This window comes from Gigantopelta aegis, chromosome 11 (genome assembly GCF_016097555.1).
Source record: "Gigantopelta aegis isolate Gae_Host chromosome 11, Gae_host_genome, whole genome shotgun sequence".
Lineage (NCBI taxonomy): Eukaryota > Metazoa > Mollusca > Gastropoda > Neomphalida > Peltospiridae > Gigantopelta > Gigantopelta aegis.
In genome coordinates this window covers 28627259-28699347 of record NC_054709.1, presented here as the reverse complement: position 1 = coordinate 28699347, position 72089 = coordinate 28627259, and the positions used below count along the sequence as shown (strand labels likewise).

Sequence of the window (72089 nt, the reverse complement as noted above, 5' to 3'; positions counted from 1 at the left end):
AGTCTGGAGATGGTGCTTGGGGACACATGGAATGCCCTGGCAACGGCCGTTCTGGATTCGACTGCGTCTAGTCGGCCGATGGCATTGTTTCTCTACGGTTCACTGAGACGTGGCATGTCCTGGATTGTCAACTGTCGGCCAGATACAGAGGCCAGGCAAGCGAACACCCTGCACTTTTATACTGTCGGTGTTCATGTTGCACGTGCAGACAACGCACGTGCAGTGGTGACATGGTTTGCACGTGGCTGCGTTTTTGCGAATATTCACATTTTGGAACTTTATTGTACAGTAGCTGCGTTTTATCGAATGTAACCGTGGGAATGTGTTTGGGACATGCAATGACCTTATATTCACAAAGCATAAACCGGTAGGAAACATAAAATCGGAGTTAAAAACCCATTTGTACCCTTTTGCGTTTCTTTTTTTGAAGAGTATATTTAAGTCTACATTAAGTTTTGCATTGAAATTTGTTGTCTTTAGTGCTCAGTCTACAAAACTTCAAACACATTCACCAAAGTTATACAAGAACTCTAGTCATTTGTCAATCATCTGTGTCTAATTTTCACGAAATATAGGTGCTGTTTTTCCAGTGGTGGTGACATCAACTTTACGTTCAAGTCTTATGTTAAGTTTTTGTATTGAACTGCGATTCATACAGACTATGAGTGCTATAGTCCTTCACCTTTTTTCATACTATGGAATTTACCACAAGTTATTTATTTCTGAGTCCATTGTTTTGTAACTTGCACACAAAAATTGTAGTTTTTTTGTAAACATTCTTGCTAAAAAAAAAAAAAAAAGGAGACGCTACACTGAATCGACTTACTGCGTGTTTCAAAGTTTAAATGAATTTTCTTTATTTTGTTTGAAGCTTTTCTTAAAATAGTGTTCAAGCTGTTGTATAATACATTATGATAAATATACAATATTTACAGTTGTTTAGTTGTATTTGATTTTGTTTGTTTGTTCGTTTGTGGTTTGTTTTGTTTTGGTGTTTTTTTTAGGGGGAGGTGTTTTTGCTTGTGGGGGGGGGGGGGTTTTCTAGGGGTTTTGGGGTAGGGTTTTTTTAATTGCATTTGATCAGATCTAAAGAGAAGAAAACATTGTTTTGTTAGGTGTTTCAAAAATGATTTTATTAACCTAGATCAATGCCATTGTGAACATTGATTACACTTTGCTTGTGTGTCAGCTTTGTTGCTTAAGTGTGAGGAATCGTATATATATCTGTACACATATTCCCGGTGGGAAAAACAACTACAATGCAAAAAATAAAAATAATAATAAAACTGCTTTACCGTTTACCTCTATTTATAGCTTAGACGTTTTGTTTCTTTTTTTCTTTTTCTTTATTCCTTTAATTATTTACAAACGGTAACATATTACCTGTACGACATATATATATATACATACATATATATATATATATATACATACATATATATATATATATATACATATATATATATATATATATATACACATACATATATATATATATATATACACATACATATATATATATATATACATACATATATATATATATACATATACACAGATATATATATATATATACACATATATATATATATATATACATATACACATATATATATATATAGATATATATATACATATACATATATAGATATATATATACATATATATATATATATATATATATACATATATATATATATATATATACACATATATATATATATAGATATAGATATACATATACATACACATATAGATATTATATATATATTATATATATATATATTCTGGTATTGGCTTGTGGCTTTTTCCAAGCTCCTACCAATTATTATAATGGGATTTTTTATATACTGAAGTTTTGATTATTTAGCGTGTATTTTTGCAAAACGTTATATGCGGTTAGTCCCCCTTTTTGGTTAGACATGTACAATATCTTTAACATTTATTTGTTTTACTATAAATTTTAATTGGTGATAGACTTGATTTCCCCCCCCCCCTCTGGAGGGGGGGGGGGCAAATGATTTTTGCTATGGCTGTTCCAGAATAGAATTCTGGTGGAGGGGGAGGGGAGGGGAGGGGAGAGGAGAGGAGGGGAGAATTTATTCTCTCATCCTCAGGTATATGGAACAGAGCTATCCCATGAAAGAAAGCCATGTAAGAAATTTCTATCTTACATGGGATATCACGTGCTTGTGTTTAACATGAGGTAGTTGGTAACAGATGACATCATATTAATGTGAGGCAGTGACGTGAGGTCATTAGACAGAGTTTTAAATTAATATTTTGTTATTAAAACCTTCATTTTAAAAGCTATCTTGTTAATTTGTAGTGTTAAATTTTATTTAACACACGAAAAAACCCACGGCAAATACGATAGTGGTTTATTTATGATAAAATTGTCAAATAAAGAAGTTTGTTGTGAAATAAAAATAAACAGCCCTCCAACTAAGAAGGGGTACAATGGAAAATGTTTGTTTTAATTTGTTTATTGTGTATGCATGGGTGGGTGGGTCTGTCCGTATATGTGCACGCGCGTATGTTTGTGTGTGTCTGTGTGTGTGTTTTCAATATAGAGTTTGTGTTTTCAATATAGAGTTTGTAACGACACCACTAGAGCACATTGATTTATTAATCATCGACTAATGGATGTTGAACATTTGGTAATTTTGACATAGTCTTAGACAAGAAACCCACTAAATTTTTCCCTTAGTAACAAGTGCTCTTTTATACGCACCATCCCACAGACAGGATAGCACATATCATAGCTTTTGATATACCAGTCGTGCACTGGCTGGAATGAAAAATAGCCCAATTGGCTGATAAGAGAAGTAAAATAAAAGCACAGCACACATGCCAACACAAACAAAAAACAAAAGAATACAAGTGAATGTTAAATATGTTTACTTGAATTTGCACATGCATACAAAATCAACGCATTCAGTGTCTGCAAGAGAATGAAAAGGGGAGGATAACAAGAACCCAAAAAATATTTACTTTTTGTGTCGCCTACCTTCAAGAAAAAGATTTATTCAAAATAAATTTTTTTTACATGAAACATCAGTTCATCACGGTATCTCGGTTTATTCACTAGCATCAATCTAACGTGTAATTCCAGCTCGCTTGTGTTCTGTACAGGACTGAAAAAATGGTGGGATATACAAATAAATCATGCTGATGCAAGACTACAATATAGCCAGAGACCACAATTAATTACAGCGTAGGGCCATAGCTAGGATTTTTTGTTTGGGGGGGGGGGGGGGGGGGGAAAGAGAGAGAGATTGAGTAGTTAATAGTCTAAAACTCCTTTTCTTCAAGTTTCTATAATGCTTTCAGAATGTTCATGCTATCTATGGCCCTGTTACACTATATGTTTATTAGTATCAGCAGGCCCATGGACTTTTGTATGTACCTTTGCCTGTCTGGGGGAAACACTCTGAAAAGGACAACCCCTGTTGTCCAGCTCTTTCTCCCAAGATACTGGTTTAAACAAACACACCCACTAAACTTGGCTGGAGTATACCCATTTTACACAAAAAGCACTACTTTTGCATGGACCGGAATTGCCACAAACAAGTCTTCAATGTCAACAAGTTACACATGTTTACAAACTACATGCTCTCCCCTGTCAACTTCAGTCAAATAGTTGCCACTTCAAAGTGGTCTGCCATGGAATAATCACAGTCAAACAGTAGACTACATGCACAGGACAAATTTCCGGACAACCAAATGGGAAGATAACTGATCTGTGGCCAATATTTCTGGTGACTTCTTTTTTTTTAACCTTCAGTTCTAAAAGTACACACTTTGACTGAATGGTTAAAATATATATATCTTACTTCAATGCTGACTCAGAAAAAGCTTTAAAAAAAAAAAATTAAAGACTAAATTTGGTCATGGCATTATACAAACAAAAGAACCCTATGATGAAAACATGTATTTGTTTTGTTCAGTATATAAATAGTAAAGCTACAATACTATTCAGCTAACACCAGCAGCCATAAGCTGTTTTGTAAACAGCTAACATTATAGCTAGAAATGAATAAATCCCCCCCCCCCCCCCAATTTATGGCTGTGAAGCTATAATTCAATTACCAGTACCAGGGCCATAGCTAGGATTTTTTGTTTGGGGGGTGGGGGTGGGGTAACTGAGTAGTTAATAGACTCTTTAAACTGCTAAGAAGAGAATTTTCTTTTTAAGTTTCTATAATGCTTTCCGGATTTAAAATTTTATGCTCACTAACATTTTCTGATTTAAAGTATATACATGACAAAAATGTTTATCTTACGATCTCCCAAGTGGTGCACAATAAATCAGGACCACCCCCCCCCCCACACAATGTGCTCTAGTGGTGTCGTTAAAGAAAACAAATTTTAACTGGTCAAAAATCCTGTATTAAAATCCTCTTCACATAAACAAATAGTAAAAAAAAAAATTACTTCATCGTTTGGGTCACTTAATTTTCATATTTACAAATTAGGGAGACCATTGTGGATTAAATTATTATCTTACACACCCGTTGGTGAGAACACCATGTGTTATTTTTGATAACACATGGTTGTTTACACATGTATGTGTTAACAATTTCAAGACATATGACTGGCTGCTCCTAGGTGAGGACCAGGCTCCATATTCATAAACGTACTTAAGTCAATGTATGATACCTAAATACATACGTAAAGTACATAGGTAAGTATCATACACTGACTTAAGTATGTTTATGAATATGGAGCCAGGTCACCAATGCCATACATCCAATGAAAAACTACACAATGGGAATAGATTACATTATGACGTACAGTTAACCTGATAATCTTTTCTCTGCAATGCGTAAGTTAGCTACAAGTGCAATGGCTGTAAATAACTTTCTGTAAAAAAAGATGTTAAAATTTGCTTAAAACCTGGTTTTTGAGGATATGTAAGAAATAGAATAATACATTCGTGTCTGTTAAGATACCATTTATCTCACGACTCATTTAAAAAGATATCAAACTTGCTTTCGCTCGTTAACATACATTTTAAAACAATTCATTGTGAGATAAATGGTATCCAACGGCAACTTGTGTATTATTCTCCGTTTCAACTGCTTTAGTTTCAATCATGTCTTGACTGCAGATTACATATATACAGCATACTCTTATTGCTGTAGGAAGAAAATGCATCTAAATTCTATTTAATATTTACATTACAAATATATGAAACACAATATTAGCATACATATGAAGAGTTTATTTCCAAAACATGATATATGCCAATGTCCAAATTTTGAAGTTAGCAAGTTAAAGGGATATACCCTAGTGTTTAAACAGTAAGGCATATTTTCACTCTTAGAGCCATTTATGATCACCGATATCAAATATTACTTATATTTTATTCTTTAGATTATCCATTTCCGTACAACCAAAGTGTTTCTGGTCAACCTGGTGTTTTTAACACCACTTAATGCATTTTTCATATTTTTAAAAATGCACGTGTCTGAAAAGTAACTTTATGGAGTCACGTTTTAGTCTATTTTTAAAGGGTATTTCAACGTCACAGACTCTTGTTTCACTCTGTTGTATCCAAATATGAACATTACAGGTTTGTAAATTAACCAAACTTAGTGTCAATTTTCACGGGTTGAAACTAGGGTCTAGGTGAAAAATATGCCTTAGTGTTTAAAAAGTAGGGTCTGTCACTTTAAGGTACACGGACATTAGTATAACTCAATAATACTCAACAATACTCAACAATAAGATTCGGACCAAAACACTATCCATGCCCATTGAACAGAATCTTAAAACTATGCTATGTTATGTTACAGCAAACATGTTTTTTCTCAAAATTCGGTAAATGAATATATACTCTTTTAAAAATGAACTCTTCATATAACAAATAAATATCATCATCTTTATATAAGGAAACGTGATATGACATCAATTCTTAATGTTGTTGCATTGAAAAATACTAATGCAGGCACCACATGAAAATATATCAGATGTCGTTTTTTGGGGGGTTTTGGGGGGGGGGGTTTAGAACGGAGGGTCTTTTGACTGAAAGGGATTTTGACCACAGGGGGTTTTAACATACAAGGGCTAGGCAATTATTTAGCATTTATACTTTATGATCATGTTTGGTCTGGTAAGTTTCAATTCGATCTGGTAGAATTTGTAGTATACCGGACCGATTGTCCGGCAAGAACTTCGGCCAATTTCGACCCCTGCTGGATAGTTGTAAGTATCCGTTAGATTTACATCCTACTGTATAGCCCCAGTCTCACATACACAAATTATACCCCGAATGTTCAGGAATATAAACGATCCTATGCAGCCCCGATTGCTCCCAAATTTTGCACGAGTCAGGAGTCGATCCAGAACATTCAAGAATACTGACGAAAGGCCAGGAACCCTCTATGGTCTCAGTACGTATATCCAAGAATCACCAAGAATTCTTAAATCGGGCCCATTCGGAATATAATTTGTGTATGTGAGACTAGGGTTTATGGAACTTCAAACTTCAATGGATCATGAATATAAATTTTATACTAATTTCCAGATAAAATTTGAAAACCGTGTGTGGAGTGTGAATTTGTAGACATGGATGTTATACCCATTTCAGATCAAATCCAATCTACTTTGTGAAAATTATTTTACATTAGCAAAAAAAACAAAAAAAACAACGAAAAAACTACGAAAAAACAAGAAGCCAAATTCAGATAAAAAGCTAATAAAAAAATCATATCCCTGATAGTTGATAATACACATAAATTTCACGTGAAAGTATTCCACTTTCATTCAAAAAACCACTGTGGAGACAGAAATGTCAAAGTGACAAGAAGACCATGTCCCTTAATCAATTTTATCGGAAAGCCAGACACACAGATCAGTCACACATTATCTGTACAATGAGAACCAAACACTTTACAAGTTATTATTTGCTCGGAGTGTGTACGACAGAGCTGGAAAACAAAGACGTAATAATATTTTGATATCTTACAGGGTGAAGATACTTGAAACAAGAATCACATATTCAGGGATTAAGCTGTTCTTCAATAAACTGGCAAATTGAAAGTGAAGTGGAATAGACATATTTCTCATTTCAAATTGAGAATGAGAATTTTAAATCTTTTTTTTTTTTCCTTTTATTTTCGTATACTTAAAAATTTAACACATAGTTCGGTGAAACCTACCAAAACTGGATCCTTTGTAATCCAGAATTCCTTTGATACGGAACTTTTTTTTACGGTCCCTTTTTAAATATTAGTAACAAATAGAACCTCTCTAAACAGAAAACCTATTAAAAGTCACTTTAATGATGTGCTAAACCAAAAAAGTTGATACTTTTTTACTTTATAAAAGGTGAGACAAAGAAACAAGTTTGTACTTTCGTCTCATAATGAACACCTTGTACCCACCAAATGATAAGTATCTTTCTTTTTTTTAAACTTCGTGTTCTCAAACAAACAAAACCCCCAAAACATACTGTGCCCACATTTGTGCAATCAAAAGCCGTGTTTTTTAAGAAATGAGTTTGGCTACACATTTCAAAACATAAAACTTTCCACGGCTAGCTCTGCATCAGCAGATAATTTTGCCAAATTATTTATTAAACTTCCTATACCCAGTTATTGTGTAACAAAATTTCAATTAATACTTGAAATTCTTTCGCCATATTAAAATAAAATTTGCCAATTGTTTTCATAATTTGCAATTAGCGAACTTGGCGAGTGTAAGAGCTAGCCCGGCTTTCTCAATCATTAGCAGTATTTATTGTCCAGCTTAAGCCCTGAAAATGAAAAAACCCACACCCAGAACCATGTTCTGTACAAACTGCAAGTATTGACCAAAACCCCCCACCCAGAACCATGTTCTGTACAAACTGCAAGTATTGACCAAAAACCCCCCAAATACTTTAATGCTATGAAACAATTAGTCTTTGTTTTCTGTAACATTTCCATTTCTTTGGCTCGAAGCATTTCCAGACATCCAATCTGCCGATACCTTGTGATACACATTTTAACAAGAAATGTGATAGGTCCTCCTCTTCTTTTTTAAACATGTACATCCAATTTACATCTGCATTCAAAAACATTTAATGAAAATAATGTTTTTCTTAAATCCAGTTACCTCTATAAAGCAAGGCTCTAAACTATATTTCTAGCAATCTTTGTGATAATTTACTCGGATTCTGTAAAACTTGAATTTTTTTTTTTTTTTTTTTACAAAAATTCCACTTTATTTCTTCTTTAAAATTAAAAAAAAAATCAGTCATGTCTGCAAAGCAAAAGTTAGCTCTAACGAATGTTACCAGCGATCTCTAAATACCAACTAGATTCTGTAAAGCTTGCTATTTTAAAAATTTGTTTTTTTACAAATCCTCCATGAAGCTTATCATTCCGATTCTTTGCTAAATCTTGTGTGAAATCAAGATTTTCAAAGGCATGAAACCCACACATAAGCCTCGCCAATAGTTGATCATAAAAAGAAGACAATTTGTGATACTCAGAATTTAGCACAACTTGATCAGAAGTCTAGAAAACATTTTTTTAGATCTTGACTGCATAAGCTAATACTCAAATTTATTAAAGGTTTTCAAAAACAGACTAGCAGCTATGGTGAAAAGAAATGATAAATCCGGAACTTTGCAGGGTTTTTTTTTTTATATCCTGAGTGCATAAGCTTATACTCAAATTCATTAAATGTTTTTTGGAAGCAGACTAGTATTGGTAAAAATAAATTACAAATCAGCAGGGTCCTTGTAGAGTCGGAAAGGTAGAATATTGTTGCGAGCTTTTCATCAACGATATGACCAGTAACAGCTTTCTGATGACTCCAAAAAATCCTGAACTGGAAAACATTTGAGACATTTCATCTCAGTCAATTCTTCTCTTGCATCCTGGGAATTCACTACAGCTTAAATCTGATACTCAAGCTTCTCCAGAAGTATGAACAGTTTTTTTTAGACATCTTTTAAAAGTTTTTGTCTTCATCAAAGCATGATGGAAAGGAAGGAAATGTTTCATTTAACGACACACTCAGCACATTTTATTTACGGTTATATGGCGTCAGCAAAACATGTAGTAATTAAAGTCATAACTCTTATGATACATTCGAACTTTCTTCGTCACTAATGGTCACAATTCACAAAAGCTGAATAAAAGCTTTGTTTTCCTGACAGTCTCTGCAGATCTTGTACACAAAGTTCACTTAAGAGACGAAAATGAGAAAAAGATAATTTGGGGGGGGGGGGGGGGGGGGGGAACATTCAGGGATAGCTCTGAGTGACTAAAACATTTTGCCAAACTATTTAGGAAACTTTTGAGAATTGTAAAAACCAACAGTCATTTTCCAACAAATGATCAATCATCACAGGAAATTATTTTGCCAAATTAAAATAAAATTCACAAATTGTTTTGAAAATTCAGTTGGTGAATTTGTCGATTGATAGAGCTAGCCCCAACTGTGCATGGTCTCGACTTCGTCTAAACTATAGATGTTACTGTGAGCTTTTTTTTTAATCAAGACATTTACAGGAAATGTTTTTAAAATAGCATTAAAACCAAAAGCAGGAAAGCTGCAAATTGATCACCTAGCAACAAAAATTGGTAGTACTGAGAAACCTCTCAAAATCGGACCCTCTGTAAATCGGAATTCCTCTTAAACCAGGCATTTTACTTGGTCCTGACGGTGTCCTGTTTAGAGGGGTTTCACGATACATTTTAACTGAATTTTTTTTTTTTTTCTCAGCTGGAATCATTTAAGGAGAGTGATCTTCAGCTCCCCTTGGTTTTGCTCATGACGAAGGCCAAAAAATAAAAATGTTATTGAGGTCCAAAGATATCCGGATTAAAAAACAGGATGATTAGAAGAAATATGGTCCACCAAATGTACTGATCCATATTCTCCAAAAGTCCAATCGAAGAAATGGTCGAAGACTTCCATATATTCTCCTTCAGATGCACTGTCCGTAAACTTCCAAAACATCCTCCCCCGAAAAACGAACAACTGCAGCACTTATGAATCACAGCATCACCATACAGTAAACACTTCCGTGTCACAACAATCACAAGGGAGGTAACTCCAAGTAAAACCGATCAAGTATAGTGTACAACTATAATAAACATTTCCAGTTTACCATGACAATCACTATCACAAGGGAACTAACTCCAAGTGAAAACAGATCAAATATAATGTATAATTCAATTCATAGTCAACACTTACAAGTGAAAAAATTACATTTTTTCTTTTTGGGCTTTAAAGCAAGATGGTAACATTTTAAAATGAATCTAGCTATTTTTCTACATCTTATCCTTTCATTTTGAAATTTTAAAATTTAGAAATATTTTTGACAAGAAGATATCTTTATATACAGTAGAATCTCATTGGGTCGAACTCAGAAGGGTCGAATACACTACAATGGTCGAACCAAAAACAAAGTCCCAAGTTAGGCTGAACTACCCGATGGGTCTAACACTTTCTCAAGCATCGACGGGGTTCAAGCCAACGGGATTCAACTGTATTTTGGATCTAAAAAAAATAAAATTGTACAGATATTTGATTTCTATTTCAAAATAACTACATGTACTTTTAAATAAATATTCCATTTCAAATCTACACACTCAATATTTCTTCTTCAGGTCAATGTCTATATACTGAATTATTTTCGACACAAATTGTCACACATGAGATTTCTAAATACAATTTTCAGTCCCAATGTTTTCAGCCGATACAGTGAGAATGTTTGAGCCATGCAAGGGAGGTAACTATCACAAGATGAATATCATGGTTTGACTCTCTTTCTGGGGGGGCCAAGGGGAGGTCCTTGTTGACTGGCGAGGGCCCGGAAGGCCTCTGCAATGAGATGTGGATGTGTGGAGATCATGGCTTTCCACCCCTGTGTGTCCATTACATCGGTTGCGTGACTGAAACAAAAACATTTACAATTAAAATAAAACTCACATGTCTTGTGAGAAAAAAGAAAAGAAAGAAAGAAGGAAGGAAATGTTTTATTTAACAATGCACTCAACACATTTTAATTACGGTTATATGGTGTCGGACATATAGTTAAGGATCACACAGATATATAGAGAGAAAACCCGCTGTAGCCACTTCATGGGCTACTCTTTTCGATTAGCAGCAAAGTATCTTTTTTATATACACCATCCCATTCAGAAATCATAATTTTCGCTGGAACTAAAGTTTGTTTTGTTTAATGACACCACTAGAACACATTGATTTATTCATTATCGGCTATTGGATGTCAAACACATGGTCATTTTGACAGAGAGGAAATCCTCTACATTTTTTCATTAGGAGCAAGGGATCTTTTATATGCACCATCCCACAAACAGGATAGCACATACCACGGGCTTTGATATACCAGTCATGGTGCACGGACTGAAACGAGATACAGCCCAATGGTCCCACTGACGGGGATCGATCCTATATAGACTGTGCATTAAGTGAGCACTTTACCACTAGGTTACATCCTGTCCCGACTTGGTGATAAATACCTTTAATAAACAGGAAGGAAGGAAATGGTTTAATTAACGATGCACTCAACACATTTTATTTATATGGCATCGGACATATGGTTAAGGACCACACAGATATTGACAGAGGAAACCCGCTGTCGCCACTTCATGGGCTACTCTTTTCGATTAGCAGCACGGGATCTTTTATATGCAACGTCCCACAGACAGGGTAGTACATACCATGGCCTTTGATATACCAGTCGTGGTGCACTGGCTGGAACGAGAAATAGCCTAATGGGCCCACCGACGGGGATCGATCCCACCATGTCCGTGCATCTAGACTCTGTGGTACATACCTTTAATAAACAGTCTCTAGTTTCTAAGTTACTACGCGAGGACTCACCTATTTATAAAATCTATTGCATGTGTTTTCAGCTGATCTGCACTGTGGAGGTCGGCCAATACAAGAATTTCACAGACACTTTCTATCGTCAGATTCGAACACAGAGCCTCTTCACACATCACTTTTAACCTCTCCAGTGCATACTGAAACAAATGCAAAATAAACATATAGTAATTGCACGGATGTAATACCTATTTAATTGCATGGATGCCATACGGTCATACCCACTCAAAAATAAAAGCTGATTTTAAATTTTATTTTAGACTAAGTGCATACTGAAACAAATGCAAGCAAACATACCAAGGCTCAAAATTCATTTTCTGGAAACAAATGCTAGAAACAGAGCAGTAATTCTAGAAATTAAGTCTCGAAACATCATTTATTAGACCTAGAATAACTTTTTCAACAGCTATATGGAAGATTTGAAACCAACACAGATTTAAATTTTTTCAATATTCGACCATGCACCCATGTAAACTTTGCTCGATACAGTCTATATGTCTTCTGCTAAAATTCCTGCACACCTGCCTGTCTGTGATTAATAAAATCACTGACAAGCAATCTGAGAGTACCGGTAAAGCAGTACATGTCTCCTACCGGGCCCAACAAATTTTCATATCTCCTAAATTCAAGGACTATAACTCTGTAAAAAAAAAAAAAAAAAGCCTAAATTTCAGGCATTGCAATTTTTTTTTAATAAAGTCTGGAAAACAGATTTTATTATTTCCTAAGTTCAAGGGCCATAACTCTATAAAAAGGGTTAAATCACCACAAAAGTCAAACTTAATCTGTGACAGTACATGATAAAGCTGTATACAAAATTTCACCTCAAGACAATGTGAAAAAAAAAACCACCCAAAAAACTATATATGGGACAGACGGATGAAGAGACAGGCAGGCAGGCAGACAGAGAGATGAAATATATAGTCCAGTTGATTAAATGGAAATTTATTATATGAGCTTGTTTGTCATACCGAGTCAGGATTCTTGTATTGAATCGAGCGAGATGGATCCTGACACAAGTTTCTTTAAATCAGTACAATTCACAAGCAAGTGTAATAATTTCTTTATTATCCACAGTATTTTTATGACCAACAAAGGCCATGGTTTGTGCTATCCTGCCTGTGGGAAGTGCAAATAAAAGATCCATGTCAAAATATTTCATATGTAACTAGAACGAGACAACGAAATGACGTCATTTAGTAATTGTTTACAAAGAGCTAAGAATGGAGAAGCCGCATTAACTTATGATATTGCTTGCCAAAATTACGTCATTTGTTTGTGCACGTGAAATCATTATGACACACGTGTATCATACTGGTTATATTTCCCTGAATATCTTGAACTGTGTGGATAATAATAAGCATTACTCACCTTGTCTGCAGCTGCTAACAAATCATCAGCCATTTTTTCTAAGTTGGGAGCTTTCCCTGTATAAATAAATCTCAACATTTCTCTCATCACCTCATGGTCCACATCTGTGATGTCAACACGATTCTATAAACAGACAGAGAGAGAGAAAATTAGAAAACTTGGCATGGATAAAAGGAAATTTAGTTTTTTTTAACAACACTATTAGAACACATCGATTTATTAATCATCGGCTATTGGATGTAAAAACATTTGGTAATTTTTACATATAGTCTTAGAGAGGACTTTTATATGCACCATCCCACAGGCAGGATAGCACATATCACGGCCTTTGATATACCAGTTATGGTGCACTGGCTGAAATGAGAAACAGCCCACATATGATTCATGAAAATCCCTGAAATAAAAATTTAATTAGCATGGTTATGACCTATTACTGCATACAAACAACAAACATTACACACATCAAGAAATTGCCTCTTATAGATATGAGCATGTGAATTTATATTATATCAGTATGGTAATATGTTAAATGTTTCTCCATAAAAAAAAATTCACCCGAAAGGAAGGAAGGAAGGAAGGAAATGTTTTATTTAACGACACACTCAACACATTTTATTTACGGTTATATGGCATCAGACATATGATTAAGAACCACACCCACTGTCGCCACTTCATGGGCTACTCTTTTTTTTCAACAGAAGCAAGGGATCTTTTATATGCACCATCCCACAGACAGGGTAGTATGTATATACCACGGCGCATATATCATGGTGCACTGGAATTCCAGGCAAGATCTGGGTCTAAAAACTTGATTGCAAAGCAGGCACATCATCTCGAGCGCTATTTTAGGTTTCTGCACATTCTTGATATTAAAATCGGATCTTAGATTACAAATATTACCTGTTTTCTTTCTTCCATCTCATGTTCAAACATTGCATTAAATACAGGTGATCGTGCTGAAAAAAAAAAAAAAAAAAAAAGAAGGAAATGTTTTATTTAACGACGCACTCAACACATTTTATTTATGGTTATATGGCATCAGATATGGTTAAGGACCACACAGATATAGAGGAAACCCGCTGTCGCCACTTCATGGGCTACTCTTTTCGATTAGCAGCAAGGGATCTCTTATATGCACCATCCCACAGACAGGGTAGTACATACTACGGCCTTCATATACCAGTTGTGGTGTACTGGCTGGAATGAGAAATAGCCCAATGGGCCCACCGATGGGGATTGATCCCAGACTGACGGCGCATCGACTAACAAGAAATGTTTATAAAATTATTAAAATTTCAGGGCTAGCTCTGGGTGAGCAAAACACTTTGCAAAATTGTCAAATAAACTTTAAAAATTACAGAAATTGTCAGTTATTAAAAAAAGGGTCAATTATTACATGAAATTATTTCGCCAAACTGAAATAAAATTCACCAACTGCTTTAAACATTCGCAATTGACAAATCTGGTGAGTGCCAGCGCTAGCTAGCCATGAATGTTCACGTTTTGCACAAGTAACTAGAAAGTAACAGAACCTCTACGATAAAATTTTAAGCATTTACTGTTTTGATAATGGAACATTCTGTTGCTCTCGTTTAAAAGATTCTTACCCATTGGCTATTGAATGTCAAATATTTTATATTTTATAACATGTAGTTCTAATACCCGATAATTTTTTTCATTAGTAGCAAGATATCTTTTATTTGCACTTTTTCACAGACAGAACATGACATGCCAACGTCTTTGATATGTTAGTTGGGGAGCACTGGGAGAGGTGAGAAAAAGAACAGAAAAAAAGAATTGGTCCACTGAGGTGGGGTTGATCCTATGATACCTACACACAGCAAGTAAAGTTTGTCCAAATGGGTTATGGGTAATATGTTGTGCATATTGGTTCTATTAGAAAATGTTAACTTATTGAAAATGGAAACGTTAAAGTTTGTTTTGTTTAAGGACACCACTAGAGCACACTGATTTATTAATCATCGGCTACAGAATGTGAAACATTTGGTAATTTTGACATTTTGTCTTAGAGAGGAAACCTGCTACATTTGTCCATTAGTAGCACTGGGATCTTTTATATGCACCATCCCATAAACAGGATAGTACATACCACAGACTTTAATATACCAGTTGTGGTGCACTGGCTGGAACAAGAAATAACCCAACCGACCGGAATCGATCCTGGATCGACAGAGCGATTTACCTCTTGGAAATGAAAACTAGTCTGATGTAAGACTATTTGAAACACAAATGCACTCCCTGACAAACAATGAATCATCATTCGACTAGACTGGGAATACTAGTCATTTCCTGTTAGTGTGATGCTTTCCGATCATTTAAGATATTCTTCAAGTGCATTACAGTGAGAATGTTATTCTCTCATACCAGCAAGAAATGTATGTTTTAAATCAATAATTCTAGTTTGGATTTAAATAAAAATAAAAGGAAAACTATTTTTCAAAAATGCCCTAAATGTTGTATTTTTATGTGCATAATTGTAAAAAGATTGCTCAAGATATAACTAAAACGGTAATATTCACTCATAATGAGGAATGTTGTCTGCTAACAGTTTGAAATCATTTTAAATTTTTTGCTGGTACGAGCTATAGATAGACCCATGATCTAGTTCAATTATAAAAGGAAAGGAATGCTTCTTTAATGACGTCTCACCACATCTGTTTAACCCTTTCAACTCTGGGAAGCACTGTAAACAAGATAACTTCAAAAGAATGGACAAGCTTGAAGGAAACAATTCAGAGCTGTACCTAGTTTAACCTGAGCGAATGGGTGAAGGAAGATATAAAAAAGAATCAAGGCAAAATACAGCAGAAACGGCTCTTTCCGGGCTCAAATTGGAACAAAGTTTAGTTTAGCCAATTTTTTGATATGTTCCTTTAAAATTTATTAAAATGTGGTTAATTTAAGGAGAATTTCATCAGCCAAAGACTACATATTGTAGCCATTTTTTATAAAAATTATCAATTGGCTAATTTGGCAATAGACAGGGTGAGCCCTGATTTTATTTATATTAGGATTTACCTCCCCCTTGTATCCTCACCCACCCACATTAGGTACAACCCTCAAATTTAACTAAATGAATATTCATGAGCATGGCATTACCAGACAAAATTGCTTTGTGAGCTAGAAACTCTCTGCCGGCCACACAGAGCGTGACATCACTGGAAGCGGACCGCTCAAACAGCTGACCCAGATCATCGCTGAGTCGACACTCCGGCACCTTGACGGGCGAACAGTTGGACTGTCCCGAGACATTCACTGTGTCACCCACCACACTGACCTGGGTAACAGAACAGAACATCAGTCTAGTTGTGTGTGTGTGTATGTGTGTGTGTGTGTGTGTGTGTGTGTGTGTGTGTACGTACGTATAATATTGAGCACTTTACATTGGTCGCATATGTGACCATTTTTTTTATTTGGTGACTAAAACATTTCACACTATCAAAATAAAAATACAAGTAAGGGTCATCTGGCTCTTAGATGGAAAAGTTAACGTAGAGGGCTGATATGCATGTATGTTTTATTAATGGGAATGTGATTTTTAGTCTCCATAAGAAATTACCATTATATTGTTTATTAACCTTCCGACTACTTCAGGCAAGATATCTCACCCAACACATTGTATTCCGCAGACAGTACATACACCCATTCATATTTCCCGCCATTTTGCACACAGCACTGACTAGAAATAATACTAGAACAACACTGATCAAGACTAATCTTGATAATGGCCGGTTTATTTTTTTGTGTTTGTGTGAGAAATACATGGACATTTTTAGTTGCAAAAGTGGTTTTTTCAGATGTATTTTCAATTGAGAACAATGACGGATCATCACATTAATTTTCAGAAGTTGATAGCTGATTGAAGAAGTTTGTTTTGTTTAACGACACCACTACAGCACATTGATTAATTAATCATCAGCTATTGAATGTCAAACATTTGGTAATTATGACTCGTTATCAGAGGAAACCCGCTACATTTTTCCTAATGCAGCAAGGGATCTTTTATATGCACATTCCCACAGGCATAGGAAGCACATACAACAGCCTTTGTTCAGTTGTGGTGCACTGGTTGGAGCGAGAAAAAACCCAATCAGCTAAATGGATCCACTGAGGGGGTTCGATCCTAAGATGCAAGCTCCTCAAGGAAGCACTCAACTGCCCCTAGATAGCTGATTGTGACAGCTAACTTGATAAAGAATTTGACCCCTTTTACCAACAATGAAAATCATGAAGTATAGGGACATAAATCATAGTTAATTTCCAGTTAATTTCCAAAAACAATTCTGGTCAGAAACACTAAGTTTATTTCCCCATAAATTAAGTTAACATGACCTTTCACCAAGTGCACTTATTCCCCTTCCAACCCCTATCTTGCCAATGGACTGGTCCAAACATTGCTACAGCCAATCAAAAGGCTATAATCTGCCAGTGTGTCTACAGTGGATTCACTTTATGAGAGGCTGAGGTTAATGTATGATTTTAAATCAATATAAACATTTTCTGTGTATTCCCTTGTGTGTATTTTACAAATTCCTTTAAGAGTTGCTAGTAAAAATCAATTTGTCACAGCAAATGGTCAAATGCAACATGTTTTAATGATTTTTTTCAATCACTAAGATGAACATAGATGTAATTGTAATTATACGTCAAGTTTCATAAATCTGGGACTAAATTAAAACTATAGTTTGTAAAACATTGACATGAACATGAAATTCAACATGAACAGGGATGTGAGAGGGGCTGGAACAAAAAAGCCGGGGTCCATGGGGCCGCTTAAGGGTCCCTGAATGAAAATTGTTGTTTGCAACCCCTGGAACTGCCAAAAATTGCATTCAATGCTAACAAATCTAAACTGGTCATAACTTATAACATAAGGCACACATAAACTTGAAACTGTGAAAACATGCAAATGAACCTTGTGTGGTCAACAGTATTGAACATCATGTTTTAGGGGTTTTTAAGACAAAATGGAAAAGCACATTTACGTGTTTTCGCATAGCTCTCACATCCCTGCATGAAGCTAAAAATTAAAGTATGTTACTTAAATAAAAATAAAAACATATACAAAATCAACATGCATTGTGATTAACATACATAGGTGCAACTATAAACTATGTTACATTTGTATAGTAATTACTAGTTTTGGAGAAATGGAACTAAATGCACAAACTAAACGGAGCTACAGATAATTGTGAAAATGTAATGTCTTGAGAAAAACGCAATAGTTGAAACAATCAAAATAGTATTTAATTTTCACATTTTCAAACCTTGAAATATGTGACCATATAGTAGTGCTAGTGCTGTGGCAAAAAGCTCTTACAAAATTTATCTGCAACATTTTTATAATTACCGGATCTTTACTTTCTAACATGTACTAAATTTTAAGTGCTGCTTTTCTACGTCAAGGTAAGACAAAAATAATTTTTTTTTTTTTTTTTTAAATTATGGTTAAAATGGAATTACAACATTTGTGATTACAACAGCACCTGTAACTATCACAAACACGACGACAAAGCCTCCATACCTCACAAAATATTGTCAGCTTGTCATCTGGAAGTAATCCATTGGCTTCGTCCATCAGGAAGTCCCGTCGAATGAATTTCTTGAAACCCCAGTCCTTTCCTTGAACAAACCGGTAAGCTCTTTGGCTTTCTGCAAGATGAACAAAAGAAACCAACATTGTTTTTATTCTTCAACAAATTCGCTTATACAGCTTTTAGACACCCCAGTCTTCCATTTCTATTACATGGTCTTCAACAAGAAGGAAATGTTTTATATAACGACGCACTCAACACATTGTATTTACGGTTATATGGTGTCAGACATATGGTTAAGGACCACACAGATATTGAGAGAGGAAACCTGCTGCCGCCACTTAATGGGCTGCTCTTTTCGATTAGCAGCAAGGGATCTTTTATATGCACCATCCCACAGACAGGACAGTACATACCACGGCCTTTATTACACCAGTTGTGGAGCACTGGCTGGAACGAGAAATAGCCCAATGGGTCCACCGACAGGGATCGATCCTAGACCGACAGCGCATCAATGAACACTTTACCACTGGGTTAATTAAAAAGGATTTTTAAACAAATTCCTTTACAAAGCTTTTACACACTCCCCCACCCCCTTTTTGACCCCATTTTTTTTGTCCATAATAAAAGTTTAAAAGTTTGTTTTGTTTAATGACACCACTAGAGCACATTGGTTAAATAATCTTCAGCTATTGGATGTCAAACGTTAGGAAATTCTGACATGTAGTCATCAGAGGAAATCTGCTACATTTTTTCTAATGCAGCAAGATATCTTTTATGTGCACTTTCTTACAGACAGAAAAGCATATACCACAGCCTTTGACCAGTTGTAGTGCACTGGTTGGAACGAGGAAAACCCAGTCAGTTGAATGGATCCACAGAGGTGGTTCAATCCTGCAATGCAAGCACCTCAAGCAAGCACTCAACCGACAGAATTAATTCCTGCCCCTTTATGCATAATAAACCTTCTCTTCATTTCTAGTTAATTGAAATCTAGAGAACACTCAGTAGGCCAGGCTCATTGGAAGATTTTAGCCAGTTTCACTGGCTGTTTGAATGTTCAGACGAGCCAACTGGAATAGGGAATATGCAATTAATGAGAGGTCAGGATAAGGTAAAAACAAATGTTCTTACCCATTGCTTTTGTTTCTTCTCTCTTGGCATTTAATATAGAAAATTTGAACTTTGCCCGCACTTCACTTTTATTACATGAAACTAGTAGGAGATAGAGGGACAGGTAATCTTTACTTTCTTCATCAAGTCCTTTGGGATTCACTCGCAGACACCTGAAAGTGAAATATACAAAATTAACAGGGAATCACTCACAAACACTGCAAATAAAGAGGGTTTTTTTAACGACACCACTAGAGCACATTGATTAATTAATCATTGGCTATTAGATGTCAAATGTTTGATAATTCTGACATGTAGTCACCAGAGGAAACCTGCTACATTTTTCCATTAGGAGCAAGGGATCATTTATATGCACTTTTCCACAGACAGGAAAGCACATACCACGGCCGTTGACCAGTTGTGGTGCACTGGTTGGAACAAGAAAAAACCCATCAGTTGAATGGATCCACCAAGGTGGTTCGATTCTGCGACACAAGCACCTCAGACGAGCACTCAACCGACTGAGCTAAATTCCACCCACACTGGAATTAAACGGGAATCACTCACAAACACTGGAAATAAGATAAACTAATTGTACAATAAATTCAGAAAAGCATTATACAGTGAGTTTCTTGGCTAAAAATTAAATACACAAAATTAAATAGGAATCACTCACAAAAACTGCAAATAATTGTAAAAGAAATTCAGAAAATCAATTCTTTTCTTAATTTTTTTTATTTATTATACAGTGACTTTGTTAGCAGGTAAGGAAACCAAGCAGTCTTCGTACTACAATACTTTGAAGGCCTCAGAAAATTATGAGTGTTAGTTTCGTTTGCGTGTTATGTAACCCATTTTTTGTTAGCACATAGAATTTATAACATCATTTACTTATCCATGATGGGTTACCTAAACAAATGGGTTACCTGAAATTGTCTTTACGGAACCCAAAAATGGATTACGAAAATTTTCAATTCTTAGAGACCTGCTGTATGCGTTTATGTGTAGTTATAATAATAATATTCAACATAAACTTACCATTTTAGTTTATCATTAGCACCAGCAGAAAATGTAGAACTTTTTAACACCTCTCCCATCTCCTCCCTACAAAAGCTGAAGTTATTGATGGTCCATATGTATGAAAACTTAATCACTTTCACCTGGGGGAAAAAAAAGACATGAGGGTGATGTATGTACAGTACATTCATCCGTAAGTCAGATGTATACATTTAATAATGTTCAACATAAACATTCTTATGTTGTCTGCATTTAAGATACGTAAAAAAACCTCTTAATATATCATATTAAACATACACACCTACATGGACATGTATTCCAAAATTACAAGAAAGTTGTATCAAAATGAAACTTTTGCAAAACTGTTTTCCGTATTGCACATCTTGAAGAAATGGTTTAGCTATATATGTGTATAACACGCTTCATTCATTTTATCATCATTTTATGACTTTTCTTCACCCTATGTTTCCCATTTTAAAAGATTTTTTAAATTGGAGGGGCAGGGGAGGGGTGGGGGGGGGGGGGGGGGGGGGGGGGTGAGTTTAGTAAAAATAATAATATATATATATATATATATTTGAAAGTTTAAATCAATTTTCATTTCACATGCCAATTCCACAACTTTCCAGGATTTCTATGACACTTATGAATCCTGTACCAACATCTGCAATGGTTGTACCTTTCAAAAAACATGTGTTTCGAGGGACCTGACACTAACTAGAAAGAAAAAACAGGGCCAACACTAAACAAAAATTTAACGTTTCTTTGGGAATTTAAAAATATTTTTATTATTATTAATATGTATGTGAAAAAGGTACAAACATAACAATATCCTGAAGGGGTGAATATATTATAATAATTTATTATAATTTTTCAAAATTAAATTTTAAAAAGGCTGACCTACCTAAAAAAAAATCAGATAAACATTACACCATTATTTTTTGTTTTAGACCGTATGTATATATATATATATATATATATATATATATATATATATATATATATATATATATAGTCTACTAACCTGTGTGTAACACCAGTTCTCTGCCACCGGACAAGACACCTCTGGCGGTGGAGGTGTTGGAACCCGGCACACCGCCATCCGTGAATTGTCGGGGGAGGAGGAGGCGCCCCGATCCAGATGGTCTGTCAGTTTGATTGTTCTTTTTTCAACAATGGATAAATCCACCAATCATCTGTTGAAAAAGAACAGAATGGAATGTTAAACAGCATAGTTAAGAATAAATCAAATTAGATTAAAACATTTTTTTACTCTAAACGTAACAAGATCAGTAAAATTAGGTACCTGTTGGATTTCTAACCACATTGTCAGAATAAAAAGCGAATATATATATATATATATCAGAGTAACAGATGAATTTTGAACTTGAAATATTTTTAATAATATTTTTAATAATAAGGTACTTAAATTTAAAACAAAATAATTAAATTTTTTGTTACATTCATTACAACGTAAGGCAGGGCATAAAATTTGGCACAAACGTAGTAACGGGAGTTTGTTAATTTTTCGATGAATATAAAAATTACGTCATCAGGGAACGTCATATCTGATGACATCATTTTATATGGACAAGTTGTCTTATTGAGCGTTATTGTTTGGGGATAAAGTATGATGTTTTAGTGTTACTATTAGCCTGTATGACTTAAATTTAATTATAAGTGTTGTCTGTTATTTCTTTTACGTTTGACATCAGGGTATAAAAAACCCACAGACAATCATCCACAAACTTATGTGAGATCGGCTTCACCAATTCACACAGTTTGTGGATGATTTTTTTTTGTTCATACCCTGATGAACGTAAAAGAAATAACAGACAATCATTAAATATTTTTTTTTTTAAATATTAGGAATACCAGCTATTATAAATGTTCAATACATCAAAGATAATAAACTAACATTAGCTGTGATTTAAAAGATAAAAAGTGTTGACTCATGATTACTTTACCATATATATATTTTTTAATCCCCCTCCCCGATATTTAATTTTTATAATATTACAATTTACAGTAATGAAACTAACAGAATTTGTGTTGACTGGTTATCTAAACTGGAGAATTAAATAAGCTTTGCTACTAAAATAAAATGTTTAGAAATGGTGTGGTTAATATCAATAAAAAAAATAGGAGGGGTGGGGGAAGAGACAAAATTATGGTAAACGGTGATGATCATGGCTAAAAGTTCTCTTGAACTTGAAGTCAGCTGATTGTCAAAATACAAAACTGATTCTAAAAATAGATTAAAACAGGAAGGAAAAATATGATTAAGATCAACCGTTACTAAAGTAAAACGGTAAAATAACGAAATAACTGTTAAATGGTATTCGTTCACATAAACTAAGTCATGGATGAAAAACATATTTCAACTTGACTGCTTTGGGTCAGCCGAACCCGACCGAGTACACTGCCACTGTTGGTTGGGCCCAACCCCGACCAAAGCTTTCATCGCAATTTCATCGTAAAGCCTCACCTGAGTAAGACATAAACATTCACAAAGTCTTAAGTAGTCATTGAAAATGTGTCTTTTCACATCAAAGAGGTTTTAAAATACAGTTTATGGTGAAAAAAATAAGAGTATTTTTTCGCGAATTTCCCAAATTCTACCTTGAACATAGATGATCACACATGCGCAGACAACTCGTGTCCTAGATGTGAAATGGAGGCTTTGAACTTTTCTTGTGGACTGGTATACGTTGATTTTCAATACATTATTAAACATGAACAAGCGGAAAAGAAATAGGCAAACGGTTTATGACCTATTAACCTCATATTTATAAACTGCAGTATTATCGTCGGTGTACAATAATAATAATAATAATAATAATAATCGAAAAGAAAGTGTTTTAGTTATGACATTTAAGAACGGGAGAAAAACTGGAAAGATTGAAAGTATTGAGTGAATAAATCAATAATTAACACTCAAATACAAAAGAAAATATGGATGTTAAACAGAAAATTTAAATTAAAAGAAGTGTAAAACAAAATTGAACAGTGTGACCTAGCCTAAACTTGTAAAATATTTTTTAACTGCAAATTGATCGACCCTAATTTCAGTAACAATTTAAACAGTGTTGGGAAGTGAGGCAAGATTTAGCTCTGACGGTAAACCGTTCTCTTGAGATAGTTGGATCTTAGAATCTAACCACCTCGGCGGAACCCCCCTTTTTCTCCTCCCAACCAGTGCCTCACAATTGGTATATTAATGGCCGTATTTGCTGTTCTATATATATATAGACTATGTATGTATATATATATATATATATATATATATATATATATATATATATATATATATATATATATATATATATATATATATATATATATATATATATATAATTAATATATGATAATTCTAGCAGGGACTATGTATAGTCTGGAAGACGTAGTTTATAACGGTCGAAAAATGCTCCCATTATTTATTTATTTTTTAAATGCTTGACCCCCTCCCTCAATCCTTCCCTCCATACACGACTGCTGTTAAAGGGGAAATGTAGCGGACTTTCACCGAGGACTACCAAATGATATGTCATGCTTAATAAATCAATGTACTCTAGTGGTGCCGTTAAGCAACTCTTTATTTAAATTACATAATCTTAAATTCAAAATTAATAGACCTACAAATAAAATTAAATATTGGAAAAAAAAGAAGAAAAAGATAAGCACACATTATATGGCACTGGCAGTCACGTAAATTTGTATTATATTATTCTGGCATTTGAGGCACGTACGTTGTTTACGCGCCAGCTTTCGGCTATAAATTGCGCTTTTTTTTTTTCCTTTTTTTTTTTTTTTAATAATCAGTTTGGCCCGGAACTGCAAATAGCGTGTGTACTAAAGTGACACATTTACGCTTAACGTTATACAATTTCCTGTCACCACATAACATTACTCATACACACGGGCGTAAGAACTGGAAGGTGCCAATAAGGGGGGGGGGGGGGGAGGGGCACACACACACACATACATGTATAAATATATAAGAACCATCGCTGCTGCTAAAAAGTGTGTGTGTGTGTGGGGGGGGTCGCATTCCCCTACCCCCCGTTTCTATCCCCCCCCCCGTTTCCTACGACAATGATAAACACTGTCCCACCCACCCCGATATAAAATCCCGGCTTTGCGAGTGGGTGGCAGGCAGGTAAATCATAATATACTGTCGATCATGTATGAACATAAATTAAAACGAAAGAAAGAAAAGAAAAGAAAGGATTTCTACAGTGTGAATCGCAGACGCAGGAATGTTCAATATGGGGGGGGGGGGGGGGGACTAGACTATGGCGACCGAAGTTTATAAGGGGGTGGGGGTCGACACATATGCTCCCCCAGAAATATATGCACATGTACGTGTGTTACAGAAATATATAGATAAAGAACATTTACTTGAGCTGGGAAGCGTTTCGATTCTCCGGATACCCACGTCTTGCGCTTCAAACTAAGATAAAAACGTTCAGTTTTGAAGTCAACCCCCTTATTTATTTAATTTATTATATTATTTCCCCTGCTATCTCCAATCCAGGCATGTTTATATAGGCTACTAAGATAAAAATAATAGATTACACTTGAAATTAGTATAAATTTAATTCACCATTAAAGTCATTAAATAAAAAATAGAGAATGAAATATGAGTGGCCGTTTGATACCATTTATCTCATGAGTTGTTTTAAAATGCATTTAACGAGCGAAAGCGAGTTTGATACGTACATTTTTAAATAACGAGTTGTGAGATAAATGGTATCAGAGGCGGATGAGGGGGGGGGGGACCGCCCCCCCCCCAATTTTGCGAGTTATAATTTTATAATACATGTATATTAATGTTTTAATTTTTTTCGATCCCCTCCAAACCTCCCCCAAAGTTCCCTGGCATTCCACCTCATGACACTGGGGCCCCCTAAATGGATTTTCTGGATCCGCCACTGGGTATCTAACGGACACGAATGTATTATACCATTTCTTACATATCCTTCAAAATCAGGTTTTAAGCAAATTTTAACATGTTTTTCGACTAAAAGTTATTTACAGCCGTTGTACTTGTAGCTGACTTACGTGTCACAGACACACGAGTGTTAGGTTAACTATACGTCACAGTCTAATCGATTTCCATCTTGTAGTTTTTCATTGGAGGTATGACATTGGTTACCTGGGCCCCGTTCCACGAAGCGATCTTAGCACTAAGATCACCTAGTACATAAGACAGCTATGCATTTAAGTTGATCTTAGGGCTAAGATCGCTTTAAATGCATAACTACCTAATGCACTTGAGGTGATCTTAGTGCTAAGATCGCTTCGTGGAACAGGGCCCTGGTCATCACCTAGGAGCAGCCAGTCGTATGTCTTGAAATTGTTAACACACGTACATGTTAGCAACCATGTAAAACCAAAAATAACGCATGGTGTTCTCACCAACGGGTGTGTAAGAACATGCAATACAAGACTGAATATAACAAGCATTCGGAGAGTACTTCTAAAGCAATACATATTGTCACCTACCGGGCCCAACGAATGTTTTCATCTCCTAACGTCAAGAGCCACAATTCAATAACACCCACCCCCCCACCCCCAAAAAAAAAACTAAAAAAAAAAACAAAACAAAAAAACACCCCCACCCCCAAACCCCTGGGTAAACGCCATGAAAGTCAAACTTGATCTGTAGCAGTACATAATAAAGCTATACACGAAATTTCAGCTGAATATCTCAAGGCATTGTGGAAAAAACATCCAGAAAACTAAATGTGGAACATATCCACGACGGACGGACGGACAGGACGGAGATGAAACCTATAATCCCTTACGCTTCGATCTTTATGGGGACTGTAAGAGATCGATAGTCTGTACAGCTGCACGACCTTTTTACACTATGGATCAGTATTTTTTTTATTCCAGTCATCTTTTGCGGCAAGTGTTTGTGTGTGATCTGTCATCCCCCCCCCCCCCCCCCCCCCCCAATCAGTGTTATTTGAATTAATGAATGTTTAACGACTCCCCATGCACACAAATGCTAATCGATTATTGAGTGTCAAAGTTAAATACAATGTATATAAAACTAATCAGTATATTTCTCGGTCCCCGTCTCTCTCTCACACACACACACACACACGCACTCTCTCCCCCCTCCCCCCGACAATGGGACAAGCCTGACTCATATATCATTTGTGGAAAAACTAATTTAATCAAATACGGCATGAAAAGAATTAAGGGCCACATTTTATTGGCCTCAATAATACTTCATTTAGCCAGAGCTCTACGAATACCGAGAAACAAAAAGAAGGGGACACAAGGTATCGTAGATCAAATTTCAGTCACTATCTGAATGAAATGTGGAACTGGACGTCAGTAGGGTAAGACTAATGTCCAAAACAAGATTAATTTTTCCCCCCCCCGACACTGTGGGCGAGGGTTTTGTCGCAGTTAACCCCCACCCCCATGTTCAGTGTTGGTGTGACCCCCTTTTTATTTCCTTTCCACGAGTACATATCCACCCACCAAGAACGGACCCTGCAACTGATCTTTAGGGGCGAGATGTAAACCAGTGGTAAAGAATTTGCTCACGATACAATGGGCAACAACTGTCGTTTGATTCACCGGCTGGCTTTTTTCCCCCCCAACCCACCCAAAACACAAAAGGTCGTGGAATGCACCATCCTGATTACGTAAAAGTGCATTTTATAACAGATCATATTACTATCTGTTATGAGCAATCCAAATGAGACATCAATATCTAGACATTTGGGGGGGGGGGGGGAGAGAGAGAGAGAGAGAGAGAGAGAGAGAGAGAGAGAGAGAGAGCGGATTTTATAAATCAAAAGTACTAATCACATTTTAATTACGGTTATATGGCATCCGACATGATTAAGGACTAGAGATATGAGGAAAGCCACTCCACGGATTACTCTTTTTGGTTAATTAACAGCATTTTATTTATTTAATGCAATCCCATGCTATTAATGGAAAAATATAGGTGGTTTCCTATCCAAGACTATATGTAAAAATTACCAAATGTTTGACATCCACTAGCCGATGATTAATAAATAAATGTGCTCTAGTGGTGTCACTAAACAAACCAAACACTTATTTAATGCAGGTGTAACGACACCGACTGTGCTTTTCAATGGTAGTTTAATAAATACTAGTATTGCATGCCAATTATAATCAAATTTCGAGTTTTTGGGGGCCCCATTTCACAAAATGCAAGTTTACGCCTGCGACTAGCAGTTATACATTTACAGGTGTTTGGCATCTATTTCGCGAAGAATTTTACATACTTACAGAAGATGGAGCATTTTAAAGACAAAAGAAAAAGAAATACGTATACTTTTTAACTATATTTGTTGTACTATGATAGTAATAAAAATTGTGGCTTAGTCGTAGATTCACGTTTACGTGCAAAACTAGGCTTACGATGTTTAGTGAAATTAGGCCCTGGACACAAATGAATATAAAATATTTTTCTCCTCTAAAAGGCTACAATATGAGAATTCATTGTATCTTTTTACAGTAAATAAAACAAAAAACAGTTTATTTTCTGGAAAGACATTTACTTTACATAAAAAAAAATATATATGTACAGAACACAAAACAAATGCACCCAGCATTTCATATTGAATCACAAGTTGATATACCCTTATTGACCTAGAAAACTTCTTGGTCAATAACTTTGGTGTGGAGGTGGTGGTGGTGGGGGAGGATTTTCTGGAGGTGGCGGTGGAGGTGGGGCATGTGGCAAGGGAGGACCCCCGTGATATACAGGGTGTGCAATGTAGTCAGTAGGATACATTCCATGCATGGGATTTGATGGAAGTGGTGGAAGAGGTGGAGGGAGGAGTGGTTGGTGATTGTACTGCTGTTGCTGCTGCTGCTGCTGTTGCGCAATGTGCAGCTTCGACTGATTTATCAGCTGCTGTAGCTGAATGTTCAGCTGACCCAAGTTTTCTTTCGTTGGTGTCAACGGAATCTGTGGGGAATGGAAACCACCCCCATTAGCTCTGACCCCAGCGTCGTCGAGGGCAGACGGGTTGTGCACCCCGTTACCCTCACCATAAATGTCAGTTGAGTTTGTAGCACCAGAAACGTCCAGGGAATTACTACCACCTGCCAGAGGAGAAAACACAGTTTTTGTCTTTTCGGAGGCGTGCTTGCTCGAACTCCGAGACTTGCCACCTGTGTGCTTTGGATGAGAAGAATTAAGCCGTTCGGAATTTGTTTCGGGTTGGTGGGTGGCCGTTTGTTTGGCCTCTCGAGAGCTCTGACTCTCCGTACGTCTGTGTTTCGACTTTTTCTCTATATGTTGATTGTGACTCTTCAACATTTGTTCGGTAAGCTTTAATTTCAGCGCTGGCTTAGGTTCTTCGGTCAACGACTTATCACGAGACTTAGAATGGCGCTCACTTTTGTGTTCCTTTGAATGATGCGTTTTAATTTTTATCTTCAACGGGGAACCCGACGGCTGCACCGTGTGCGTGCCTTGTTCCCCTCGTTTTATATGCAGCTTCAACGGATTAATAACCTCCGAAGCTTCCATCTTCACGTGATCTCCAGAAGAGTTTCTCTGCATTTTGTTTGCCACACTAACAGTTTCAGCCTTTACACGGACGCTGGCTTCACTCTTTTCCTTTTTTAAATGACCTATATCGTGCTTACGGACTTCTGGAGACACTTGTATTTTTTGTATTTTCAGGTTCGGTTCACTCTTAACATGTTTTTCGTGCTGGTACTGTTCTTTTCTGTGGCTTTCACTTTGTTTCGATGACTGCTCCGACGGCCTCAGTTCACTTTCTGTCGACCTGTCAGCGGACTGCAACACTGCTGCACTCTCTCTCTCCTTTTTTTCTTTATACTCGCGGTATTGCTTATAGTCTTTCAGCGAAATCTTTTCGATCATTTCTCGCTTTTTCACCTGGCCAGCAGATGGCACTTCGGCGGGTTGCACCGACGCACTAGCAGCAGACTCCGGCACCGAATTGAGCTCCTGAGATTTTGCAACCGGGATGGGGTTTTCCAGACTTCGACTCGCAGGCATGGAGACTTTATTGGAATGCGTTGTCACTTTTGGCGTGTCTGCACCAGGCTCAGAATGTTTTGTTTTGGAAACACTTTGTCCGTGAGATGCAGCGCTCTCGGGTTTTTTATGCTTCAGACTTGATTCAGACTTTTTCTCAGCAGTTCGACTTGTTCCCGCGGCAGGCTCATTTGTAGATTCACCTCGATGTCGTTTTTCTGGTGGAGGTCCAAACGATTCTTCAACTCTGTGGCCACTCTGAACAAAGAAGAAATTACAATAAAGTAAACTATAACGACACAGCAATGATGACCAACTAGCATGTTATGTATTGGCGACATATTTTTAAAGCCATTTTAGCATGATGATATTGTAAAACCCGTCATAGCCTATGATGTCGACACGGCACATTATAGCCAGACTGTTTTACAATAGCGTAATGCCAACATAGCTTCGAAAATATAGGCTCTGGATAGCAAAAGGTCACTGAATGGATAAATACCCCAGTGTTAAATTAATTTATTAGAAAATATGGTGTGTGTGTATGTGTGCAAAAGGACAAAGCAAGAATTGGTGAATCATAAGTAAAAATATATTTTAAAAAATCCCTCCCACCCCTGTACAAATAAAAAACATCAGCTATTGGGCGTCAATGCTACAACTTGTTATGTACAACCTACATACTAAATACAAAGTCCGGCTTCAGTTTTGCATAGTTTACGCGAAACACTATTTCGGTTCTATGCTCTGGGTTCATCGAAAACATTTTATGTCATCATAATTATTGTGGATTGTGTTAATTAACCGGTAGACACACTACTGGAAATAACTGTTTTTGTGAAATCCGGAGACCTAAAATTTGCTTTATCACACGCTCAATATCGCATTATTTGGAGTTTATAATGACGAAAACTTAAACCCTTTGTTAAGTTTAGCATATGTTATTCTTATCAGAGCTAGATCCTGCTCACATAAATAAAAATCAATAGAGGTTATTACCAGTGTTTTTCGGTATCGTCAATATCATATATTAAGAATAAAAATTGTATTATGCGAGCCTCTTATGTAAGATATTATATGATAAAACAGTTTATCAACTAACCTTCCATTTTAATATTTTTTGCTTCAGTCTGCTTGGACATCTTTCCAGAATATCCAGAAACTCCTGCATGAGGTCTGGAAAGTAAATTGACAACCATTTTAACAAGCATTGTGAGAGTACTGCTAAAGCAATACACGACCGTTACTGTGCCAAACAAGTTTTCATATCTCCTAAATTCAAGGGCCACAACTATCCACATTAACAAGCATTGTGAGAGTACTGCTAAAGCAATACACGACCGTTACTATGCCCAACAAGTTTTCATATCTCCTAAATTCAAGGGCCATAACTATCCACATTAACAAGCATTGTGAGAGTACTGCTAAAGCAATACACAACCTTTAGAGTGCCCAACAATCTCCTAAATTCAAGGGCCATAACTCTTGTCAACAACAAAAAATTGCCAAGAAAGTTGAACTTGATTTGTAACAGTACATGATAAAGCTATATACAGAATTTCATCTCGATATCTTCAGGCATTGAAAAAAAAAGAAGAAAAAAAAAAAGGCTGGAAAACTAATTTTCAATGGCAATAACTGTAAAAAAAATTGTAAATCACCATAAAAATAAAACATGATTTGTAACAGATAATGATACAGCTAAACACAAAATTTTACCTCCATATCATGAAGCATTGGGGAAATTTAAAAAAAAAAAAAAAAAAAAAAAAAAAAAAAAGGATTTTTTTTTTTTAATCTCTCTTACATTCAAGGGCCGTAACTATGAAAAATGGGTAAATTGCCATGAAAGAAACGATCTGTAACAGTACATGTTAAAGCTATACATAAAATTTCAGCACAATATCTCAAGGCATTCTGAATTTTTTTTATCCGGAAAACTACGTGGGATAGAGATTAACAGAGTTGAAACCTATAGTAAAATTTGTTTATTTAACGACGCCACCAGAGCACATTGATTTTTTTATTTTATCATCGGCTATTGGACGTCAGACATATGGTCATTCTGACACCACTGTTTTATTTACAGTTATATGGCGTCAGACATATGGTTAAGGACCACACAGATATTGAGAGAGGAAACCCGCTGTTGCCACTTCATGGGCTACTCTTTTCTATTAGCAGCAAGGGATCTTTTATATGCACCATCCCACAGACAGGGTAATCCATAACTGGTTCAACAAAGGCCATGGTTTGTGCTATCCTGCCTGTGGGAAGTGCAAATAAAAGATCCCTTGCTGCTAATCGGAAAGAGTAGCTCATGTAGTGGCGACAGCGGGTTTCCTCTCAAAATCTGTGTGGTCCTTAACCATATAACCGTAAATAAAATGTGTTGAGTGCATTGTTAAATAAAACATTTCTTTCTTTCTTTCAGACAGGATAGTACACACTGACTGGAACGAGAAATAGCCCAATGGGCCCACTGACTGGGATCGATCCCAGACAGACAGCACATCGACTGAGTGCTTTACCACTAGGCTACGTCTCGCCCCATTCTCTTGGATGAACACAAAGTTTCACTATGGTACTTACTTTCCAACAGTACCAGAGAAATGTTCTCATCGACATACCAGAACCAGTCTTTACCTTCGTGCGATTCCTGAATCTGAAATAGAAATGATACACTGAAAGAATGGTAGCATCCAACAACATTACTCATTTAAAAAATTTACTAGCCACAGTTAAAGATTCACTAACCCTACTTTACTTTAAGTTAATACAATTTTAATAAATAATAGTAAGAATCATATGTCACCTAAAGAGGGAGATGGATTTTAAAAACACTAACATTGGTGTGTGTGTGTGTGTGTGTGTGTGGGGGGGGGGGGGGGGGGGGGTGAGGGCAGGATATTCATATTTACAAAATAAACTCAACTGCAACATTTGACAACAAAAATGTCCACTAGCCATCGGGCAAGTTAATAGTAGTTATTAGCCCACTAGCCCAACATTGAATACACATTGTGCACTGGTTGGAATGAGTTTGAGCAAATTGTTAAATTATTGCTCTTAGGCAGTGATGTTCCAAGGATCAATTATAATTGTAAATTGATAAAAACAAACAAATATAACTAATAATTGATTGTTGTGGAAAATGTTGACCATAAATGTTCCTAGTTTAAGATGATAAAAACTTATAAATACGATTCGAAATAGCAGCCTTCGAAAAGCAAAAAAACAGTCCAGGTGCATGTATTTAACTTGTGATTCTATCAGATTTTAATTTTATAATGCCCCGAAATACATTTTGGCTGCCCTAATTATCACATGCCAAACCCTCCCCTCACAACGTGCCTGTATTTCTATCGGACCATATTTTTTATTCTTAGCAAGATACATTTCTGGTGGACTGATACAACAGCAAGCCAAATTTTACCTCCTTTTTCCAGCCCTGGGTTTGTGTTTGTTTTCTATGTATATAAAGATTTCATAGGTATTAAAGGTAAATAGTGAGTTCTAGGGTCTATCCCAGACGTGTTTTTGTTTTTAAATCAGTAAATCGCAAATTCAAACAATAAAAATGACTAAAAGCAAAACAATAACAACTGCATGATCAACAGAATGAAAAGGATTGACAGAAATAATGTTCCACAGTGACTAATGGACCTTCCTGGAAATTGTCAAAATCGAGAATGACACCCCACACATGTGCAAAACTATGCAGTGTTTCTGCCAGAAAGAAAGTTTTGGGTATGGCACTATGGAATTGAATGCAACCACAGTCAACTTAAGAGTATGGGGGGGCCTCCTCCAGAAAGAAAAATGGTTTAAGTTTAGGGTTCGGGCTAAGAAAATTATACAGTAATGATAAGAGTAATTAATTTTGTCAAAACGTCAACTTTAAAAACACAATTCTGCAAAATATTTTGGGTATGGCGCCATACCCGTTTTACCCTTTGGCAGAAACACTACTATGGAATGTGTTTCGGTGGTTGTGCATGGTTCTAACAATTCAAATCCATCTTGAGTTCATATAATCATGGGTTGGTGCAAACCAAGTATAACCGATGATTGATGATGAAATTCAAACACTGCTATGAAGCATCTCCCATTTCCTCAAATAAAGCATTTTCATTTCAACTTATTTTCGTGCTTATATCCAGGTAAGCTTAAAGCATGCTGTCACGGGCACACACCTCAGCTATCTGGGCTGTCTGTCCAGAACAGTGGGTTAGTTGTTGGTGGTTAGTGAGAGAGAAAAGGGCGCAGTGGTCCGACACCAACCCATTGAGTTGTTAAAACTCACTGTGGGTGAGAACCGGTACAGGGCTGCAAACCCTGTACCTACCAGCCGTATGTCTGATCATGATGGCTCACCATGACACCACCGAGGCCGTTCCAGTAAATTGATTGAAACATATTTTATTGCTTTTTAAAGAACAAATGGATTAGGCACAAGTTATCCAACTTACTAGGCATTCTCCAAGACTAGGGATCCAGTAAAGCAACAAGAAGCACAAAAATAAAAGCGAAACAACTATGCTTTGTACTCTGCTGTATTACCTCGTATTCGGACCACTTGCTGGCTAGATAAATACACACACAGGCCACTACTGATGGTTTGTACTGGAGACACATCGTCGTTAGGTGCAAACTGAAAGTGAATCACAGCAATTGTTCAACATTAATCTTTAAAAATAAAAATAAATATAAACAAACAAGAACGAATAGAAATGGACATATTCAGAGAGCGGAAATGCAGAGATCATCCAGAATCGATGTTTAGTGTTGATGGCTGAAATACGAGTGTTATGTATTACAATATAATACAAGCAGCAACATGACATTAACAGTTTCTCAGACAAAAGCAATTAATATTTTACCAATTGATATTCAAGTTTTATATCTTTGAGCAAAATTATTAGTTGTTGTAAGCAAATAGACCATGTTGGAGAAATAATAACATAGCTAAATATTGAATCATCAAGTCCTGACTTTTAATATTCAATCACGACCATTAGAAATATTGGCAGGTCCAATACAAGAGTCTTTAAAGTCAAAAGACCAACGTTTAAATGGAGCGAGTGAATAAATATATATTTTTTATTGACAACCCAACAGCAACTGAACTTATCTTATAGCCTTTGGTCAGTATCACAAGCTATGTTCCCCACCAAAACGAGTATGAAAAGTATTTACAGAGTTGGTGCATGACAAACAAACCAAATGTTGAAACAACTATTAATACAGACCACATTAATGTTCTAAACCCAAGTAATGTTTATAAGAAAGCAGATTTAAAAAACGACTATTCCAAAATGTCCCCCAAAAACAACTTCACTAAACACCCACACACCAAAGTAATTCAGTTTTTAGCCAGCTTTATAATAGCTATCACCGACAGTCAAAAGTAGACTGATCAGGAAGGAAGGAAATGTTTTATTTAACGACGCACTCAACACATTTTATTGACGGTTATATGGCGTCAGAGCAATGACCGATCAGTTTCTGTATTTGTTAAAACTAGTTGTCATAATTAGAGTTTTCAATGCATGGTTTTTACAGGCCTAAGTTACATTTTGCACATAAATGTATTAAGACAGTTGGTTTGGTCTTGATGTTGGTCTAATGTTTCTGACATGGTAAAAGCTTGCACATTCCAGTCATCCGAAGAAATGAACACAAAGGAATGCTGTTAAAGTCCTTTAAAAAAATTTTTTTTTATGTAATTTGAAAATTCATAAATGTAACAGGACAATTTCCTTCTTATTTTATCTTATACACTGTTAAATATTTCTGCTTTCAATAACCACCATTTAATAGCTGATCCCAAGATTTTATAGATTTATGCCATAGATTTGAAAAGGTTGTCACTTTTCAGGGGACATAACTCGCCATCCTGCAAAAGGCTATCAAAAGTGCAAAACAGGCTTTATAAACAGAGATGTGTGGGTTATAGAATAAATGCAAACAAATTCTTGAAAACATGTCACAAAAAATATCCTGCATCATTTTGTTGCATTTAATACTTTGATCTGACTGATGGGCATACTCAACTTTGGACTGTTACAATATTCTCAGTGTCATTCCATTTTTAACATATTTCAAACACATTATAGCATAAACGTGTATTTCTTTGAATTAAAAGTTATTGATTTTCTACATGTAGAACTATCTCTTCGTGACTGGTGTTTGGTCCAGGAGAGTTACAAAGAAACAAGATGACCAGGTATTTCCCCAATATACAAAAACAAACAATATTGCCAAAACAATAAAAGAACATAAAACAGTGATTTAATTTTTAAAATCCAACATCAAATGCTTACTCAACTAACTAATTCCTGGAGATATATATATATATATATATATATATAAATCTTGAAAAAATTATATGCATAAAAAAAAAATTAAATCATCAAGACCATAGTATTGTTTGTGTAAACTTCATAGATAAATGTGTAGGAATGGATTTTTTGGGGTTGAAAAATAGCTATATCACATGGCCATCATATGACATTTCTGAAAGCAAAACCAAGTTTGTTTTGTTTAACAACACCACTAGAGCACATTGATTTATTAATCATCGGCTATTGGATGTCAAACATTTGGTAATTTTGACAGTCTTAGTGAGGAAACCTGCTACATTTTTCCATCACAAGCAAGGGATCTTTTATATACACCATCCCACAGACAGGATAGCACATACCAGTCGTGATGTACTGGCTAGAACAGCGCCACAAGTAAGCATACCACTGGTCTACGCCCTACCCATAATCAGTTTTTTTTAAATAGCAACACTTCTTTCGATGTTGGTCTTTATTCTGACAACATAAAAATTAGAAAAAAAAAGAAGAAGAAAAAAAAAGAAAACTTGAAATTCTAGGCCATAAGTGAAGTTACAATATCAGTTGATTTCAAGTCTGAAGGCAATCTAGTCACGCGCACAAACATACAATTTGCTGAACACTATCATACTAAGAGGGGTCTTATTAATATCCATGGAAAAAACACATTTATACATCATTCTATTTTAGTGAAAAACAAAGCAAATCTTTTCGTAATAAAAAACAAAACAAAATCAAAGCTCTCCTGGACAAACACTGATCCAATACCAGGGCTGGACAAACCCCATAGCCACCAGTTTATTAAGGTTTTAAAAAAAAGCAAAAAAAAAAAAAGCTTTGCAATGCATTAATAATGTAGTATAGAAAATGCCAAATTTTGATGTAGTTATTATGCTCCTGGGCCAATGAATTTTACCACGATTGGTCCAGCCCTGAAAACACAGGCAACAGTGAAAACATCTGCATTTGCTAGGGACTTAGTGAAGGGAAGCTAAAGCAAACTGGTGACCACCTGTTCGTTGCGAGAAAGTACGATGTCTGGGCGAGGTCTTTGTGAGCTGCAGACCACGTGCCAAAGACGTCAATGAAACCAGCAACACCCGACATCAGCACAAGGTCAAGGTCACAGCGCAGAGTGGAAAGAAGACACTTGCATTAGCTCACAGTCAAATCAATATTCATAGGGTTACAATAATTTATTTTCTTTACACGCACACAATGTGTAAGCTATCCAAACACAGAAACCACTTAATGTTTCGGTTTTCAAACCTTAAAATCACCAATATGATGAACATTTTCATTGCCATTTCAAAACTAATGACAAAATTGCAAGGGATCAAACAAGAAAGTTAGGAATCCTGGACATTACTTTCCCGAGAATATTTTTTTAAAAGTGAACAGATATTTACCCAATAAACCAATTTTTGTTTTTGCCATAGAAAGTAAATAGCAAACCACATACCTTGCAATTTTGTCGCAACAAATATTCAAAGATCACAAAGCATCATATATACGATGTTTCAAAATAATACATTTTGCATACAAAGTAAACAATGACAACACAAGTTTTATCTTTGAGATGATTCGACCACATCAGACGGTAGCAGTTGTGAAGGTCTGAAATGAAAAGCAAACGATCAGAGCTCTCCGTTTAACACACAAAATCTAGTGAAAATAAACAATACCGACATAGTGTAACTAATCTGGCATGGAAGAAGAGCCAAACATTTGTAGTTAGGGGTGTAACTGTGCAATTTATGTTTCCAATTCACAATAACCAAAACGCAATACTGATTGGATTGTTTTGATGATATCCAGACCCGTTTTGTATCAGATAAAGCACACAGACGCTTCTAAAGTGACAGTCAATGGCGAGTGTATTTTGTAAAGTGTATGCAATGTGACTTCAATATGCAAGTTTTTAAATAGCTGATTAAAGCAAAGCAAAATAAAAATAATCAATAATACACTTAAATTTTTTTATGGCAGAGGACCCCGCTGGGACCATGCATGGTGGAACCACCACTGTGTGTTTTCCCCCACATCTAAGCCATGTCGTCAAACAAGTGTGGCAAGTGAGCATGTGTTCAACACAATTGGGGATATCGTCCCAGCAGAGAGAGAGAGCTGCAATTTCCTATGAAAATGTGGACATGTTAGTATTCCTTAAAGAGAACGTGATTCTGAACTAGACAATAGACACACTGGGAGCAAGGAAATGTTTTATTTAACAACGCACTCAAAACATTTTATTTACGGTCATATGGCATCAGACATATGGTTAAGGACCACACAGATATGGAGAGGAAACCCGTTGTCGCCACTTCATGGGCTACTCTTTTCGATTAGCAGCAAGGGATCTTTTATATGCACCATCCCAGACAGGATAGTACATACCATGGCCTTTGTTACACCAGTTGTGGAGCACTGGCTGGAACGAGAAACAGCCCAATGGGTCCACCGACAGGGATCGATCCTAGACTGACCGTGCATCAAGCGAGCGCTCTACTACTGGGCTACGTCCTGCCCCTCGTTCCTTAGAGAGAACGTGATTCTGGACTAGACAACAGACACACACTGAGAGCCGGTCAACTCGCCCCACACTGTTCAGTCAACTCATATCAATTAATATACAAATATTTTAGGCAACAATGTGCATTAAATATTGTTGAACATGCACACCCCAAAAGCCTTGCCGGATTATTCCTTTAAGGAAATAAGGGACAAACTCACAAATGTCTTTAAATTTGCCATGACAGTTCATTGTAATAAATTACCATTTATCCGCTACTAGGATTTCCCCAATATAAAACCATTTAATAAATGGTGGTAATAGCGGAGTTTAACTGATAATATTAATAAATAAAATGACACCAAAGTTGTAGATGTCTATTTTTAATTTCGTCACAATTATTTATGGACAGTAAAGGGGGGGGGGGGGGGGGGGGGGGGGGGGGGGGGGGGGGGGGGGGGGGGGAGGAGGAGGAGGAGGAGAGTTTGTTTTGGGGTGTGCTGACCAGCATTCGATACACTCTTAATGAATAATTTTTACTTCAAATAAAATAACCCAAAACCCCCAACAATACTGTTCTTCCTTTCTGGAAAAACCTTTTTTATTTTTGTATTCATGGATGTGAAGACATATTTGTATTTGTCACCTCATATTCGTGATATGTATTGTATTCGCCACCAGTGTTTCAGTCAAGAAGAAATTTTTGGGTTTGGCGCTATGGAATTGAATGCAACTACAGTCAACAGAAAAGTATGGGTTATGTTTAGGGTTAAGAAAATCATACAGTAATGATAAGATTAATTACTTCTGTCAAAAGGTTAACCCCATATGCAGTTACATTTTGTATGAACAGTCACCAGAAGCGAGTGGTGACATGGAACAAAAGAATAACCAGGATTTTTGTATAAATTTAAATTCAATTAATTTAGTTGAGTGACTAGAACATGGTATGCAGGAAAATAACAATCCATCATATTTACCATGCCCAGTGTTTCTGCCAGAAATTGTTTTTTTTTTGGGTATGGCGCTATGGAATTGAAGGCCTTCCCCAGAAAGAAAATGGGTTAAGTTTAAAATTAGGGTTAAGAAAAATCATACAGTAATGATAAGCGTCATTAATTTTGTCAAAAGGTTAACTTTAAAACCATTATTAACTACAGGCAAAAATAAGGGCACTACAACCAATTATAGCCAGTCAATGTAACGGTTTCAAGTAAATGGTCAATCCTAGACTGACCAGGCATAAAGCGAGCACTTTACCACAGGGCTACAAAATTTAACAAGGACAGGTAACAATTAATTTTAACTGGTGCTGCTGACCACCATAGTCAAGCTTCAACCCTGCATGTGCACAATTAATAATGAAGTCTTTTCATTATCGGATTTACGATGCTGGATCGTTGGAATTGAAGTTCAGGCCTCCACAAACTGCATTAACAATCTTCATTTGCGCATCAGTCATCCATTTGTGGGAAATTTATCAAATATTCAGTGCTACCGATGCATCTTTTATTTTGCTTTTTAATAAAAACATTTTTTATCCCAACCACAAATCAATTGTGAAGATTTTTTTAGCATAATACCTTTTCAGGTCATCCCAATGCATGTTTAAAGAGGTGAATTATACACAAAATTTCATTAATCTAGGACTTGCAGCTTTTGAAAAATGGACCTATATATGAAACTTTAACATTGAGCTAAACACAGAAAGCTGATGCGGCTGCTGTTGTCGCTGCCACCCGGAAATTAATACATACATCTTGCCTTTCATTTTATAAGTGCCAAGACAAAAAGTAACAACATACAGGGGCATGCAGAGTTAGGTTTCAAGTTCCAGGGCTTCCTATATATGAAACTTTAACATTGAGCTAAACACAGAAAGCTGATGCGGCTGCTGTTGTCGCTGCCACCCGGAAATTAATACATACATCTTGCCTTTCATTTTATAAGTGCCAGACAAAAAGTAACAACATACAGAGGCATGCAGAGTTAGGTTTCAAGTTCCACGGCTTCTAGAATGTTTATCAAATCCACTAGCCGTGGGATCAGTAATTAAAAACATTTACTAGCCACCATTAAAAATCCACTAGTCCTACTTTACTTTAAAAGTAAATACAATTTTACTGATAGTCATAATCGGATACGTCACCTAAAGATGTAGACGGAGCTTAAAAAACACTAAGATTGGGGGGGGGGGGGGGGGGGGGGGGGGGCGGCGGCGGTGTGTGTCAGTGGAGGGCAGGATATTCATATTTACAAAATAACGACGTAAATGCAGAATTTGACAAACTTTTTTTCACTAGCCATTGGGCATCGATCGTAATAGTAGTTATTTACTACCCATGAGAGTAGGGCTACCATAATCTAGAAACCCTGATTTTAACAAAAGAAAAAAAAATGCAAGTTATTATTTTTTTGGAACAATTGCAAAAATAAAGCAAATTGAACATATGACCAGATATCATTAAGACATCCGCCATAGAATTTCACAGAACTAAATCGCTTGCCTACCATAAACTTTTTTTGTGTATCAAAATTACTTTAAAGCCGCACACCCTAGTTCCATCCAGCGAAAATAAATTACAATTTGGTTAATCTACAAAACTGTAACACACTTAGATCATGTTTTTATCAAATGGAGTGAAAAAGCAGGTTTTATATCGATAAATACCATGGGAATACCCATGTCCCAATTGCTTGAAATAATTTTGAAAGTTAGTATTCTGATGTCACCGGAAGAAGCACAACAATGCCTACGTCACGACAAATTTCACAGACTTGGGGTGCGTTCGTTTCACGTCTCCTGGACATGTTCCAACTGTTCTGTCCTGGTCTTATCCCTAGAGGCACTGATTTTCCGGAATCGCGGAAATACCTATCTGAAACGGAATTCCCAATTTTTTTTCCAAAACATTATTTAACTTTAAATAGCTCATTTGATTAATTAAAAATTATTTTTCGAACTAGAAATTATGGACACCGACATCTGCCTGTGCTACGCTACGACACTAGTACCTTTGTATGTTACGCCAAATGTAGAGTATCTAGACGTTTTACCGGTCGTGTTTTCTTCGCTTATTCCCGGCGATTTAACGGGAAAAACCGAACATTGTGAGCTAAAATTGTCCAATATTTACTCAAATGAAAGATATGTTATGTTTGCTTATTAATTTTTAACATTTGCGGCATTGCCATATTTCCGATCTCACAAAGGAATGCAGTAATTGCATATTGTATGCCAGGCTTTGTTCAAAATAAATTATACAAGGGAAGTGGTTTATAGTATGATCGTTTATAATTATTTTCCCGATCATATCGTAAAGAAAAAGTCCGCCGAAGTCGGTGTCGTGGCGTATTCGTGTTTAAATTTAAACCAAAAATAAATACAAACTACTGACATGTTTTACCTCATTGCATATTTATTTTACACCAGCAATTAATTGCGCGGTGTGTGTGTGTGTGCGCGCGCGCGTGCGTGCGTGTGTGAAACAAAAACAGAATTTGTTTAATACTGAAACGGAAAAAAATGGAATTTGTAACATTATAAAACGGAAAAGGGAAAAATCTGAAACGGAAAATCAGTGGCTCTATATCCCCTCTCCAGATATCGTAAGACTTAGCAAAATTATTGGTTTTAAGGGTTTGTAACGTTTTGTATTGAGACACTTACTTGTCTGAACTTTATTGTTACTGAAAATTTTCACGAAGTGTGAAGAAAAATCTCACAAATGCACAACAACAAATCGGATGTTTATTGCGCGAACCATGCACGAGAAAACAAACCGAACCAAAATGATAACGGTCACGTGATATACCAACGTCTGACATTGAAATGGAAATATCCCCTCTAAAAATAGATTGGACCTCGCTTGCTTAACGTTTTTTTCTCGACAACACGTTTTGTGAAAAAAATGCAAAAAATGCATTTCGTGGTTTTACAAACATCAGGATTACCAAAAAGCACTTCAGGTGAATGGAAATGTGTATTCTAAATAATAAAATGTAAGTAAAGTGCAATTTTATTTGTGAAAAATGGGGTTTAATAGCGAAAAACAACGCTGTAATGGTTAACAAATAAACGTAACTAGGGTGTGTCCCTTTAACTTGTTCTTAGGATTGTATAGATCTTTGTTTTCCCATTCTAGATAATGATTCACTATATCTAAATTAGCTAACGTTTTTGACAAAAACAATATATATAAAGTCAGAAGCAAAATATGATGCTTTCACCATAGCAACTGTCATATTGCCTTCCAATTTCGAGTCACAGAAGTGTTTAAAGTGTTTCGTTTAACGACACCACTAGAGCACATTGATTTATTAATTATGGGCTATTGGTTGTCAAACACTTGGTAATTTTGACATTTTTGAAAGGAAACCTGCTACATTAATCCATTAGTAGCACAGAAAGCATTGCACATACCATGGCATTTGATATACTAGTTGTGGTACAGTGGCTTGAAAAAAAAATTGCACAAAGGGCCCACCTATGGGGATCGATCCGAAACAGACCAAGCGAGCACTCTACCACATCTCACTCCCTAAAAAAAAGAAGAAAAAACAGTACGTTCTCACCTATCTCTAAAGATAGACAAGGCGAAAATGTAGTATGCCCACTTTGACATAAACTAAAGTGAACAAATCCATTGGAGATAGGTGGGGGTGAGTGGGGGTGGATTACAAGGTGCTGAATACCACACAGATACAGAACTTACCACATACAGGGAGACAACTTACCTTTCACAAGCTGGCTGGTTCTTACCACAGTAGAGTGAGGATGGTCAACCTGCATGTCAAAACCTGGAATAAAAACAGGAAAGTTTAGTAGTGCTCCACATTTTTTGATTTATTAATCATCGGCTAATGGATGTCAAACATACTGTCATTTTGACAGTCATAGAAACCCGCCACATTGTTCCATTAGTAGCAAGGGATCTTTTATATGCACCATCCCAGACAGGATAGCACATACCACGGCCTTTGATATACCAATCATGGTGCACTGGCTGTGACGAGAAATGGCCCAATGGGCCCACCAACGGGGATCGATCCCAGACCGACCGTGCATCAAGCGAGCGCTTTACCACTGGGCCATGTCCCGCCCCTGAAACTGACAGCAAATAGGCAGTAAATGCCACTCAAAATACCAGTCACAAAGCATTGATCAGGATGGAAAACAAAACAAAAAAATTGGAGGGGATTATACCATTTGACTCTTAGCACCCTAGGGAAGTGTTCTACTGACTGAGCTAGACCCCAGCCCTGAAATTCCCAGTGTAAGCAATGAAATATTGTATTTAATGACGCACTCAACACATTTTGACAGCTATATGGCGTCAGATATATGGTTACGGACCTCACAGATAATGAGAGAGGAAACCAGCTGTCGCCACTTCATGGGCCACTCTTTTCGATTAGCAGCAAGGGATCTTTTATATGCACCATCCCACAGACAGGGTAGTACACAACACGGCCTTTAATATACCAGTCATGGTGCACTGGCCGGAACGAAAAAATAGCCCAATGGGCCCATCGATGGTGATTGATCCCAAACAGACCGCACACCCAGTATAAGCAAGGAATACCTGTAATTGAATGAAGCATCTAACATTGATATTAATGGCCATTCAGTAAAAATTTGCATTTTCTCTTACTAAATCGGGGAACATTTTGTTTTTAAAATCTCGATTAGCGTTATTTCTAGACAATTGAAAATTGATTAGCAATTAGTGTTTTACCAATTCATGACACTATACTGTACTGAACAGAATGTTGCCTGTAAAGAATTCATGTTATTTATTCTTTTCTAAGGGCATTACCTTAAGTGACAAATTATTTGCGATAAATAATAATATGAAAAAGAAAACCACACAATATACTAACCTAATGTCTGAAGTAGAATGTTCTCATTGGTTACAAGTTCCTGAGCTTGTTCAAGATATGTCTGCAAAAAAAAACACACACAGATTGCAAACAAATGGTACACACAAATGCAAAAGGGTACAGGGATTTACCTTGTTTTTCTGAAATGGGGGTCCCTTTTGGACTCACCTCTTTCTTTTCTGGGGGTCCCAACCTGAAAACAAAGGGTCCCAAAACCACACAATCGACAGAGAGCTGCAGACAACAAATCACGTGTATACTATATGTTTCATTAAAGTAAATTTAACAAGTTGTGTTGTTGCTTTTCCTTTCGGGAAATCAATGTCAGTATTCATTGTTTATTCTTTCAAAATCAACATTTCACTTTGATCTGTATTTGAACCATTTCCTGCAAACTAAATGACACTCACAATACCATGCGTTGTTTATGAATAGTGCTACTTGTTTGTTAATGCAAATCAGAACATTTAACCAATTTGTTTTATTTGACCGGGAATTTCCGATTGTGTTCGGCCTGTCGACGAGAAGTTCCGAATGATTGCAAATCCGCCATCTCTTTCCGGAAATTACTAACTTTACCCGATTAAGCGCAGCAAAGGATAAAGACGCAGTGTTCCCAGAGATTAAAACTTTTTGTTTTCCATATGGGGAATCCCCATTTGAATATGCAGTTTAAAGGTAGAAAAGAAATAGTGTGTTACACAGAATGATCGATCTTTGATAGTGGACAGGGTTACTGAAAATGACCCACGGTACGCAGTATCTCTATTTCTGCGGGTCCAGTTAAGTTTTAGTGCGTCCTATACGCAAGTTTTGTGCGTCCGGTATATCCCTAAGGGTATATCAAAAGTGTAGAAAGATGCTGTTCAAGTCATACAAACTGGATCATCAATTTTAAAATGGCCACCGTCAAACACCCATAATATATGACCACCATTTACAACTATACCTGTAAACACATTACATAACGGAATAAAAAGAGGTCAACAAAGAATCATACGAGTCATCAATTTCTCGAAAACATAAAGAGAGCAGTGTCTGTCTGCACACCTCAACATAAGCATCTAAATTATAACAACTATTATATTGTTGTGTTCTCTGGGATGGACTACAAATTGCTAATTTTACCTTTAGTAACTTTTTTCTTTATGTACAAATGAAAGAAAGAAATGTTTTATTAAATAACACACACTCAACACATTTTATTTATGGTTATATGGTGTCTGACATATGGTTAAGGATCACACATATATTTAGAGAGGAAACCTGCTGTCGCCACTTCGTGGGCTACTCTTTTCGATTAACAGCAAGGGATCTTTTATATGCACCATCTCACAGACAGGATAGTACATACCACGGACTTTGTTACACCAGTTGTGGAGCACTGGCTGGTGCGAGAAATAGTCCAATGGGTCCACCAACGGGGATCGATCCTAGACCGACCGCACATCAAGCGAACACTTTACCACTGGGCTACATCCCGCCCCGTATGTACAAATGAAAGCCATCGCGAACATACTAAACTGGATATTCAAATTTACCACTGGGCTACATCCCGCCCCGTATGTACAAATGAAAGCCATCGCGAACATACTAAACTGGATATTCAAATTTACCACTGGGCTACATCCCGCCCCGTATGTACAAATGAAAGCCATCGCGAACATACTAAACTGGATATTCAAATTTACCACTGGGCTACATCCCGCCCCGTATGTACAAATGAAAGCCATCGCTAACATACTAAACTGGATATTCAAATTTACCACTGGGCTACATCCCGCCCCGTATGTACAAATGAAAGCCATCGCGAACATACTAAACTGGATATTCAAATAGGAATAATCTATCATCACATCAGGGGAGCCCAACTGATAATTCTTTTTTTTTTTATTGTAACTAGTCATTAACCTTCTGACTACTGCAGGCGAGATATCTCGCCCGACGTCACGTCAGTCGATATACGGTACACTGTATACAGTGCATTCCCCAATTCATATTTCCCGCCGTTTTGCACACGACACTCACCGGAAACGGAAATATAATTAAAGAAAAAAGATTTTTTTTCAAAATGGTGGTTTTTGTTTTGATTTTTTTCAATTGAAAATACCTTGAAATTTTGAGTTCAAAAAGTGGTTTTCGGCAAGTATTTTCGCTTGACAACAATGGTGGCACGTCGCGGTAATTTTCAGGGATCGATAGCTGATTGTAACAGCTAATTTGATAATAAATTTGATCGTTTTACCAACAACGAAAATTACCAAATATTGCAATATGAATCGTAATTAGGGTCTTAAAAAAAATTCTGGTCAGAAAACCACTGTTATCGGGAATAATGGACATAAATACTGGACAGCTGGCCACAAATACCCGTAAGTAAACGCAACTTTTTCGATTTTTTGCCTAATTTTAATCACCATTAGCCGATCTAAAATAATAAAAATTACAAAAAAAGACACGAAAATAATACTTACCGATTCATATATGAACTTTATTTCATGTATTTATGAAACATTTAAGTGAATATATGTGAGTAAAAATTATAAACTTGTACCCACTCAACGTGGTTTTTGTTAAAAATTAATCCAGTAGTCTAAAGGTTAATACCCTGGGATTTATCCAGCCATTCTACAGTACTGAACACAGGGCCCTTCCCAAAAGCAAGTGGCAATGAAAATTCCCAATTTGTTTGTAAACATTTTTGTAATGAAAGAAAGAAATGTTTTATTTAACGATGCAGTCAACACATTTTATTTACGGCTATGTGACGTCAGACATATGGTTAAAGACCATACAGATATTAAAGAGAGGAAACCCGCTGTCGCGACTTCATGGGCTACTCGTCTTTTAGCAGCAAAGGATCTTTTATACGCACCATCCCACAGACAGGTTAGTACATACCACGGCTTTTGATATACCAGTCGTAGTGCACTGGCTGGAACGAGAAATAACACAATGGGGCCACTGACGGGGATCGATCTCACACTGACCGTGCATAGAACATGTGAAGTACTACTGGGCTACATCCCGCCCCATTTTTGTAATGATGTCTGTTTTAATAAATTAATTTAATAATGGTACATTGCATTATTCAACGGCCTAAAAAAACCCATCCCAATTACGATTAAAGTGTGCTAATTTTCCCAATGTCATAAGACCATGTAGAAAAAGTTCTGGATATAATTTCTGGATATATTCCTGACACCTCTATCTTAAACAAATGTAAGTACATAAATAGTACCTCTCAAAAACCTACAAACCCCGACAGACAGAACAAAATGACAATTGTGCATACTTCACTCTTGACGTCAAGGGCTGGGCCCTCTCTGTGAAGACACATGTGAGCAACCTTCAGCACATGTTCCAACTTCCGCAACTGCTCCTCCACCTTGGCAGCCAGAAAGAGACATGCAGGAGCCATAACCTTAAAAAAAAATAAAAAAATAAACAAATGAAATATCTAACGACACCCCAGCACAAAAATTATTAAAGATCACAAACTGAAACCGTATCTACACATAATACACAGATTTCAATATCACCTGCAAAAAAATTCATAATGGAACAAGCAGAGATATAGTTTTAGGATAATTCCCAAAAACCAAAATTTTTGAAACATCAATAGAACATTGCAAGTACTGTACTTTTAAATAAATGTTGGTGTTTAAAAGTTATTTAGTAATATTTATCTGTTTAAACAACAATAAATGGTGACCGATCAAAACAATTTCGGAAAACTTCGCAGGTCACATATCATTACAAAACTGCTTACTAAACAGGTGAACACGTTAATTGTTCCAGCTTCATTTGTCGGCTTGGGATTAATCGACACGGGTGGTTGGGTATGGTAGGGTATAGCCGACTAGTAATGAAAAGACCGATTAGCACAATCAACAATGCAAACAGTCACTGTGTTTTTAACGTGTGGCTGCAATCAAGAATGTTTAGGTATATTTCGCTATCTTGGTACTTATATTTTACGAGAAATAAATTAACTGGACACCGTTTCTATAAATAGAAATCGGCTACTGCTTCCGGATAAGTTTGCTGTGACAAATGACGTTTGAAAGCAGATGTACTTTGTCATTTTGTAGACCACACAGACATCTGACTTGGTTAGTTTTATATAGGGGGGTCGGCTTATATACACGGTCTATAATTTTAAAGCCGATTTGGAGGGTGAAACTGCATGGAGTCGGCTAATACACAGCGATATACGGTATCAGTGGGTTCAATGACATGGATCGAAAGTGTTTTGTTTAACAGCATCACTAGAGCACATTGATTTATAAATCATTGGCTATAATTTTTACCTATAATCTTAAAGAGGAAACATACTACAATTTTTTATTTTTTTTTATATGCACCATCCCACATACAGGATAGCACATACCAGTTGTGGTGCACTAGCTAGAACGAGAAATAGCCCAATGGGCACACGGACAGGGATCGATCCTAGACCAACCGACCATCAGTCAAGAGCTTTACCATTGGGCTTGGTAGAATTTGGGTGCAGGATATACTTACATTGCGATGGAATCGAGTGAAGCTTTGGAACATGTAAAAACGATGCATGTACACAATTGCTGTGTTGATGCACAGCTGATTTCTGATAAAAGTTAAGGAATTTTGTAAAAACAGGCTTTTAAAAATAATGAATCCAGACATGTTAACAGAATCATGGCTTATTAATGTGTATATATTTCAAATCAAATCAAAACAAGATTACGTAAATTCCCATGTTAATTCCCATGTTAATAAACATACTAAAGTTTTTAATGTAGGGAAACTTTATAATGTACGACAATCAGTGACATACATTGATTAAAAATACAATTTTAAAGGAAGCTCAAAATTTAGGTTTTGTTTATTGCTGTTGTTCACCAATATGTTCTGTGAGACCTTATAAATATGGTGCCCTGTTTATTAACAATATAACTTGCCGTCTTGAAAACATTATTAGGATTAGCTCTGGTAAGCAAAACGCTTTACGACAAATTACTTATTGTTAGTCTTAAAAATGGTAAAACCCCAGTTATTTTCTGACAAAACTGCAATTATTGGATTAAATTACGTCACCAAATTTAAATAAAATTTGTGACTGGCAAATACCAGACCTAGTCCTGGTTATATTTTTATATTCCCCTCCCCCCCCATCCCCATCTGCACAAGGCAGAAAATAGTCTGGTAATGGTCAATTTATGGTCACAACAGGCCTCAGAGAACTGAAAATGTGCAACCCATTTCCATTATGCTTAACCTGTAACAGGCTGTTATGTTCATGTAAATGGTGTCCTTAAATGAGCAAACAAAAAATAGGTTATGTTAAATTAAGATTTGTGCGACTGAAATTATCATTTTTGCAATTTTCAAGGGCTTGTACAATGAATTTTTTTGACAATGTTGATACTTATTTTTAGTTATATATTTTTGAGGCTACCCACTTAAGCTGAAAACACACTAAAATGTCCAGATTATTTTCTTTATTATCGTTTCCAGACAAGAAATAATTACAATGCTCACAAACTTCGATTTACCCCCCCCCCCTCCGTGTATTAGTTTATTTCCATGTCTAATATTGTCATACTAAAATGTAATATGCATATCTGATTACACTTAAATGGTCCAAATATAGTTTCTTAAAGACACAATACCCATCTCCCTTCACTTTTTGGCTAAATGTGGTGCAACTAGAATCTATCTAAAGTCTGAATCAAAATATTTACAACTATGATATATTGCTTTTCTATCTTTATTTTTCATTAAATGTTACCCACATTTTGTCCAGACAGAAATCTTGAAAAAAACCCCATTACAATGACGATTTCAAACACTAGGTGATAATTATGTCACCTATATCGACTTCGCTGAGATCGCATAGGGGGAAAAGCATGTAATTTTGTGTCCACTGCCATTTTGTCTTTTTATGGAATACTCTCCAAGAGGGGTGAAAGGATATAACTTAATCTAACAACGTCATGTGTTATGATATAAAAGCAAATGTGAAGACATCATATCGAAGTAGATACTGGTGACATCGTTAGTCTCATATGTGGAATGTGTGTCACTGTAATGGTTTTCTCAGAACTTTTGTCTGGACAAAATCTGAAAGAAAGGCAACGGTAATTAAAGGTAGGATATTAATTTAATGTAGTTGTTAAAAATTCGGTTTGGACTTTAGGTAACCAATCTTACGGCAAAACTTCTAAACATTCAGGCATAAGTTTTGTGTTAGTATTAGCATGCATGCTGGAATGTTTGGAAGTCTTTCTGTTAGTATGAAATAATTTGTTGCTTGATGAACAATAAAAGCAGAACTTATGCTACTAGACAGTTGTGTTAGTATGTTTGACTTATTTTGCAAATTATTCTGGACCCATAGCATGGGGTCACAGAGTACACAATTTTATTGATCGGCATCAGAACAAGTTTAACAAAAATCGCGTAAAAAGGCACAAAAACAAATGCCGGTTTATGCTCAGGAAAACGCGAAATACGCATTTATTTGATTGTTTTGGTTCCGTTTGTTTCCAAGAAAATTGCAAATGGCGGTTTTCTGCGAACGACACGAGCCATGCGCGGTATATCGGTAACTGTATTCTGGATACACTTGAAGTCTTTGACCCATGTCTTGTATCAAATTTGCTGCCTGTTGTCTATAGTCAAGTTCCTTGTCGGCGTCTATACCACATTTTCGACTTGGGGTATTCATAAGTTGCGATTTCGTGAAGATCCATCTGTCCCCTGCCATTACCTAGTACCGAGACGAACAGACATCGACGCATGCGCATTGTCTAAAAACACTTCCGCATTTCAGACCTGAAAGTATTGTCATTGGTCCAAAAATAATTCTTGTTCGTTCATAAAATCAAAACGTAACATATTTATATATTTAATATTATTGTGTATACTAAGATACTAAAATTTAGCAAATACCTGAATTTAATATTTATAGATTTATCTTTAAAAGACAACTTCAGTTCAGTTCATTTTATTACGTCACAGCAAATTCCACCAGCAAGGATCCAATATGGTTTCAGCCTTGTTACTTTTTTAGGATTAATCACAAAAGGATCGTCGATGTATTGCACAAAAATCCATTTTAAGGAAACATTTCTTGGTTGAAAACAGTTAAGGTTCGTATGCGAAGCACAAATATATCCCGAAAAAATGTTGTTAAGCTTGAAAAACACATTTTTGAGTGTTACTTCTCCAGACAGAATTTCACTGCGACTAGCCCGGTCGGCCATTGTGGACGCGTCTGTCGACAACATGAAGTAGACTTCCCAGTAGCCACCGGGTGACCTACTTGAAGTGTGGCGCCATTATAAGCGAGCTCTAAGTCTAGGTCAACCAGAACAGGTCAGCTATGGCTAAATGTTTTTAAGTAGGCAGCGATGGTACATTTTATAAAGTAGATCTGTTTGAAATACTGACATTTTATGTGGAATTTATTATTGTTCTGAACTTAAATCATACATTTTGGATATCACAAAGTTTATTTTAGCCCATCATGTTGCTGTCAATGTGACTGTCTTACTTAAAAGGCTGAAGTGAAACTTGCATGGTGATCTGCCTCATCCTGGTATGTGAAAAATTATTTAAATTTGTATGCGTAGCTCGTACTATAAATTTAGTACCGTAGGGTAATTTTATTTTTGGTTGACAAATTATTCCAAATCTTAGATTTACCTTTTATTACTGACGCCATATAACCGTAAATAAAATGTGTTGAATGCGTTGTTAAATAAAACATTTCTTTCTTTCTTTTATTATAATTTTTTTTAGAATATGATGCGTGGAAAGACCCATCTTGTTCGAGGGACAAAAAGCCGGACACTGTCTGAAGGGAGTTTGTGTAGCTATAGCCACCGGACATGCATGCTTAACCGACTGGATGGGTTTGAATACTGTCTTAAGCATATTCTCGAAGATAAAACTGCTCCCTACAAGCAATGCAGTTTTGTTTCCAGCAGAAAAGCTAAACGGTGTCCTAATGCTGCTTCCAAGATCGACAGAAAAGACAGGTGAGCAAAGACTTGGAAAGGAATAAAAGTGTGTTTTGTTAAAAGACACCACTAGAGAGAGTACATGGATTTATTAATCGTCAGCTATTGTATGTCAAACATTTGGTAATTTTGACAATGACATTGTCTTAGGGAGGAAACCTGTATTTTTGTATTAGTAGCAAGGGGTGTTTTATATGTACCATCCCACAGACAGGATAGCACATACCAGTTATTTACTAGCCCAACATTGAATATCACTAGTCATGGGAGTGGGGCTACCATAATCTAGAAGCCCTGTTAATATAACAATTCTGAAAAATTAAATATCTCGTGTACCACAAAGATATTTGATGTCAGTGTCATAGATGTTATCCCAATGCGTACATGACGCGCCGGGCCCCCACCTTTTATAAAAAAAAAGTTATTAAAATATTTGAATACTTTTTTTTTTTTCCCTCGTGCACATGATGAACATAGATTCAACCATAAACCAAGTTTTATTGATGTGGGACTTGCATGTAAAGATGGTGAATAATGTTAAGCAAAACACAAAAGTTGATTCTCTCATTGCAGCCACAGACTGGCAAGTGAAGTTTATGAGGGGAGGGGGTTCGAGACTTGCTTTCCGGGAAACTGTTTAAAAAAAAGAGGACAAATTTGCTTGAATGGGGGAAGGAGCATTTTGACACCCGGAACCTACAGTGCATGTTTTAAAAACCGAGTTGTGATGAAACACACATGTATGCCTTTTCTTTTGTGTTAAAACTGTCATGCAGCTGCTAATCAAATAATTGCTTCAAGTCTCGAAGGGGGCGGGATGTAGCCCAGTGGTAAAGCGTTCGCATGATGTGCGGTTGGTTTGGGATCGATCCTTATCGGTGAGCCCATTGGGCTATTTTTCGTTCCAGCCAGTGTACCACGACTGGTATATCAAAGGCTGTGGGAATGGTGCATATAACAGATCCCTTGCTACTAATGGAAAAAAATATAGCAGGTTTCCTCTCTATGACTGTGTCGAAATGACTATATGTTTGACATCCAATAGCCGATGATCAATAAATCAATGTTCTCTAGTGGTGTCATTAAACAAACAAACTTTTTGTTTTCAGGTCTTGAAATAGGAAGTAAAATACGGCCTGATGTTATTTTTTATAAATAGCAGGCTAAAAGAAATATGTTCTGCTGAAAAAACAAATATAGCCTGTTGGAAGTAAGACGGCACAGGGTGAGGGGAGGGCAGGGCTCGAACATAAGAATTTGTCTCCTACAGCAATTTTTATAAGAGTTGCCATGGGTGAAACAGCCCACCGATGGCAATTTTGAGTCTGCCTATGGCAATTTTGAGTCTGCCTATGGCATTTTTTTTTTTTTTTTAAAGTGACATTTGCAGAAAATAAATATGACTAAAAGGTTATTTTGCTGTATGTAGACATATTTCAAATGTGAAAATGTTAAATATTGGCAGATTATGTGCACCAGGTGTTTTACCGACGACACAAAAGTGCCATCGGTGATACTTTCTACCTACAGCAATTCATATCTCAGCAACAGCATTTGCCGTTGGTGCCGTTGTTAAGTTCGAGCCCTTGAAGGGTTTGGGACATGAGGACTTCTGAGATGCATTTTAGATCATAATGGAATTAAAATGTAACAGTATCACAAGCTAAATAGCAGGGCCCAGTAACATAAAGCACTCGTAACACTTACGTCAGATGTACACCATACGAGAACAGGGTCCGGTAACACATAATGTGTGGTGTATGTCTGACGTAAGTGTTACAAGTGCTTTGTGCTACCGGGTCCACATGAGTTAATTGTACATGTTGTATCAGGCATCAAAATAAGTCGAGAATGGTTGTTCAGGTTATTGGGAAGTTACCATATGTAAGAAAAGTCGAGAACGGTGTTTCGTTGTCGACAAAAATTTCAACATAACGGTGGTTTAGTTTCCAAACGTAAATTGGCAATGCATTCCAGACTTCCACGTTTCATTTTCTCCTAAGGAATTGCATCGATGTTCGTGCACACTTGAGAAATTGCAAGCAATTATAGTCATTCTGCATTTAAGCAGCGTCCAGTAGATGAATTTACTTCCGCGCTTCATTTTCTTGTATGAAATTGCACCGATGTTCATGCGGACTTGTGCAATTGCAAGCAATTTCGGCAATCCGCGTTTAAGCAGCGCCCACTAGATAAATTTACTTCCAGATTTCGTTTCTTGTACCGATGTTCACACGCACCGATACAATTTCAGAACGTCTGCGTTAAAAGTAGTAGTAACAGAATTTCAGTTCTAACTTTCATATAGTTGTGGTAACCTATAGGTTACCAGGCTATATTTTGTGGTAACCTATAGGTTACCAGGCTATATTTTGTGGTAACCTGTAAATGGGTTACCAGACAATACTAATTTCAATGCCTGTTGTATCCAATGTTAACTTTATTTAACTATAAAGTTACATGATAAGTAAAAATCTGTAAGCCCCCTGGCAACGATACAAAGATGGTGGGTCTCACCGGTGCACAGCTATTTGTATCTACCAGTGCAAAGTTATTAATGTGCTATGATAAATAGTAATATATAATTTTACGTCACATGTATACATAGATCTGTCTCTTAAAAAATGACCTGCAGGTTTTTTTTGTAGTTTTAGTAGGTGAATTTCTAATTCACCTGCTAGGTAAAAAAAAAAAATGGAGCACTTTTCACAGGCCATTATTTTGAGTCCTGGGCTGCTGTTACTCAAACATTCTTTTCTTTTCCACAGCTATTGCCAGGAACATGCGAAAAAAGCTTCCATTTTGCGCGTCAAGTCTGGTATGAAGAAACGTCCGAAGGAGACATCGGAAAGTTTGCTGGATGAACTGGCATCGTGTAACAACCCATCAGCGTCGGTGGATGTTGGTCCACCAGCCAAACGATCCAGACTGCCATCCGATAGCATTATCAGCAAAGTGTTGGGTACATTGGGTGTTTTTTTTAACTCGGTAAAACATATAATTTTATACATGAACCAAGGCATAATATTTCATGAGGACTGTTGTTCTATTCGCGTGTCGGTTATGCAACTTTAAAATCACGAGAACCGCCAATCGGTTATGTGGTGACAGTGTTCAAGATTAAAAATTTGGGGTAGTATCCCAGTTGGATACTAACATTTCAAAATCTGGTATCCCACCTGAGAATTTAGTATCCCACTTAAAAATGAAATTCATAAATAATATCGTAACAAACTTGGATGACACTCTTCTCCTTCCCAGTCTATTGCAAAATACGCAATTGTGGAATTCGTGAAAATTGCAATCAAACGGAATCTATTTTTGAATAATACTAACATACGTTAATATTTAGCAGTAATTTATAAGTGATTCTGACATTATCAATGATAAATCTACCTGTATCAATTTTCTGCAGATGTGGAATCAATATCTCAAATAAAATTTGAAGGGAGGAAACATCCAACAAAAGTATATAGTATATAGCATAAAGTATATTTTATTTTTAACAATAAGGAAAAACAAAATCCAATATAGTCCACACAAAAGAAATGCTGCAGAGAACGAAAAACTTCGCAGCAATCTCCACGGCATTGCCGATTGCCGCAGGCAATTGCAGGGGTTGGTGAAATCCCCTCTAAAACAGACACCCACAAGGCCAAGTAATAAGTAGGTTTTTTTAGTCATAGAAGTAACACAATCCTTACTAAATTTGAAACATACTTGCTAATAAAAAAAACCCACAAACAAGTTAATATTTATTTTGAATTCATTTTGGTTCAAGAACTATAACGCTTTATAACCTTGGAACATTTTGTTTCAAAAACTTTCATTAGCGACATTATCTGTTGAAAATCGAGTAGTAACAACATTTATTTAATGTTTTAGAATTGTGTAGTGATATCTGCATAGCCCTGATAACACCAGTATAAAGTGATGTCAGCTTATGTGACATTCCCACCTGACTTCAGATTTACGTTAATTGGAATATCAATAAATTAGCATTACTACAGGTAACCTTTGTACCTAATGTTAAAATAACTATATGACATGACACAAAATAACCTGCTGTTTAAAAATGTGCTGAGGTGCTTTTAACTATTCCTTTCTTTATCTTATACAAATATACTAACCTTGATATTTGTATTGTGTTTTTACATTTCCCCACATCTCCTTACACGTTGGTTTTACATAGTTATATAAATAATATTTTCCTGTGCTTACTTTTTGTGATACCCAATAGCCGATGTGTATGCTTGTGCCTTGGTGTCATTTAAACATTCATTAATTCATTATGTTATGCAGATTATGCGACGTCGAGTGATTCCGAAGTCGAGACACCACAGGTAGACCAGTCGTGGCGAGGTGATGGAGACAGTGACGCAGAGAGTATTGACAGTGAACAGGAGGATGTTCTCAAGTTTGTACTGCTGATTTTATATCATTTTATAAATACTGTGAAACCGCTTAAAACCACACATGGCGGGACATAGTCCAGTGGTGAAGTGCTCATTTGATGTGCATTCAGTCTAGGGGCAGTCCCTGTCCGTGGGCCTATTGGGCTATTGTCATTCCGGCCACTGCACTACGACTGGTATATCAAAGGCCGTGGTATGTGCTGTCCTGTCTATGGGATGGTGCATGTAAAAGATACCTTGCTACTAATGGAGAAAATGTAGCATGTTTCCTGTATAAGACTATATGTAAAAATTACCAAATATGTGACATCCAACAGCCTGTGATAAATTAATCAGTGTGCTCCAGTGGTGGTGTTAAACAAAATAAACTATATCAGTGAAACTGCTTTAAAAGCAGACACCGACAGAACAAAAGAAAAGAATGTTTGTTTTGTTTAACAACACCACTAGAGCACATTGGTTTATTAATCATTGGCTATTGGATGTCAAACATTTGGTAATTCTGACATATAGTTTTAGAGAGGAAACCAGCAATTTTTTTTCCATTAGTAGCAAGGGATCTTTTATATGCACCATCCCACAGACATGATAGCACATACCACGGCCTTTGTTACACCAGTTGTGAAGCACTGGCTGGGATCAGCATTAGGAGAGCACTTTACCACTGGGCTAAGTCGTCTCCAAGACCAATTAAAACATCTGATAATAAGGGGTATCTGGTTTAGAGAAGTTGTAATTGCCAGGAAAGTCGAATGATCGCTCTCCCTCCCCTCTACGGTCAGCTGCAAAGTTTTAGGAGAGCAGCAAATTGATCGCCTTGGATTAACATTTTTAATATATTTTTATTTGAAGCTAGATGTGATTGCTTGCCTAGCACCAATTCAGGATAGAGATCTACAGCGTGCCTTGATTTAGCTCATGGCAAAGACTAGAAAGGTATATGGTTACGGACCACACAGATATTGAGAGAGGAAACCCGCTGTCGCCATTTCATGGGCCACTCTTTTTCAATTAGCAGCAAGGGATCTTTTATATGCACCATCCCATCCCCAAAGAAGTTCATTCATTTCAAATACTTGAGTTCAACACATTTTCGAGAAAGTCATAAGCCCTCACAGAAGCTTTCGGTAGTGCGTTATATATTAAAGTAATACAGTTGATAATTTCCACTAGCCCAGACCAAACATTCACTACCCGAAACCGAGGGTTAGTGGATTTGTCGAACACTGCAGATACACATTCATTCAATAAAATGTTTTTTAAAAATATTAACAGATTATAACTGTTTTTAGACATGCTGGAGTATATACAGCTGAGGAGGTGGCACTGATTCTGCGAGACAAGTTGATCCGACTCCAGTCTCTGTACATCGACCAGTTCAAACGACTTCAGCACGTGATGAAGGAGAAGAGACGGAGATATTTACACACATACAAGCACGATCGCGAAATGTTTGGTACCTAAAATTATTATGTTAATTATAGAATACAGTATTTAACTGGAAATAAGCCATGGGGTGCCGAGACAACTCATTATGAACTTAGCAGATGGTGAATTTATTCTTGGACATGAATAAAGGGCTAATTTCTTAAATGCCATCAAAAAGAAAGGGGGTACTTATTCAAAGACATGGGTTAATTTCCGGTCATATACAGTAATTAAATTGTTTTAAAAACCCCAAATATTCTTTGAGATGCATTTTGCACATTTGTAAGGAATAGGGCTAAAAGCTTTCTGCCAAAAATTAATAATTTGAGGGTACATAATAAAAACAAAACAGATCATGTAATTGCTCCTACTAGGTGGTTATGAGTTTGAGGTGTTTTGAAATTGGATGCTGCATTTTATGTACACATTTTAAATAGCCGTTTTCTTACTATAAACTGTCAAAAATCTAAAACAAAATATATCTACTAATTACCAAGATTTTAGGAAAGTAATTTGATCCTTTGTAACCTCAGGTAGAACTACTGGCAACTTTGGCACACTGCTGTTGCCAGAAAAGTAATGCCTATATCTCATTTTCTTTGTCAAGGGGAGACAACCCCCCGCATATACAGGCCTCGGGGGAATTTAGATTCTATGGATTTAACACTTCGGTTTCTGTGTTATGTATCCATGGAAAACTTGTAATTTCAATTTTCATGGTAATGATGGAATTTTCTTAGTTGAAGTTTGTTTTGATTAACAACACTACTAGAGCACATTGATTTAATGATCATCGGTTATTGGATGTCAAACATTTGGTAATTTTGACATATAGTGTTATAAAGAAAACCTGTTACATTTTTAATTTAATTAGTAGCAAACATCTTTTATATGCACTATCCCACAAACAGGATAGCACATACCACAGCTTTTGATATACCAGTTGTGGTCTACTTGCTGGAACAAGAAATAGTTCAATGAGCCCACAGACGGATCGATCCCAGACCAACTTCATCAAACGAGTGCTTTTCCTCTGGGCTATGTCTTGGGGGCCCCCAACCCCCATTTTGTTACATGAGGAACAGACTTTTGGTTCCACCATTTTCCTGACATGTAATCAGAAACTATAGTTTTTGTGAAATCTGGAGGCCTAGCTCGGAAAACTTACTAGTCTGAACATAACTGTCGTCAAATGGATATAATCACATTTCACATGTTACGGGTATTCATTTGAAGTCGCATAACCTATTTTCTCTTTTCTCCTTCACTCATGCAGTCTAGATGCAGTTTTGTGAGGTCTGATATAAAGAAAACTATAATTTGTTTTTCAGGCAGTATAAAGATTTACAAGAAAGATCCCACACAGAGTCATAAATATGAAAAACTGAAGGCACTGAAAATGTACCACAACAGATATGGCAAGGTTGGTGCTTTTATTAAATTGATTGCTTGCTGTCCATATTATTAATAATTAATTACATTTCCATTGTAATCATTACAATTTAAAACCATCCCATTAGTCCAGCCATAGCAACACATTTTTGTTAATTTGTCAGTGAATGTAAAAATCTTCTTACGGAACATCATATCTGATTAACTTTTTTGTGTTATTGTTAGTAAGTATGTTTTAAATTTATTATAAGGATTGTCTGTTATTTCTTTTACATTCACTGGGGTATGAACAAAGAAAATCATCCGCAAACTTATGTGTTAATGTTTTTTTCCGATTCAGACAGTTTGTGGATTAAGTTGGGTTTTTTTGCAATAAATATTCAGACCAAACAAAAATATAATAATGGTCGACTTTATTCCCTAAATTTGATTATTATTATTCATTGTTGATTTTTTTTTTATTTCCCCAGGAAGCTTTATTGCACCGCCAGTCTAAAGAACGTAGAATTGCTGTTTCTGAGGGCCCGAATTACAAACCACCTTCATATCCCAAGTGCTCTTACATCGGCGACGATTCTAACAAGTGCTGCGAGAGAACCATCCCGCTATCAAAGTTCTGTGCCAAGCGTATCCTTTACCTGCATTTGTAGGGCTTTAACGTAATGACAGCATCGACAGCAATTGTCGTACCATAGCTGTGATACGAATTTCTGTAATCAGGGACTTTACTCGGGATTTATCCCGGCATTCTGTGGGTCCAAAGATAGGCCCCTTACAAAAGAAAGTGGCACTGAACATTCCCAATTTGTATGCTAAAAATTATATATATATATATATTTAACCTTCTGACTACTGCAGGCGAGATATCTCGCCCGACATCACGTCAATCGATATACTGTACACTGTATACAGTGCATTCCCCAATTCATATTTCCCGCCGTTTTGCACACGACACTCACCGGAAATGGAAATATAATTAAAGAAAAAAGATTTTTTTCAAAATGGTGGCTTTTGTTTAGATTTTTTCAATTGAAAATACCTTGAAATTTTGAGTTCAAAAAGTGGTTTTCGGCAAGTATTTTCGCTTGACAACAATGGCGGCACGTCGCGGTAATTTTCAGGGATCGATAGCTGATTGTAACAGCTAATTTGATAATAAATTTGATCGTTTTACCAACAATGAAAATTACCAAATATTGCAATATGAATAGTAGTTCGGGTTTTAAAAAAAATTCTGGTCAGAAAACCACTGTTATCGGGAATAATGGACATAAATACTGGACAGCTGGCCACAAATGCCCGTAAGTAAACGCAACTTTTTCGATTTTTTGCCTAATTTTAATCGCCATTAGCCGATCTAAAATAATAAAAATTACAAAAAAAGACACGAAAATAATACTTACCGATTCATATATGAACTTTATTTCATGTATTTATGAAACATTTAAGTGAATATATGTGAGTAAAAATTATAAACTTGTGCCCACTCAACGTGGTTTTTGTTCAAAATTAATCCAGTAGTCTAAAGGTTAATATATGTCTGTTGTAATAAATTAATTTAAGTAGTGTACTGCATCATTTGGCTTAAAAAAATATCCTAAGTGTGATTTACGCGCGCTAAATTTTCCAATCTCATAAGATGGGACCCTGGCAAAAAATCCTGGATAAATCTGTTTACGGATGTCAGTTTTTTGCCATTTGATAAAAAATTATTGTCTGTCTAAAGGATATTTTTGGTTTTTAACTTTATATTTATTTCTTGCCAAAATGACTGGTTTACAATTGTGTAGGCAAGCTCAAAGTTTTCATAGCTGAGCATTTTGCCTACAGAAAAAACCTTTAAAATGTACCATAGGTAGCAATTTCATTAGTTTAGTTTAAACTTTTACACATACAATTAACCTCAGTGTGAGGAAGCCAACAGATTGGTGTTTTACAAAAAGTATCTTAGTGTGTTGGTACAGGCAGTACAGATTTATTTTTGAAACCTAATATATCCAGAGTTCTGCCAATGGTGATCCATGATAAAATCACAAATTTCACACCTGACATGTTATTTCCACCACTCTTAGGCAGAAGCCTTAACATCAGTATACTGGTTATACCCGCCACTCCTAGGCTGAAGCCTTAACATCAGTATACTGGTTATTTCCGCCACTCCTAGGCAGAAGCCTTAACATCAGTATACTGGTTATATCCGCCACTCCTAGGCTGAAGCCTTAACATCAGTATACTGGTTATTTCCGCCACTCCTAGGCAGAAGCCTTAACATCAGTATACTGGTTATTTCCACCACTCCTAGGCTGAAACCTTAACAACAGTATACTGGTTATATCCGCCACTCTTAGGCTGAAGCCTTAACATCAGTATACTGGTTATTTCCGCCACTCGTAGGCTGAAGCCTTAACATCAGTATACTGGTTATTTCCGCCACTCGTAGGCTGAAGCCTCAACATCAGTATACTGGTTATATCCACCACTCGTAGGCAGAAGCCTCAACATCAGTATACTGGTTATATCCACCACTCTTAGGCAGAAGCCTCAACATCAGTATACTGGTTATATCCGCCACTCTTAGGCAGAAGCGTCAACATCAGTATACTGGTTATTTCCGCCACTCTTAGGCAGAAGCCTCAACATCAGTATACTGGTTATTTCCGCCACTCCTAGGCTGAAGCCTCAACATCAGTATACTGGTTATTTCCGCCACTCCTAGGCAGAAGCCTCAACATCAGTATACTGGTTATTTCCGCCACTCCTAGGCAGAAGCCTCAACATCAGTATACTGGTTATTTCCGCCACTCGTAGGCTGAAGCCTTAACATCAGTATACTGGTTATTTCCGCCACTCCTAGGCTGAAGCCTTAACATCAGTATACTGGTTATATCGTACATTACTCGTTCCAGCCAGTTCCAGCCAGTTCTTCACAAAGGCTGTTGTATGTACTATACTGTCTGTGGCATGCTGTATATAAAAGATCCCTTGTTGCGAATTGGAAAGAGTAACCCATTACATGGCGGCAGCAGGTTTCCTCTCTATAAAATATATGTGTGGTCCTTAACCATATGTTTGACGTCATAAACCATAAATAAAGATGTATTGACTGCGTCATTAAACAAAATATTTCTTTAATCGCACATTATTATTATTTGCGATAATAATAACAGGCTTCGGTGGTGTCGTGGTTAAGCCATCGGACATAAGGCTGGTAAGTACTGGGTTTGCATCCCGGTACCGGCTCCCATGCAGAGAGAGTCTTAATAACTTAATTGGTAAGACCACTACACCCTCTTTTTCTCTCACTAACAACTAACAACTAACCCTCTGTCCTGGATAGCCCAATAGCCGATGTATTTTTCATGCTGGGGTGTCGTTAAACATTCTTTCATTCTGTCCTGGACAGACAACCCAGATAGATGAGGTGTGTGTGCAGGATAGCATGCTTGAACTATAATTGGATATAAGCACGAAAATAAGTTTTTTGTTGTTGGACTATCAAGTAGTGGCTCACATTTATGTTCATGCTTGGGCATCGATTCATTAATAGTTTTGAAGCCTTAATTCTTGACAGATATTCTTCATGATCCACGACAGGTGTTTTTCCACCCATGCAGCTTTGCTGACGGAAGGTGTGGGCGACCCGTTCCTGGATATACCGACCCGCCATTTTGCTCACTACATGTTCCTCTGTACGATCCTGAGCTGAGAATTCATAATCTGGGAAACGTAAGTAGAGACATCTGTAAACAAATCCCTTTATTGTTTACTTAGTTTTAGCAGACTGCTAGGTATTTGTCAGAAAGCATTTCATTTTTATGTTTTTAATCATAATGATTGGTTCTATTGAAAAAAAAAAAGATAAAGTAGAACTATTTCAAACAGTGTTTTGGGGATCAAGCATTAAAAAAAACCCACCATTATTATTTTGTGCAGTTAAAAAAGTGATCAGGTCAGATTGTAATGCATACCATACTAAAAAAAAAGATGTTAATTTTTGGGAAGGACTATAGTAGGGCCACTTAAAGGAAACATGACACGAGACCATATTATAGCTCATTTTAAAAGAAAAATTATATAAAAATAATATACAAATAACTTTATAACAATAAAATACGTGTAGTTAACTTAAAATGAAGAAATTACGCTAATCAGTATCAAAGTACGATTTATGCATATTTCTTCGTGAGCGTTCGGAAAAAAAGGGAAGTGACGTCAGAGCCGCTGTACTCTTCCATTGTTGTTAACTGTTTATATATGGAGTAAGGGGCTTACGATCTTTTCAGTCCAACAGTGCCGTACTGCGCGGCCTTTGGGTGTAAAAATAAACAGTTTAAACGATCGGGATTGTCTTTTTATGGTTTTCCAAAGGATTGTATCCGAAGAAAGACGCGTGTATTTTATCGCAAAAGAAAAGATTGGACACCAACACCGCATAGTACTTTGGTGTCAGCCTATTTACAGCCCGGAGTCCAAACGTTACCCGGAGACAAAAACAGTACTCTTTTGCGAATGCCGAGGTGTACATTGTACATATTTGGCACAAAGATACACCTCAGCATGATGTATTTATATATGTTAAAACAAAAATGTAGAATTTTTTATTTATTTATTTTTTTGAAAAAAAATGATTTTTCATGTTAGGGCTGTAGGCCTACATAACAAAATCTGTATTCACCGTCCGAAGAAGGAAACGTCAATAAGTAATTAAATATGGCATATACAAACATGGGATTTGGCATGAGGATACATCTCAGTACGATGTATTTAAATATGTTTTAAAAAAACGTGTAGAAAACAATAATAATTTTAAATAATGTTTTTAATCTTCGAGCGGAATACGTCACAAAAACGTTCCTCATCGCCCGAAGCCCCAAAGCAACACGAAGTTCAATACAAAATAAACCACTACTGTCGGTGTCGAAATAACTATTATGTTTCATCCACGGGCTGACTTGAGAATCGGAGTGTTGTTTTAGTTAATTGGTCCTTGGTCCTTCTTTCCGTGGCCTGCACATGTGATTCCTGATTGGCAGGTGTATATTGCAGGGTATCGACCAGGTAAGTGATTACCACGGTCTAGACATACGTACAAAATAATTGCCAGTTTTTTTAAGATCACAGGGTATTGTGGCGTAACCTGTCGCGACTATAGTACAATGTTAATGGACATTATCAGCCGCCCTGCTTCATTATTGTAAATAATGCTGTAAAATCCTTGATTAAGTAGACTTTCCCATCTAAAATTACAAAACTGACCAATTACGTAGTACCAAAGAAAAGAAAATTATCACTTGGTTATCGTGAGTGGTCGTTTTTACTCTAACACACCCTACCAATAGGCCTAATAATATGCTACTTTTTTTATGAGAGAAAAATACTATAACCCCATTTCGTTCTATTGATGCAAATAGAAATATATTTAGTTTAAAAGTTGATTATACTCTCAAGTCATTTATGTTGTTTTACAAGTCAGGTTAATGAAAGTGAAGCGCCTTGTCGTAAATTAGAGCGTTTGTTTACACTGTGCATACAGATTTCATTATGTACAGCCGAACATAAAAAATGCGATATTTTCTTTTAAAAAACCCACCCAAAAAATGTTTGTCCTACATTTATATTTTTTACATATTTAAATACATCATATCGAGGTGTATCTTTATGCTAAATATGAACAGTATACACCTCGGCATTAGCATCCGAGTTTTGGTTTTGTCTCCGGGTTACTTTCGGGCTCCGGGCTGTAAATTGGTCGACCGGTCTGGCACCATCAGTTTCTCCACCCTCCGACTCGCTATCCGTTTTTTCTTCAGTATCACTGTTGTAAGTAAATGTGTGTCTTTCTTCATTTACTAACAGCTCATATTGATACGGCAAAACGTTTTGCGAACGAACACTCATTGTTTTGGTAAGCTGTGTAAGACTTAGATTCTTTATGAGTGGTACAGACTAATGCTTTTAAGTGTAAGGCTTCAGATCAAGGGACGCGTCTCTGACGTCACGGACCTCGTGATTGCCCTGCTCATTAAAGATCGGCAATTTCCACTAAGAGCTCGTATCTGGGGTTCTTTTATGGAGATATTTTAAGTAATTAATTTTTTATAAAAAAAAATTTTTTAGGTGATTCAATTTATAATTAATTGTACATGGTTGGTGCCAAATATGGTTTACGTGACATGTTTCCTTTAAGATCTGTTTTGTTTTTATGATTTTACGCTCAAATTATTTTCTGGCAGAAAGCCTGCCCTGCTTTAGTTTGTATACTCAACACAGGGATGTGATTTTTCAGCTTTTTATCTGATTTCAGCTTTTTATCTGATTTCAGCTTTTTTTGCATGCAATAATTTTCATAAAATAGACTGGATTTGATCGGAAATGCTAAAAAATTACCTTTATTTAGATATTATATAGATATTTCAGCTTTTATTTTTAAATAGGTATCACATCACTGTCATCAAAAGGTTGATAATGGTGTACAGCCCCTCAACATATGCTGTAAACATTTAAAGGTGTGTGCAATTATTTATATTGTAGGTTTGCACAGACGACATTAAGCAAGAACCCGACCTGTTGAGACAGGATACTGAAGTGAAGGAAGAGAACGAGAGTGCTGACGTGGATGTGGAATCGCCCCCAGCCCCTAATGACATGTCCGTTGGTGAGAACACTGCTGCAGGATTACTGGCATCCGCTTCTGGAATATCTCTAACAACTGGGGCAACAACAGCAGCGTCAACTTCAGGAACGTCTGTGGCACGGTCATCATCTTCCTTGGAGCTAGTATCAGCCTCAGACAAATATTCGACTCCTGCGATGTCATCTTCTGGAGTGCTACAGTCTGCTTCTGAAGCATCTTCAACACTTGGAGGCGTAGCAGCATCAAACAGTGTGTTAGCACCATCCTCTGAATTGTCATCAACAGCCAAAACATCAACATCATCATCATTGTCTGGAGTGTCAGCAGTAGTTTCTGAAGCATCCTCAGACACAAAAGAAAGAGTCTCAGGACCCCTGCTTTCTTCTGGGATAACAGTTGCCAGTTCTGAAAAAGCTGTAGCTTCTGCAATACAGGTTTCTAGTACTAAAGAATCTGTAACATCTGGAACACCTGTAATTGCTGGCGTACCTGTCTCCAGTTCTGGAGGACTTGCGACATCTGGAACACCAGTTTCCAGTTCTAAAGGACCTGTCTCCAGTTCTGGAGAACCTGTAACTTCCAGAATACCCGTTTCCATTTCTGAGGGATCTGTAATTTCTAGTTCTGAAGTACCTGTAACTTCAGGAATACCTGTATCTAGTTCAGAACAACCCGTGGCTTCTGGTGCGCCTGTTTCCAGGTCTCCTGATGGTCCTGATCCATCTACAGAAGCATCTATGCCCAATGGTGATCCCCCAAAACAGTTTGAGAAATCTTCAGAAGAGGCTGTTCCTAATGGAAACGAAGAAGCAATGGACACTGGTACGTGAAACGTTTTCACGGTGGTGAAAAAGGGAAACACATTGATTAACATTCATCAGCCTCTGCTGAAGTCATTCAGACCAGACTGAACAAATCCAGGACTATCAGTTGAGACAGTATGGCAAGACCCACTAACTATGCTGGTAGTTGGGGCATTTTGTACAGAGACATGACATTGCAGCAAGATCCATACTGAATTGAAATGGGAACTGTTGTTGGCTTAGTAGCTCGAGTCACCTCCAGCCCTCCCTTCATTGATATTAATATGTAGGGGAAAGCTAGAGGAAACTATATTTAATCAGTGTTCAAGATTAAAATCTTTGAGCAGTATCCCAGTTGGATACTAACATTTCAAAATCTGGTATCCCACCTGAGAATTTAGTATCCCACTTAAATGAAATTCATAAATAACATCGTAACAAACTTGGATGATACTGTTACTCAACTTCACCAGTAAATTACTATTTTCATTGTTTCAGCGAAAAATAAAAACACATATCATGACTCTGGGCTAGCTCTGGCTAGGCAGAAAATTTTGCCAAATGATCTAAATTGAAGTTAAAAAATTGCAGAAACTGTTATTTTTTAACAAAATAACAATTATTACATAAATAGTGTTCGCCAAATTAAAATCAAATTTGACAATTGTTTTAGAAATTTGCGAGTGCCAGAACTAGCCATTGACTGGACACGAAAATAATCAAACTAAAGCTCTGTGGCATCAGATTTAGGAAACATTTTGTATTTTAGACAGTAACTTGCAACCATTTGGTTGTTGATGATTGCCAAAGCATTACATAGAGTTTCCTCTAGCCTCCCCCCCCCCCCCCCCCCCCCCATCCCATCCCATCAATATCAATAAGGGAAGGGCTGGAAGTGGCTCAAGCTAGTTGCAATAGTTTAATGGATGGGTTGTGCTGTACATTATGGTAGAGTTGATAAATGGTTCCAACAGCTGGTCTCCTTAAAACTGAAGGTTTCGACTTGTTGCTGAAATACTGCACCATGTATCGGTGTGAAAACAGAACACTATGGGATGAGATGTATATAGCTCAGCTTTTCATTATCCTGTGTCTCATTATAAGATGTTGAATGTCATTAAAGCTTGGTTTTCATATAAAGAGATTAAAATTGTTTTTAATCCATTGTGAGAAAATCGGAATACTGAAATGTGTATATCACCAAATTACAATTATTTATTTATATAGAGAATACTAAATGAGTTTCTGTGAGAGACCATTATAGAGAAGTTCAAAGTTTGTTTTAGTTAAGGGCACCAGTAAAGCACATTTCTTGATTAATCGTCGGCTATTGGATGTCAAACATTTGGTAAATCTGAAATGGAGGAAACCCTCTACATTTTTCCTAATGCAGCAAGGGATCTTTTATATGCACTTTCCCACAGACAGGATAGCACATACCACAGCCTTTGAGCAGTTGTGGACTGAGACCATTATAGAGTTTTCAATCGTACATCATGAGTGGAAGTGACAGGTATTGGAATAAGCCAAGAATGGTGATTCAGGTTACCAGGACATAACCACATATCAAGAAAGATGCTCTATTCTCCACAAAATCTTTATTCAACTTGAAAGAAAGAAATGTTTTATTTAACGACGCACTCAACACATTTTATTTACGGTTATATGGCGTCAGACATATGGTTAAGGACCACACAGATTCTAAGAGGAAACCTGCTGTCGCCACTACATGGGCTACTCTTCCGATTAGCAGCAAGGGATCTTTTATTTGCGCTTCCCACAGGCAGGATAGCACAAACCATGGCCTTTGTTGAACCAGTTATGGATCACTGGTCAGTGCAAGTGGTTTACACCTACCCACTGAGCCTTGCGGAGCACTCTCAGGGTTTGGACATACCAGCCTGTAGACCGATGGCCTGCCACGACGCCACCGAGGCCGGTCAACTTGAAATACACCACATACATTTTTATCTACTGAGTTATTTAGATACATATACAGTATCAGTACAATGAAAAACAGTGGTGTGGATGAAGGAAGAAACATTTTATTTACGGTTTTATGGTGTCCGACATGATTACGGACCACAGATATTGAGAGAAGAAACCTGCTGTGGCCACTTCATAGCTACTCTTCAATTAGCAGCAAGGGATCTTTTATATTCACCATCCCACAGACAGGGTAGTACATACCACGGCCTTTGATATACCAGTCGTGGTGCACTGGCTGGAACGAGAAATAGCCCAATGGGTCCACCGACTGAGATCGATCCCAGACTGACCAACTGGGCTACACCCTGCCCCCATACATTGTGATAGAGTCTATCAGCTGATTGGAGGTCATGGACATAGCCCAGTGATGGGCAGCCAGTCTAGGATATATTCCCGTTGGTCGGCCCATTGCTTGTTAAAGCATGTTTTCCACAATTGGGGTAACAAGGGTTGTGGTATGTACTACCTTGTCTGTGAGATCCCTTGCAGCGGGTTTCCTTATTATCTGTATGTCCATAACAATATTTATTACCCATATGGTTAAAAATATCTTGGTACATATCAAAGTGATACGTCCCACTAGAACACCAAGTGGGACATAACACTTCGATATTATCGATTGGCACACTACAACTTTACAGGAATGTTACCCAAACTAGTTGAGTGATATAAATTAACATAATTAAAAAAACAAACCAAAAAAAACCCCAACAACAAATCCTTTAATAAAATTAATATTTACGGTCTTTTTAAAATCCAGCTAACTTATTAAATGTCACCTCACAGTCTTATATCTAAAATTATCTAACAAATATGATTATGGTGTCAGCTGACTGAAGCGTGACGTATATTCGCACCGAGACCTGTCCTCAGTTCAGCCAACGAACGTTCTTCCTAACGTTCGCGAACTATTTGATTGGTGTTCGTCGTGTCCATTTGGTTTCACGTGAAGCGCACAAACCAGTCTAACGAACGTTTTGTTTTCACTCGGTCTGGCTGAACTCAGACCTTGAGATGGCCTACATGTCTTTTGGCCCTGAACTGGCATATGTATTCAAATTGACACGCATTGTCGGTCTGTTTTTATTACTTTGGTTCAGAGATTTTACAAAGTAAAAATAACAAATTACAGATCTTCCAGACATTGTTGTCATACATGTTGAATGCATGCCGTTAAAATTAATAACCGTGATTATTAAAATAAGCAAACATTATAAGGCCTACGCTGTATTCTGCATGACACCGTTTCTCGTTACCGGTCGCGAGATCGCTATTATGCTAATTGAATTTTTGAGGTGTCGGATAGATTATGTAACCGTTTGTTCACACCAGAAGACAGAAAATGGCTTGGCCAAAATTTTAGCCACCGACAGCGCGAGCCCTGATTAAGATTTGATTATGGGTAATAAATAGGATATTTAACTCGCTACCATTTCGTATCATCTTTATGTCCCTCGTGAAATAATTTTCACTGTCACTTGCGACTATTGAAAATTATTTTCATTGTCACTTGCTAAAGCTTGCGACTATTGAAAATGATTTCACTCGGGACATAAATGTGAAACGTAATCAAATGGAAGTCCAGCACCACATAACCGTAATTAAAATATGCTGAGTGCATTTTTGAATAAATCATTCTTTCGTAAATGGTTGATTAATATAAGTAGTTTCTGTATTATGGCTCAAAACAATGATCAAGAAGGAAGGAAATGGTGCACTCAACACATTTTATTTAGTTACATGGCAACAGACATGGTTATGGACCACACAGACATTGAGGGAGGAAACCTGCTGTCACTTCATGGACTACTCTTTTCGATTTAGCAGCAAGGGATCTTTTATATGCACCATCCCATAGACAGGATAGCACATACCACAGCTTCGGGGATCGATCCCAAACCGACTGCGCATGAAGCGAGCACTTTACCATTAGGCTACACCTCGCCCCTACAATGATCAGAGATGTAAACAAAACACAGAGTGGAGCACTGTAATTTTATTGTTTCAAAGGAATCGTAATCCGCTGGGCCATAACATGGGTTGTGTCAACCTCTTACATTCAAGCGTAACAACTCAACAAGTGATCAATCATACTATTTTAACAGTTTTCTATTCATACTGTAACTGCCATTGTATGCATAGATTATTACAAAGTGCTGCAAGACCATATTGCATGGCATTTTTAATATAACAACCACTAACAACCACAAAACCCTCTAAAGAAAAAACAAAAAGTTCACAAAAATGCCCTAGCCGAGCGTACTACACTTTCAACTGAAATAAAACCTGGCATATTATAATGCAGATGACATACCCCAAGAAATCTATTTATTACATGCAAAATAATCTTAAAAATTAAACAAGCATTTTGAGTGTTGCTACCGGGCCCACCAAATTTTGTATCACCTTAGTTCAAGGGTCTCTATGGACAATAGGTAAATCGTCATTAAAGTCAAACCTGACCTGTAACAGTACACGATAAAGACTATACACAAAATTATAGTTCAATATCAATAGCTGAGGAAACAAAAAATCTGGAAAACTATATATGGAATAGGACAGAGACAAAACATTTAGTCCGCCCCAGTTGGTCCAATAGGGGACTAACAACCGTATTTAACTTAAAACTGGTTTTACAGAATTTTTAATACATATATATAGAGAGGTTATTACCAGAGCGTTTTTCAGTATTGTCAATACCATACATTAGGAATAAAAATTGTATTATGCGAGCATAATACATTATCGTCAGTAT

The 72089-nt window shown here is 36.6% G+C and overlaps 3 protein-coding genes across 7 annotated transcripts; 1 reads left to right on the top strand and 2 right to left on the bottom strand.

Annotated features, from left to right (window-relative positions):
• Positions 1-5212: 5212 nt before the first annotated feature.
• Positions 5213-23586, bottom strand: LOC121385180 (speckle-type POZ protein-like). 2 transcript variants are annotated; one of them, XM_041515742.1, is made up of 10 exons: positions 23535-23586; positions 21937-22108; positions 20934-21055; positions 19917-20068; positions 18773-18900; positions 16348-16525; positions 14128-14183; positions 13228-13350; positions 11854-11996; positions 5213-10898 (listed from the first exon to the last, which is right to left on the bottom strand). In XM_041515742.1, exons 2-10 carry the CDS (start codon positions 22012-22014, stop codon positions 10757-10759), a joined length of 1122 nt encoding a protein of 373 aa, XP_041371676.1. In that variant the 5' UTR covers positions 22015-22108; positions 23535-23586; the 3' UTR covers positions 5213-10756. The 2 variants fall into 2 exon arrangements, with proteins under 2 accessions (XP_041371676.1, XP_041371675.1); XM_041515741.1 differs by having other exon boundaries at positions 23401-23541.
• A 4858-nt stretch (positions 23587-28444) lies between these two features.
• LOC121385158 (cyclin-T2-like) lies at positions 28445-51736 on the bottom strand. 2 transcript variants are annotated; one of them, XM_041515696.1, is made up of 10 exons: positions 51273-51460; positions 49192-49273; positions 47960-48088; positions 44665-44725; positions 43519-43581; positions 37282-37327; positions 34489-34579; positions 32518-32590; positions 31028-31101; positions 28445-30183 (listed from the first exon to the last, which is right to left on the bottom strand). In XM_041515696.1, the coding sequence occupies exons 1-10, from the start codon at positions 51413-51415 to the stop codon at positions 28576-28578; spliced, it is 2370 nt and encodes a 789-aa protein (XP_041371630.1). In that variant the 5' UTR covers positions 51416-51460; the 3' UTR covers positions 28445-28575. The 2 variants fall into 2 exon arrangements, with proteins under 2 accessions (XP_041371630.1, XP_041371631.1); XM_041515697.1 differs by lacking the exons at positions 49192-49273; positions 51273-51460 and adding an exon at positions 51601-51736.
• LOC121385159 (KAT8 regulatory NSL complex subunit 2-like) lies at positions 51688-68489 on the top strand. 3 transcript variants are annotated; one of them, XM_041515700.1, is made up of 9 exons: positions 51688-51800; positions 52453-52691; positions 55442-55635; positions 56976-57090; positions 58381-58544; positions 59848-59939; positions 60379-60535; positions 63480-63634; positions 66440-68489. In XM_041515700.1, exons 2-9 carry the CDS (start codon positions 52456-52458, stop codon positions 67370-67372), a joined length of 2046 nt encoding a protein of 681 aa, XP_041371634.1. In that variant the 5' UTR covers positions 51688-51800; positions 52453-52455; the 3' UTR covers positions 67373-68489. The 3 variants fall into 3 exon arrangements, with proteins under 3 accessions (XP_041371634.1, XP_041371633.1, XP_041371632.1); XM_041515699.1 differs by lacking the exon at positions 51688-51800 and adding an exon at positions 51890-52026; XM_041515698.1 differs by lacking the exon at positions 51688-51800 and adding an exon at positions 52108-52249.
• The last annotated feature ends 3600 nt before the right edge of the window (positions 68490-72089 follow it).

Bases quoted from the DNA above. Each gene is read 5' to 3' on its own strand.
- LOC121385180 (XM_041515742.1), bottom strand. From the start codon at position 22,014: ATGGCGGTGTGCCGGGTTCCAACACCTCCACCGCCAGAGGTGTCTTGT. The intron at 20,069-20,933 runs GTAAGTTTATGT...TTTCACTTTCAG, and splicing joins GCTAATGATAAACTAAAATG to GTGTCTGCGAGTGAATCCCA. The intron at 16,526-18,772 runs GTATGGAGGCTT...TCTGTTACCCAG, and splicing joins AGCTGACAATATTTTGTGAG to GTCAGTGTGGTGGGTGACAC.
- LOC121385158 (XM_041515696.1), bottom strand. From the start codon at position 51,415: ATGGCAGGGGACAGATGGATCTTCACGAAATCGCAACTTATGAATACC. The intron at 37,328-43,518 runs GTAAGTTGTCTC...CGTGGTCTGCAG, and splicing joins AACCAGCCAGCTTGTGAAAG to CTCACAAAGACCTCGCCCAG. The intron at 30,184-31,027 runs GTTAGTTGATAA...TTCTTTGTTCAG, and splicing joins AAAAAATATTAAAATGGAAG to AGTGGCCACAGAGTTGAAGA.
- LOC121385159 (XM_041515698.1), top strand. From the start codon at position 52,229: ATGGTGATCTGCCTCATCCTG. The intron at 58,545-59,847 runs GTACCTAAAATT...TTTGTTTTTCAG, and splicing joins GCACGATCGCGAAATGTTTG to GCAGTATAAAGATTTACAAG. The intron at 63,635-66,439 runs GTAAGTAGAGAC...TTTATATTGTAG, and splicing joins GAATTCATAATCTGGGAAAC to GTTTGCACAGACGACATTAA.